The 60,948-nt window shown below is 35.1% G+C and overlaps 3 protein-coding genes across 3 annotated transcripts in view; all 3 read left to right on the top strand.

Moving 5' to 3' along the window:
* Window positions 1-2,853: 2,853 nt before the first annotated feature.
* On the top strand, window positions 2,854-20,596 carry LOC132548170 (von Willebrand factor D and EGF domain-containing protein-like). The gene is made up of 19 exons (XM_060211992.1): window positions 2,854-3,274; window positions 4,170-4,226; window positions 4,716-4,969; window positions 5,503-5,592; window positions 6,326-6,470; window positions 6,687-6,877; window positions 7,164-7,240; window positions 7,630-7,693; window positions 9,462-9,662; window positions 13,253-13,485; window positions 14,228-14,363; window positions 14,514-14,616; window positions 14,994-15,166; window positions 15,294-15,562; window positions 16,420-16,525; window positions 17,400-17,511; window positions 18,215-18,342; window positions 18,636-18,756; window positions 20,421-20,596. Exons 1-19 carry the CDS (start codon window positions 2,854-2,856, stop codon window positions 20,594-20,596), a joined length of 3,057 nt encoding a protein of 1,018 aa, XP_060067975.1.
* A 15,187-nt stretch (window positions 20,597-35,783) lies between these two features.
* On the top strand, window positions 35,784-42,084 carry LOC132548169 (uncharacterized). Its single transcript, XM_060211991.1, has 8 exons — window positions 35,784-35,813; window positions 36,333-36,537; window positions 37,267-37,562; window positions 37,700-37,840; window positions 38,776-38,985; window positions 39,556-39,689; window positions 40,076-40,217; window positions 41,287-42,084. Exons 1-8 carry the CDS (start codon window positions 35,784-35,786, stop codon window positions 42,082-42,084), a joined length of 1,956 nt encoding a protein of 651 aa, XP_060067974.1.
* Window positions 42,085-56,928: 14,844 nt separating this feature from the next.
* Window positions 56,929-60,948, top strand: part of LOC132548284 (dual specificity mitogen-activated protein kinase kinase 7-like) — a 15,686-nt gene continuing 11,666 nt past the window's right edge. The window contains exons 1-2 of the mRNA XM_060212144.1: window positions 56,929-57,085; window positions 60,636-60,858. Of these exons, the coding sequence (XP_060068127.1) occupies window positions 56,929-57,085; window positions 60,636-60,858 (380 nt within the window). The remainder of the gene's footprint in view (window positions 57,086-60,635; window positions 60,859-60,948) is intronic.

Here is a 60,948-nt window from a genome sequence, read left to right as displayed (position 1 = left end):
GATTGGTATGACACCTTGGTGTGAACGAGGTGTGATTGGTGTGAACGAGGTGTGATTGGCGTGACACCTTGATGTGAACTTGGTATAACTGGTGTGACACCATGGTGTGAATTTGGTTTGAACATGGTGTGACTGATGTGACCCCTTGGTGTGATTGGCGTGACACCTTGGTGTGAACTTGCTGTGAATGGCATGACACCTTGGTGTGAACGAGGTGTGATTGGCGTGACACTTCGGTGTGAGCTTGGTGTGAATGGCGTGACACCTTGGCGTGAACGAGGTGTGATTGGTATGATACCTTGGTGTGAACGAGGTGTGATTGGTGTGACACCTTGGCGTGAACGAGGTGTGATTGGTGTGAACGAGGTGTGATTGGCGTGACACTTCGGTGTGAGCTTGTTGTGATTGGCGTGACACCTTGGTGTGAACGAGGTGTAATTGGAGTGAATTTGGTGTGAACATGGTGTGACTGATGTGACCCCTTGGTGTGAACTTGGTGTGATTGGTGTGACACAATGTACAGGTATATCGGCTTGTGTATGAGTACTTTTATACCGCTATAAATGCGCGACGATTGCTTATATCACAAAACATACGAGATCTAAATTTGTAAATAGTAAATAAAAACATCAGCTTCACCATTTCCCATTGGAACTGTTATGTTATCACGGCGTCGTCAATGACACTTAAGAGGCGCCACCTATATCTTCCGGTAAAATATGGCCGTTCACTGACCTATCCGCAGTTTTAAATATGTGTATGAGGTATTTTGTAGTGTTTCATATTTCATTACTGTGTCCAATGTAAATATTACGATTTTCATTTTTTGTACCTGCATCGGAGTGTATTTACAGCGACCTAGTTACGTATTTCACTTGGTATGGGTTATGTAAAAGATGTAGTTTCCCTAATAACTTAGGTACATGAAAAAGGACGGTAATAAAACCCTTAAATAAAAGCAAATTGACATGTAAATTATTAACTAATGGTGAAATCGGTGGAGCAAATTGTAAAATGGTTAAAATACTGATTAAATTAGAATATCGTAGAATGGTTATTTTGATGGTTGATATAAATGGCCAATTTGATGTCTGAGCTGATAGATGAATCAGAAACCAGGTTAATGGTAAACTTGATGACTGAACTGATGGATGAATCAGAAACCAGGTTAATGGTAAACTTGATGTCTGAACTGATGGATGAATCAGAAACCAGGTTAATGGTAAACTTGATGTCTGAGCTAATGGGTAGATTATAAACCAGGTAAACTGACATGGTTAAAACCAGGTAAATGGTAAACTTGATGACTGACCTGATGGTTAAATTAGAAACCAGGTTAATGGTAAACTTGATGACTGAATGATGGATGAATCAGAAACCAGGTTAATGGTAAACTTGATGTCTGAGCTAATGGTTAGATTATAAACCAGGTTAATGGTAAACTTGATGACTGACCTGATGGATGAATCAGAAACCAGGTTAATGGTAAACTTGATGACTGAGCTGATGGTTAAATTAGAAACCAGGTTAATGGTAAACTTGATGACTGAGCTGATGGATGAATCAGAAACCAGGTAAATGGTAAACTTGATGACTGACCTGATGGTTAAATTAGAAACCAGGTTAATGGTAAACTTGATGACTGAACTGATGGATGAATCAGAAACCAGGTTAATGGTAAACTTGATGTCTGAGCTAATGGGTAGATTATAAACCAGGTTAATGGTAAACTTGATGACTGACCTGATGGATGAATCAGAAACCAGGTTAATGGTAAACTTGATGACTGAGCTGATGGTTAAATTAGAAACCAGGTTAATGGTAAACTTGATGACTGAGCTGATGGATGAATCAGAAACCAGGTTAATGGTAAACTTGATGTCTGAGCTAATGGGTAGATTATAAACCAGGTTAATGGTAAACTTGATGACTGAGCTGATGGATGAATCAGAAACCAGGTTAATGGTAAACTTGATGTCTGAGCTAATGGGTAGATTATAAACCAGGTTAATGGTAAACTTGATGTCTGAGCTGATGGTTGAATCAGAAACCAGGTTAATGGTAAACTTGATGACTGACCTGATGGATGAATCAGAAACCAGGTTAATGGTAAACTTGATGTCTGAACTGATGGATGAATCAGAAACCAGGTTAATGGTAAACTTGATGTCTGAGCTAATGGGTAGATTATAAACCAGGTTAATGGTAAACTTGATGACTGAGCTGATGGATGAATCAGAAACCAGGTTAATGGTAAACTTGATGACTGACCTGATGGATGAATCAGAAACCAGGTTAATGGTAAACTTGATGTCTGAACTGATGGATGAATCAGAAACCAGGTTAATGGTAAACTTGATGTCTGAACTGATGGATGAATCAGTAACCAGGTTAATGGTAAACTTGATGTCTGAACTGATGGATGAATCAGAAACCAGGTTAATGGTAAACTTGATGTCTGAGCTAATGGGTAGATTATAAACCAGGTTAATGACTTATTTGGTAGTTATGATTCGAAATTTTTTAAAAGATAAAGTCGTGAACAAGTTCTCAAATTAGTAAAGGTACATTTAGATAAACTTTATCGTCATTTGTTCTACGGAATAGTATAAAGATGATTTGTTGTTGTTGTATATAGTATAACATTCAAACGCTTAGCCGATATATCTAATGATACATCAATGCTTGCTTTTTAAATCATTATAAACTTCTACATATTTTCCTAACTTTTAGACAAATAAACACCTGAAATTAAAAAGAACTTTTGAAGTTAGCATAAAAGAATAAAACCACACAACTTTTGTACATTTTAGAATAATTCGGACAAAACGTATAAGTAAAATTTAAGTTACAATGCAATTTCACTCTATCCCAGCTACGGCCACACAGGACCCATGTACAACATACCGGGATATTTCTGAGCCTCATCGGAGTGTGGCGTTTATCCCGGAAGGAACGGATAGACTTATTTGTGACCGTGCTCTGATACCCGCCTGGTACAGGTTTAGCAATGGAGATATGCCAACATCATGTGTCCCGTCGTATCACTGCGGCACTAACGCTCCTATTTGGTACGACGGTAGCCTGCCCACTGCAGCCGACGGTATTGTTAATGGAAAAGCTTGTATCAATTTCGGACAGGCTACTAGCGCAGCTGCTTACGGCGGAACTTCGTGCTGTCATCACTCCCTCCCGATCCAGGTTAAGAACTGTGGCGGCTTCAACGTTTACCATCTTACCAGGACACCGGCCTGTTTTATGGCTTATTGTGCAGGTAAATATGATGACTGTTTTATTGTACAGGTACATAAACATAAAAAATATGGTTACTATCTCATTGTGTAGGTACCTAAATATTCGATACTAAACTTTTCCAAATTACAAGTCTCATTTTGCATGTACATAAACGTACAGTACTAATCTTTGCTAAGTTGAATTTCTCATTGTGAAGGTACCTAAACATTCACTAGTAAACTTTACTGAGTTAACTATCTCATTGTGTAGGTACCTAAACATTCACTAGTAAACTTTACTGAGTTAACTATCTCATTGTGCAGGTACCTAAACATTCACTAGTAAACTTTACTGAGTTAACTATCTCATTGTGCAGGTACCTAAACATTCACTAGTAAACTTTACTGAGTTAACTATCTCATTGTGCAGGTACCTAAACATTCACTAGTAAACTTTACTGAGTTAACTATCTCATTGTGTAGGTACCTAAACATTCACTAGTAAACTTTACTGAGTTAACTATCTCATTGTGCAGGTACCTAAACATTCAATAGTAAACTTTACTGAGCTAACTATCTCATTGTGCAGGTACCTAAACAGAAAATTATTTAATTTATATAGTTATATTGGGTTTATAGATGTTTAATGATTTTATCAAATCTTTTTTTGTTTTTTCTCTGAAGATGTATTGCGGAGAGTGGTATGTGTTTCGGATACCTAAATAGCGTCAATATAGGTCTCTGGTGTCGTTAAACACTTGTGATATACAATATAGTAGAAAGTAGATTTTTGTACTCAGTTAAATTAATTGGATGGATTATATTTTGCTAATTGATAAAATCTTTTCACCACCACAAGATCACTGATTGGATGTTATGACACTTGTGTAATGGTAAGTCAAAGAATGATTATTTAATGTCGGTGTTCTCTTACAGGAAACCAGCATGTGTGTCCAATTGGACAAACCAATATTGGTGCCAATAGATGCACGGGTATGTATAATTTTACATCATATTCCATTCAGTTTTGGAGGTTTAGTTCATTTTATTTTCCTTTACTGTGAACCTATCCAGCTCATTTGATTAGTTTGTGAATTTCAGATTACCCAATTGCAGGAATTATACAAAAATTTAATAAGTTTATAAAATGAATTTATTCTAGAATGTCTAGGAAGACAAAAGTTTCTTTCTTTAAGTATGTAAATCTTGTGTATAAATCTATTTCTGGACTTTAAGGAAGTCTGCGCTGAGTGACGGGAACGTATGTCTGTTTACTAAATGTAAAGCTATTACATTATTACATACAGAGGTCAATGGGTTGTGGATGGCCTCTAATATTCCCATCTATATGCATTTGACTTGTGGAACTGAATTTATCATGTATATACTCCTTTTATTATTTGTTTTATTTTACATTACACTGAACTGTTGATATTTTTTGTTGTTATTGTTTTCATCTTGTTTAACATTTTTCTTTGGAAGACCTCTATCCTAAGATGGTAAATTTCCCTACCTTGGGCCAACCATACATAGACCAGAATAACCATGTCCAGTTTCCATGCCACATTCTGTACCCGAAAGGTGAGCCTGATGTAGGATTTGATGTGACGTGGACGGCAGATGGACAAACTATCGTGGATCCGAACACGAACGCACCGGTGGTAACCAAACTGACCGGAGACAACAGGGACGCTTTACTGGATGGTATACATATGGAGGGCCACATGGGCAAAACAGTAGGATATTGAACTATTACCTTATAACCGATTCTTTTCGCGGGTTATTTGTTTTCGAGATATTCATCTAAAACGAGAGAATTAACATTAAACGTGTATCATTTTTTACACGGATTAAAATTTTCGTGAATACGTTAATGCCTGAACCAGAAAAATTCCTCCCAAACGTCCATACGTTTTAAACTGTGACCAAAAGGGAGATGATTTTTACCTTTTCTAACACTTTATTCATAACACCTTGTTGGTTGTTTGAATTGGAAAACACCAGCTGCATTGTTTGACGGTCCACAACGTCAATGCATGTGGTATATTTAAGGGTTTAACTAACAGTAATGTTTTTGTTCATTAACAATACTGACCCATCCCTTTACACTGATAACAATACATCAGAGTCCAACCTAACCATTCAACTTGACTGTCCTACTCTTGTGATGAGTATAACTACGTTTGACAAAGGTTGTATATCAATGAAATAGACTAGTCATGTTGATGAGCGATGCCAAGCTGAATTCCATTTTTTGTTTATGTTTTAGCTGAAGTGTAATGTGACGTCATACCATTTATCAACCCCTGGTATTAAAAGCGATTCCCTCAGCAGTAATGGATTTTGGGCTGGAATAAGGGTATATACCATTTATCTTCTTGTAATATCCTTACAGACCGAAACATGTTAATTTACTAAAGCATGTGAGAATGAATACAAAGATAATTTTGTAAAGCTAGTTAATCGTTAAATAATACTATTGATACCACGTGAACAAACATTGATCATACAGATTAGAGGTTATGAACTGATACCGTTTAACGTCATTGAAACAACTTAAGGAGACAGGACCCTACGTAATACACAAGTAATGTTTGCACACATGTTGATGTAACTTCATATTTGTGTTCCGGGCATAAAATCATTTAATAGTGAAAGGGTCGAACCTCCTTAATTTCGTAAACTTCAGGGGGAGTGATTTGAATGAAAGTTCTTAAGACAAAGAAGACACTTCCTCCAATAACATGTACAAAGGAAATATATAAGATATTCTATGTTACACTGAGTAAAGATGTGATAATATGATGTAGAAGTATAGATACCGGGTTCAAACGGAATCACTTATATAATTCTCAAAGATGATGTTCATATTTAAGCATTGAGTAATTTTCCTTTTCGACAGCAAAATTGAACCATTGAGAACTGATGTAGCATTAGATTTTATTTTAAATGGTGATGTTTATAAATGATAACTGATATCCAGAACAAAAGGAATATGGTAGACAATGAAGTTCGGACTCGTGTGATTAATTTCGACAGTGTATTAATTTTTATTCCACACACAAATATTTTCAGAATTTTTCGGTTTTTAGGCCTCCAGCAATGCTATTATCGCCGACGAGAAAGGAACCGAGCAGGAAGTTACCCTGGAGTCTACTGTACCCATCCCCTGTAATGATCCACATAAACAAGCATGTGACGTGCAAGTCGAGATGATGTCATCGAAAGACCCATTCGGTAATTAGGGGCGCCACTTTCTGGATAAGTTCGTTATTCTGGGTCTTTGTGATCAAAGTTTTCCTGAACGTTTAACATTCCGGATAATTGTTTTCTTTGGAATTTCTAATTATTTAGAATTTATGAATCAATATGATTATGGTATCAATGCCAAAACCTTGACAAAAATTAGAAAATATGCACCATTTGTAACTATCGTTTTAATATTCTGGCCAGACGTTTCCACTTCATCGTGTACATACCCCTTAAGATACGACAACGCAAGTCACACTTACAAAGCCACAATCAAGGTCACGGCCACTCGTGACTTCGTCAAGGACGGTGACCAGATTCACGAGCTCGCATTCCGTCCTCTTCTCACGTGGACGAATCCAATGTTCAATGGTTATAACATCAATCCTATACAGGTACATAGTAGTCGTGAAATCCATTTACCAGCATTCACTATTCTGTGTTTATCGGCGCAGCTGATGATCGAATGATATGACAGAGAACCGTGGTTAGGAAACTGAACCAAGGCCAAATCTATCGGTGCCTTTAATTTTCAATGAAATGTACTAGTGAACATGGACGTTTGCTATATAATTCACATTTCCCCATCATTGTCATTTAATTTTCTAACGAAAGGAAAAAAATCGAAAGTTGTCGAGAAAAATCTTGTTGAAAAACTATTTGAAAGCTGTATATTTTCAGGTTACATCAAAGGACAGACCACATGCCCTCTGCAGTGCTTCCGGTGATCCACATTTCAGACAGATAGACCGTAGAGGGTTGGTACCCCACCAAATGGCAAATGATACCCCATTAAATATGATAGATTTTGATAACCCATTAAATATAATTAATAATGATAACCAATTAAATGCAATGGGTAGACCTGGACCATTAGATGTAATGGATAGCACAACTCCATCAAATACAGTGGAACAACAGTGGATATAATGATGGGTTATACCAGTATCAGATTTGGTTCAGATGAAGTCTTATCTACACCAAGTTAAGTTTTGTATGGCATGTATGATCAGCACTTACTAAAACAACACAATTTCCTTAATAACTATTTGCGATTATTTCTGGCAAATAATTAGATGGAAATGAAAAATTAGGAAAAAGAAAGTAATAGATAAATAATTCAGCTAAATATAGACATATATTTCAGCCGAATGGATGTTTATGAAGTGGGAGATTTCGTCATGTACAAAAGTTCCACCAGACCATTTGAGGTACGTATATATTCATTGAACTGTGAACCCGTATTTTCCAAGGAAGGGTAAAAGAATGACCTTTTGATAAGCGAGGTTTTAGTTTGGTGTAAACCGAGGTAATGGAAAATGGACGTAGCTAGTAGATAGTAGGATGCACTGACATATCAATTAACAGACCATTAAATGAAAATTAAGGAATAAAAATAAGGAAATCGGGTGTATATATAGGAGTCCAAACAGCGGAGACGAACATGATCTGGATTTTCTTATTGATCTATGTATTATTGTACTTAAGATTTAAACCTATTCTATGTGGTTAGATATACATGTAGTTGGCACAGGTTTCTAATTTCTGATATATTTCAATTGATAATGTCCTATGAAAACCAATGGAATTCTGTCTTTTCAGTCGAATAAAAACTTCAAGTGGGGATCTTTAACGTATTCTGCGTCACACAGATGTAGTTATATATATTTATTGCCAGTTAACACAGGTTTCTCTTCTACAGCAAATACTTGTCTTAGGTTTTAGATTCCACAGCTTTTTCGTAAGTATCAGACAAGAAAAAGTAGCTGACAAGTCTCCCATGCTTAATGAACCATATATTGAAACTTCATAGTCGTTTAGAAACTTCGCAATGCCGTCTTTTTCAAACACTTCATACCCGATGCTGCCAGACACAAGAAGCAAACGCCTTGCATTGGGCATTGAATAAGCGTGTATTTTGGCGAGTCTTCCTCGTAAAATGTCCTTATATGGTGATATCGTCTAATTTATTAAAGATGTATTGAGATCATTTGCTGTATAGTCTCTAAAGTCATTAACATGAAAACTGGGATTATGATATAAATAGCTGTCTTATTACATGATAACCAGTAATAAGCATCTATACATTACGGTATTTTAAATGTCGCCGTTTCGTTCAACGCTGTTCATGAAAGACTTACGAAAAATTAGGGTGGTCGGTGGCGCAGCGGTAACCTTGACGTCATGAGTTTGATTTCCCGAGTGAACGTGAATAGGAAGTATAGGGCGACTCTGGTGTCCTCACTCATTAAGACCCCACCTAGGCTAACATGATTGATCAATTTAAGCTATTAGATTGTTTCCCAATTGTTATAAAATGCACAAAGTTCATATCTATTTTTAGAAGAAAGTCATACTTATTATCCGTTACCTGCGTTTAGCATATTAGCAAAATATCAATACATGTTGTAATTGATAGAATGGAGAAGTTTTCACAATTATCATGATATTTCTCCTATCACGCCGATTTCGAGACATGTGAATAACTCCAAAAGGCTTTTTCAGAGGTGGAGATACCAGTATATTTGCATACATACATTATTTATTTAAGCACCGAGAAACATCTTGCAACATACTTATATAAATAATGTCAATATCAATTTTAAGTTATTAACAATTCATTCTGGTGATATCGATTTTGATTGTACTCAACTCATTATAAAAAAATCGTGCTAATCAATATAAACGAAACGTTTACTTAACATTTGTTAAAGGGGCCTAACTCAAGAAGATTGAAATGGAATTGGAAGTAGCATATATCGCGGTAAAACAACCTTGTACAATGTCCTTGTGTGGTTGGATCATCTTATGAAGTCAATATATACACACATCAGTTATTTAGTCTCTACGGTCATTTATATACAAATTAGTGTTATCATGTAAATACTTATTCAATTGTTTTAAACTTGTTACGAGACTGAAAAAGATTTTTTGATATTGCACACGAAATTAATACATCAAGGATATTTTCTCTCGCAGATCCACATCAGAACTTGGTCTTGTGGCAAATTTCACCCTTGTATCTGCGCAATCACAGCAAGGGAGAACAATGATGTAGTTTCTATAGATATGTGTGAGAAACGAAAGAACCAAATCGCTGCCCCAGACGTGAAGGTCCTATCCAATGGACCACTACATAGTATGACTATCGACAGGGATAAATCAGGGAAAAACTTTTTCGTAAGTATCAAATAACCCGTTTGCCTTTGCATAGAATAGAGAGTGGCGAGGAAAAAGGTTGCGAGAGTTGTTTTGTTGTGCACTGGTTCTGGTCAGTAATAAACATGGTTATGATTCTAATTCACTGCGTTCAAACAAAAGCATTTATCATATAAACGCAACACTTATATAAGGGTGTGGCTTTCGACGGTCATCTATTTTTCTTCAGGCAATGTTACAACAAAATTTAATCATATTGAGTCATTCACGAAATCTTCCGATGTCATTTATTCCTCCAACTTACGGAATTAGCAAGTCACTTCCGGAGCTCCGTAATAGTCGTGAAGGTTTGGCTATCTACAGAAAATGAACCTCAAAGATCATTATAAAAATCAAGTTTATTCCTGCACAGGTTGACCGTCAAGAGTCGAATGACCATGCTACACTATAATCTTATTTATTACCCCGATTGACTCTCGTGTCGCACCTTTCTCACGTGCGATATCGTGCAATTCGCCACCGCGCACTTTTCTCAATACCAACACCTGTCCAAAGGACCACGTCTAAAAAGAGTGCGCATTACGTGATTTGTATTTACGTATTCCGGTATAGGCTGTAGTTACAGATAACACAGTTAACACGTGATTTGTATCTACGTACTCCCGTAAAGGCTGTAGTTACAGATAACACGTGATTTGTATCTACGTACTCCCGTATAGGCTGTAGTTACAGATAACACGTTAACACGTGATTTGTATCTACGTACTCCCGTATAGGCTGTAGTTACAGATAACACGTGATTTGTATCTACGTACTCCCGTATAGGCTGTAGTAACAGATAACACGTGATTTGTATCTACGTACTCCCGTATAGGCTGTAGTTACAGATAACACGTGATTTGTATTTACGTTTTCCCGTATAGACTGTAGTTACAGATAACACAGTTAACACGTGCTTTGTATTATACGTACTCCCGTATAGGCTGTAGTTACAGATAACACGTGATTTGTAGTTACAGATAACACGTGATTTGTATCTACGTACTCCCGTATAGGCTGTAGTTACAGATAACACGTGATTTGTATCTACGTACTCCCGTATAGGCTGTAGTTACAGATAACACGTGATTTGTATTTACGTATTCCCGTATAGACTGTAGTTACAGATAACACAGTTAACACGTGATTTGTATTATACGTACTCCCGTATAGGCTGTAGTTACAGATAACACGTGATTTGTATTTACGTATTACCGTAAAGGCTGTAATTACAGATAACACAGAGAACACGTGATTTGTATCTACGTACTCCCGTATAGGCTGTAGTTACAGATAACACAGTTAACACGTGATTTGTATCTATGTTCTCCCGTATAGGCTGTAGTTACAGATAACACGTGATTTGTATCTACGTACTCCCGTAAAGGCTGTAGTTACAGATAACACAGTTAACACGTGATTTGTATCTACGTACTCCCGTATAGGCTGTAGTTACAGATAACACAGTTAACACTTGATTTGTATCTATGTTCTCCCGTATAGGCTGTAGTTACAGATAACACGTGATTTGTATCTACGTACTCCCGTATAGGCTGTAGTTACAGATAACACAGTTAACACGTGATTTGTATCTACGTACTCCCGTAAAGGCTGTAGTTACAGATAACACGTGATTTGTATCTACGTACTCCCGTATAGGCTGTAGTTACAGATAACACGTGATTTGTATCTACGTACTCCCGTATAGGCTGTAGTTACAGATAACACGTGATTTGTATCTATGTTCTCCCGTATAGGCTGTAGTTACATATAACACATGATTTGTATTTACCGTATTCCCGTATAGGTTGTAGTTACAGATAACACGTGATTTGTAATTATGTTTCCCGTATAGGCTGGAGTTAGGGATAAGATGTGGTTGAGTCTAGTACATAAGAGGTGTACACTGTGGCATTATTTGTGAAACATTTTGTTCTGCATGTTAATTAAGGTAGTGATATATTTATCAAAATCTAAACAAAAAATCATCATTTTTTTGCGTATGAGTTGACCTAAATACACGTTTTATTTTAGTTAAACTTTTTTTTTGTAATTGTTTATTTTTCTGAATTTGATGCAAAATATAACACAAAGAAAAAGAAGAGACATTCACACACACACATCCTCCCTCACACACACATACACACCGTCACACCCAGACCTGCACAAACACACATACAAATTAATTACTATTTTTATTATCTTCAATTATCACCTACACTCCTCACTATAATCATTGCCATTATCTTGATTATGATATTGTCTATCACATACAACAGTCATCAGCTTCATGCACACATGTATAATGCCATTATCAGATCAACATCTTTCGTAACGACAGTCATCCAGAAGAAATTCTCATTTTACTTAATATTCACAAACAATTATAACATACACATTATTTATTCACATACATACATATATACATTGCTCTCATACCTACTGCTCATCACTAAAGGGAGGGGGAAAACAGATGGGCAGACCTGGAACAGACAGACAGCAACAAGAACAGACAAACAAACATACAGCAACAAGAACAGACAAACAAACAGACAGTTTACGCACAGACGCAGAGACAACAACAAAAAACAGACAAACAGACAGACACAACCATGGGATGTTGATTTAACTTGATTTAGGTAAATAAGAAAATATGATCAGTCAGCTCTGTCGAGAAGTATACTAATGAATAAGAAGATATAGCACAGATATTATATATCAAGTTTGGTAAAATTTTCCCATTTTTTCCATTCATTTGTGAATTTTAGCTTATATGTCTCATTTTTGTTGTTAGAAATGTATTTTTGTATAGAAAAGTGGTCCTGTATGATTTTAACAAGAGAACAGATGTTTAAAGAATTATGCAGACGTCTAGTTTTGTATATATAGTGTTTGATAATTAAAATTATTTCATTATCCACTCTAAAACTGGGACTATTGTTTATTATTCCAAACAAAAAAGACTGTTTGTTGATAGAAAAAGGTATAAATAATGCATCAGTAAGTGTCTCCAGAGCTTGTAAAAAATTTTGGACTTCTTGGCATTCCCAAAGAAGATGGGTTATTGATTCTCTTTCAGAATTGTACAGATTACACAAAGGACTGTCAACTAGTTTTGCTTTAAATAGCCAGGAATTTGTTGTTAGAATGTGATATGTTAACCTGTATTGAAACCAATGGAGTTTAGTGTTTTTCGTCACCAAAAAAGGTATTTTGTATATGGTTTCCCAGTCTCTATTAGTAAGTTCGAACTGTTCCCCCCACTTTTTTTTACCTGTTGGTTCCCTCAAGTTTTTGTTTAGAATATCATAGAAATCTTTTGTGCCTTTATTTTTATTCAAACAGAATTGTATATGCAACAGTATGATTGGTCGCATAACTGTAGTCTCTAAAGGAAAATGATTGAGTAAATATATTTTTACAGATGATATTAATCCTCGGTATTTGAGAAAATTAGTAGTTATATTGTACATATGTCTGAAATCTTCAAAACTGAGAAAGTTTCCATTATCATCTCCATTTAACACATCAGCTATTGTCCTTACTCCTTTTGTATACCATTCTTATTTTAGTTAAACTTTGCATCTGGCGCACGTCTGTCAGTTGGAGCGCATGTTGCTAAAGTTAACCATGGACGCGAGCTTGACGGTCACATGAGTGTGTCACTACAGGCTCCTACAGATGACATGGAGAAATCAGAAGGTCTTTGTGGAACATTTGATGGCGTGGATGCCAACGATCTTCAGGGAGGAGATAATCACGTTTACGACACCCACCATATCGGAGACTTTGCCCACTCATGGCTGTGAGATCATCATTTTCTTTTTAAACACATTTCTAAACTTCCATAGCCATCGTAATTCGACCGTCGTCGTGCGCCGTGCATAAACTTTCCATTCAAATAACCGAAAGGCCAAGGGTGTTGATATTTGGCCTGTAGCATGATGGGATGAAGAGCTACCAAGTTTGTTGCATTGAGTGACCTGACCCTCTTTAAAGGTCGCAAGGGTCCAATGTGTTGAAATTTTCAAACGACTTTTTCTCAATTGCCAATGGACCTAGTGGTCCGATACTGCATGCTGGGATAAAGGGCTACCAAGTTTGTTAAAACGAATAACCTTGATCCACATTCAAGGTCACAAGGGACAAAGGTGTTAAAATCTTAAACGACTTCTTCTCAATAACCAGTAGGTCCTGGGTGCTGATACATCTATTTGGTCTATATCATGCAGGGATAAAGGGCTGCAAACTTCTGCATCTGTATTATTACTGAGGCACCTTCTTTCTCTGTCCTTTCCTCCATCTTTTTTCTTTTCTGTAACCGCCTTTTTCTTTCTCGCTTTAGAAACAATACAAAGCGCTAAACCTTTTTTTAAATCCTTAAGTCACGAATCTGCCTTGCTTTAGCTACATGTATAAGGGTATAATTATATGCTAAGATATATGATTTCTCATGTATTTGACAACATAGAATATTAAAAATTCATTTTCTTTTGTACTGGAACGGGCCGAATTGCCGAATGACATCCAATCCCTTATTGTTCTAGTCTTAAGCCGGGTACAAGCATGTTCGATTCCTTGCCACTATTTAACGCACGTTATGAACGTCCCGAAGTCTTTTGTAAATGCGACCATTCACGAGCTGACTGTACAAAGGCCAAGGGCAACAACCCTAGTAAACAGGTAGGTTATAAAATTCGATCACAACACCTGGTTCTCGTGCGTATTGTACAGGTATGTATTAACCTTATTACAACACCTGGTTCTCGTGCATATTGTACAGGTATTTTTATGTGATCATTTTATCGATTAGAAGGCACTGTTCTTTTATAGAATTGCAATGGTAAATGTACCACGGTCAATGTTCAAGGCGGTACGCATCCTCGTGATCTCGACTACCCATTTGAGACTCCAGTTAAGCGAAATTTCAATTCAGGTAAGAAAATCTATATTATAAATAGATACATTTTTCAAAATAATGAATTCAAATAGTGAATCATTCATTGCAGCACAATGGTGTTTACACATGAAGCACTGATATCTTAATTGCTTTTTATAAATTCTAATTAATTGTTCGACTATGTGAGCTTTCACTTTAAAAGAAATGAGTTTAAAATCGCTTTGTAAGATCTTTTACCGTCTGTAATTATATCATGTTTAAGAGACAATTTATTCTTTTTGAGATGAGTTAAGATTACCTGATGTTGTAAATGGTTAGAAATCATAATATGTTTTCCAAATATATACTTTTTCTCTCAGTAAAACTTGACGTTATAATTGACGCTGTACTTGTTTATACCTTTCCTTATGTAGTTCACATTCCGAGGAGGAGATCATTCCCAACCCCTAGCGGAATCACACAGACAATGGCTACAACGGCCTGTACGAACGCAATCCACAGCGCTTCACTTTACACGCGGTGTCAGTCTGTCCTTCCGTCCGAAATTTCTCAGCATTATATTGACGCTTGTGTGGAAGATATGATGGTAATTTATTTTGATTACTTAAGCATTCACACTCATTTCAAAAGCGGTTCCTGACACCATAAACAAAATATTCAATACATATTGCACCTTAATTTGTAGAATTAAGTGTTATTCGTTAAAACTGCAGTTTGCAGATGGAGATGAATTCAACATTGCCCACATGACCTCTTTCGATGTCGAATGTCAAGACGCTGTCCTCCGAAATGTTTCGAATTATTCCGTCGGACCCAACCGTGAGAGAATCCCACCCACTGACGTCACTATTCACATGTGTCCAAACCAATGTAGCAGACGTGGAACCTGTCACGAGGGTCTATGTGCTTGTCAAGCCGGTTATACTGGCGTTGATTGTTCAGTCCCAGTAGGTGTCGCCCCGGTTGTCAGCCATTTTCGTGGGTAAATGGATATTTTTTTTATATGTCACTCCTGGATTCGCAATTGAAGGTCATTGCATATGAATATGTACATGTTGTTTATGTAGTGTTACAATGTGTTTGGCTTGTTATATAGGTAACTCCTGCCAGTTATGAAGTTAATTCGAGGCTAGAGATCAATATATTTTTATTTATAACACATCGACTAAACCAGGTAAACAAAGCCTATATGTAATATATCATATAGTTTCGTCATTGGTTTCGTCAAAGTGTTATGTGATTTTTGTGTCCTGCAATCGGTAAATAAAGAGAGAGTTCATCATTTAGTGGCTAGTCATGTGTTGACGTGTATTCAAAAAGGTCAATACTGTTATAATTAAACATGTCAAAATATAAATTGTTTTTGGAATCAAGCAATCTCTAACTTGTAGAGTGTAGTTTGACACTTAATTACGGAATTACAAATACAGTAAATGTATGTATATTGATTTCTTAATAAATTACACTTTTCATGTTTAATTTTGGACCACCATGGCAGAGACATATTTAATGATACGCTCCTTGATTCATTTTCAACTCAAATTAATATTGATTACATTATATTTCATTAAGTACGATTTTGTGTAAAGTTGTATTTGTGGTTTTTTTTTCAATGTAAAGAACACGAATGGTCAGCAAAGTATCTATTTTGAAAATCTACAATTCTTTTTACAAAATTTTTGTTCATTATTGGAATAAAGCATATAGACATTGATATTGTATCTCAATGTGAGTTCCGGCCCTGCTGAAATCGTAAACAAAACTTACTGATTATAGATTGATAATCTCATCAGACTTCTTTGAAGACATCTATCAAATGTACAATTTTTCTTACTGTAGAGACGGGGTATGTAGTATCAGAGACAGGGCCTGTAGGAAAGTTCAGGTGATAGCACAACATCTCATGGATGTTCCAGAACTGAAGTGCCGCTACCAAGCTGCGGAGGTAATACTACTCCCTGGAATCACATTATAAATTATATATCAGTGTGGGGGTTTTTCGTAGATAGAGAAAAACTTTATGAACCTTCTTCTCTAAAATACTTTTAGGCGGTGTAAACAGTGGGTATCAATTATCCAGGTTCGTTCGAGATGTAGTACGACATTTGATTTGTTAAAAAACACAAACATTAGCAGTATATTCTGGGCGACGATTTGGATATGTCGTTCGATAAGATGTAATATTGAGGGATTTGTACGTCATAAGTTTAATGTCAGTTTCCTTGATAAATTCTCTGAAACAGTTCACTGTAGCATTTGTATTGTGCGGCTTGGGTTTACGAAATGATATCGACTGCGTTGTCTTTTAACTTGAAACATTCATTTACTAATCTGCCATTACTTAAAGCAAATGGCAAAGCAACTACATCGGGATATAATGGAGTGTCACTATGGAGTCACGCGCTTCAGGTTAATACGATGTTTCCCTGTCACGTGATGCCATTTAACCAATCCATGAAACGGTTACAAACTGAAATATAATAATACGAAAGGAAATTATTTCTTTAATATTAGACTAGTTGGATTTGTTAATCAGATAGTCAAACAGATCACAAATCACACGGCCGACTCTGCATAGAAAATACCCATGGAAGGAAACATCGCATAACGATCTGTATCATTATATCATTACTGTATAATTGTATTATTTATCACTATATCATTACTGTATCATTATACTATTTATCACTATATCATTACTGTATCATTATATCATTTATCACAGTATCATTACTGTATAATATTATTTATCATTATATCATTATTGTATAATTGTATTATTTATCACTATATCATTACTGTATCATTTTATCGTTAAGGTTCACAATGGAGGTCTCCATCCATACGGATCTGTCATTGTGACACCGGCAAAGTTCATCAGTTTTCTTGAAGTCGAGTGTTCTCTGCCACAAAATGGTGTTTCCACCAAGGGTAGGTAGTGTAGTTTTAATTTCATTATATTATATTGTCATGAAATATCTGTTTAAAAATGCACCACATCAATATGGTATTGTGACTCATTTTGTAAAGTTATAGCTGTTTGGCCTTTTGCACAATGCCAAGGTATTGTAGGATTGTACCAACTCTGCTCTTCTTTAGACCCAGATGTTTGCTGTAACTCTGCCTGTCTCGTCCTATTATTATTAATGGTATCACGGTTAAGAATATGTACACGTGTACTTTACGTGCTTTTGAAATCCTGCTGTATCTAAACATAAAAGATATGTTGAATAACGGAGTAACTGTAACCCCACTTCTGTCTTAATATTTATTACTGCCAGTTGTGTCTCTTCTAAGTCACCGAATTGTACTCCTCTAGTATCACCGAAAACTCCTAAAAGGACGACACAGCTCTATGATACTGTTTTTGTATGTTCTATACAATTATAATTATCAATAATTATGTATAGAAGTGGTATTGACTCATGTGTCATTTGTACAGTAATGTTTGCATTTTACTTTAAGTTTTGGTGTAAGGGAGAGTAATCCACGCCGAAAACTAGTTGAGAAATGACAGTCACGCAATGACAAAAATGGTTATCAAATACTTAAATATTATTTCACTTACATTTTCTTTAAAAGCGTTTACACGTACTTATTAACTGTGAAGATGAATTGTGAATTTGTGATACAGATAGCATTGCAGATGCATTCATAGTGTCTGTGACAACTGACGGAAAAGCATATAGTGCTCCACAGCCCTTTGTAGTGTATGATGGCGCTTGTCAAGTCTGTGACGTCAATGGCAACTGTACAATGAAGGTAAATGCCAATAACAGCATCATCGTAAGACTCCAGTATTTCTTTGGTGACAATCAATCAACATTAATGTTAGGTTGAATAAGGAAGGAATGCTAGGGTATTATTAATTTCTGTTAATATTTGGTTTGTAAGTCGAGGATATTTAATTTTTAAGGACTTCTACTGTTTTATGGATATTCTCACTACATTTTTTTGACTTTTATGACACATGTTGCGAAATATCTTTTACTGAATATGTTAAAACGGAAACAATAAGTAAGAAAAAAATCAAACGTGCTTTTTATTTGTTTTAGGGCAACTCATGTCTGATAGAAAATGAATGCAAAGCCGCTGGCGAGCAAAATTCTGACCATACCGCCTACTGTTCCCCATCAACTGACCCCCACAGCTGGACATCGGACGCCACCTTGACAGGTATTCATAGTTATGTAATCGCAATTTTAGGAATAACGTAATATAGACTGAATCCTCAACTATAACTAAATATGATGTTATTCATTTGTTAATTAAGATTGTACAATTGCAAATATATTAGGCGGATAGATTGTGATATATGATATCATTATAGAGTCTACATGAAATGTACTGTCAAAAGAAAATATACTGCACAATATGTGACTATGATAAAAACACCAAAGGAATGATGTACGATCTGCATTGCTTCTGGTAGGATGTTTTAAGGACGTATACTATAAAGGTCTAGAAAAACTAGGCCCAGTGGAGGATTTCCTGGCATTACATGTTCCTTCTGTGTTTGTTCAGTGAGCCAGTTAGTCATCTGAGCCAATTCTCCATCACAGATGCCCAATGCTTTAGTTATTGTGAATTTTGCAAAAGCCCGGCTTGAAAGGAGCCATTTTGTCGGCCATTAAGAAGTTAATCTTATGTTCATAACAGAAATGATGTTAATCTATGTGACATGAAACAAAACCTAAATCAGTCAATAGGAAAATTAGTCAGCTCTTGAATGCCATTTAAAAATGATTTTCTTAATATAGGGTGGTATTTCAGCTGTAATTAACGTGAACATGTATCTTTGTTCTTCTGATTGTGTTATAAGAACTCCTGTTTTATAGGCATTTGGGGTTTTTAACTATCAAAAGTGAACACCGAAATTATTTGTCACAACAAATAGCACAGATATCTGAAAAAAGTCTTCTACTGTCTATTTTCAAGAGATTGGCGATTTATTTTTAAAGAAAAATGGTGTATGAACACAGAAAGGCTAGGCTTGTTAACACGAATTTCTTAGCTATGGCATTACAAGGAGTTTCTTACCTCTTAATATTTTTTCCTGGATGTGTAGATTCTCATACGACTTGATCTCTATTAAACCTATGAGGTTTTATAAAAGCTGTTAGCAGGATAAGTGGTTTGTAACAAGTTTACAATATAAACTATTCAAAAGTTTTTGCGATATACAACGATGTCGAACAACTAATGTATAAACTTACAACAGAGGGTTTCGAGAGCAGTAAGTTGATGAATATTATGGAGAAGGTTTAGGTTGTCATAATGATCTCATTAGGAAGTAATCTATTTCCTTGTGCAGTATGAAGTCATACGTTTTCGATGTTCGTGAGACATGACTTATTTTGGTTGACCAAGATTTACATGACAGGTATTGTCAATAAAGCATAAGACGCTTACCCTGCCAGAACACATAGACTTATTCTTCTTTGTCAGGGATCTTGTATTTATATTTACCATGGTTTCATCGAATTCTTCAAAAATGAAACTCATTGGTTCATTATCATGCGAGTATATGTTTAAAGATTAATATATATGGAAATATCTGTTCCTTAAATTATCAGCAGCACTAAAGGTTAAAACGGAAACTTTTGATACGATATAGTTGTCAAACGACTCGATACACTTTTTCCGTCGTCTTCATCGCGGTTTAGGCCACGTCATACGTTGGGCTATTTGAGAGCACAAGTTAAAACGTTTAGTGACGCTCAAGGGGTTGATTTCATCCTGTTTGGTTTTGTTGTAGGATTTGTACATCATATTAATTTTTCACGATAAAGAATTAATTAGAGAAATGTCTGTCAATTCTAAACAACATGCCTTTACAGAGATAAATCACTACACGGCGTCAAGATCTGGATGTCAGTGTGGATTTGATAAAACTCGATTTGATTGTGCCTGCTGCAGAAATGAAGGTTGTCAGTGTGGAGACGCACGACCAAACTTATGTACCAACTGTGAAAATATAGACTTCTGTGCAACCTATCCCGATATTATTGAATAAATAAAACGAACATTTCTTCGTAAGAAATAGGGTTGTTTAAATATTGTTTATCACGTTTAAAGACAATTTATTTAAAATCACCTCTCGGAAGCATGCTAAAGGTGATGAAGTAACACCAAGCTTTACTTTCTGTTCATCTATTTGAAACTATCTGAATTCTAGCATACAGTGGCACAGTATTTAATCACTGTAGGAACTAACGAAACCTTATTTATTCATAGTAGGAATAATGTAGCTTGCAAAAAACGAATCCGAATTAAAAAAAAATAAAAATGAAGTATGAACTTACATATTTGTCTGCTATTGGTCACCTCAAACGCTGATTTGGTTAAGCAACATGGAGCTCTGTAGGATGCTGTTGACAGTGTAGTCAGGTGGATCCCAACCACTATCTTCAATTTGGCTCATTTCGTCTGTACCATATACACCACTATGCCCTATCTGCCTTCTCAGCTTTCGCCTTACGCCTTGCTACTGTCAGTCTCACTTCCTGGTATCAACTTCAATAATGACTGCAGGGAACTCCTCTGGCACCGACCTATTCTGGGAACAGCCAGGTGCCCCATCCCTTTTGTCTGCAGTCTTCTGCTAATTCTTGGTATTTAGCAGTTTTCTGTTCATGAGCGTCATCGCACCCTTCCTCCCATGAAACCGCCAGCTCCACTAAGAGGATCTTCTGGCGTTGATGTGGTCTCAGTGAGGTATGCGTAACATTCGGAACCGATGATCTAGCATACTTCGAAACGGTATATAATCTCTGTAGAAACCAACAAGCTAGCATACTTCGAAACGGTATATTCTCTGCAGGAACCAACAATCTAGCATACTTCGAAACGGTATATAATCACTTTTGGAACCAACAGTTAAGCATACTTCGAAACAGTATCTAATCTCTTCAGGAACCGACGATCTAACATACTTCGAAACGGTATATAATCTCAGTTGGAACCAACAGTTATAAGCATACTTCGAAACAGTATCTAATCTCTTCAGGAACCGACGATCTAGCATACTTCGAAACGGTATGTAATCTCTATAGAAACTAACAATCTAGCACACAGTGACACAATACTTAATCGCTGTAAAAACCGACAATCAAGCACACAGTGACAGTATTTAATCTCTGTAAGAACCGACAATCTAGCACAGAATAACACAGCACTTAAACTCTGAAAGAACCGACAATCTGTAGGATTCCGTTTGCAATAACATATTATCTTACATACAGAGAAACATCTGATCATGACTGACATTGTGTGAGATAAATTTTAATTTCTGAAACATGAGAATGTTACTTTTGAAAGGAAACTGATATTAATGCATACACTAAATGTAAAACAATGATAATGCTAGTATCAAATAGCTTTTTAATAGGCAGATTGGATTGAAACTCAAGAACATGAGCAGTCTTTCAAAGCACATTGTCTTCTGTCAAATGCGAAAACATAGATACCGTCCTTTGCAGCAATGCAATGCTCCTATAAACAAAATTTTAACAACAGGAAATCCGTAGCTTCAGCCTCCGTCCTTGGATTTCCCTATGGAGAAGATAGCTGATGGATATTGAAGGGCTCGATGCTCGATAGGTACAATCTCGATATTACTCGGATGCAACACATATAGGGATCTGGAATATCAATGACGTTTTTGTAGAGAAAAGACATCAAAGTTTCCAAAAAGGTTATTTTTGCCAGTTAACAGTAAGATTATTTGGGACAGTGATCTATCGCATCCCGCTTGATATGTTTGTGTATAATATGATATAACATAGTATAGGTAACTCATTAGCTATGCTGAAAGCTGCATATTATGTTTCCGTCAGTCTGAGAGACTTGGTACAGTGCTTTAATCGATGACAGACTTGTCTTTTGTTATCGTATCCATATAATTTTACTTTTTTTTGGTCTGTTTTGTGAAGACTCCATGTTTAAGTCTTCAAGTAAGGTTTAGGTTCAAAGCTAAATGAGGTCATTGACAATATAGATACAAGTAATATTATGTGTAGTCCTTTCATATAAAGTGTTCTTATTCACGTAAATTTTCCAAGTTTTACAAAATTTTCAGATACAAGAATATATAATGATCACACCACCGCAACAGAAAACACAAAAATAGATATCAAAAAGGAAAGTAATAACATTTGTCACACGCTAAAGTTTGGTAACAAAACGCTAATGCCAAAATACGGTACATAGACAAGGACAATATCACCAGTAATTCTTCCATTCTAAAATATGTATTTTAGGGTAAGAAACTAGTTTATATGGCTGCAAAGTAAACGTAACGTTCGACACAGTGATGAGAAGCAGAAAGACAACAAAATATATTGTATCTAAATCGATAGCTACACATGTCCACGTGACACCTTCAAATCTACACTCTGTAAGTCTGGAGATGTTACCGCCCTCCACCATATTATCTTTCTCTAAGGGAAAGAGTTTGGTGTACTTTTCATTCCATAAATTAGTTCCAGTGTTTTATTCTTTTGTCGTTTTATTTCCTGATGCACAAGTGCAAATTTGCAAATCCAAGTAGGAACTGGCTCATGCTCGTCCTCTTTGTTATACATCCTTATTTGAAAGATGTTCGCAGTGACGATGAGTGTGCTGATGGCGAAGAGAGCCAGGAAGTAGTAGGAGAGGTAAGATATAGGATACGATGATCCAGGCATCTTGTCACTCACAAACGTCATGTACATGGTGAAGCCAATGATATAGTGATGCTGTAGGAGGAACGCTTACCCTAAGTGACCGGAAGAATGAACACCAACAGGTTGACGATTGCCAGCATCATAATCGGAAGAATAAGGCTTACCAGAGAATGTAAAGCCCTTCTTTGAATAGTCAAATAGAACTCCGCTACCGTGGTGGATAAGTGTTGTACCTCGGATTGTGTTTCTAAGATGAAGTATTCGGGGTTCGGACGAAAGATGGAAAGCTGAATTGTCGGTGATAACATAAAATAGTTATCTGGCTAGTGGAATATCCAATAGGAAACATCGTCAAATTGCACATTTGCAGATCTGTTTGACAATGTCCTCTCAACATTCCCCCGGGCTGCCAGACAACATGGCCTGTTGAAATTACTGTAACCCTGAAGTAGTCGGGTCGGTAGAAAACAGTCAAGGATTTCATATCTTGCTCAGAAAGATTGTCAAATGAGGGAAATTGGCATAACTCTGTGGGTTCCAATACATATTCTCATCGTTCAGGTCACCGAAAGCCTACGTTGCGGTTATTATACCAGCTATTTCATCAAGGTCATTGATTTTGACAAGAGACAGTCATGGAAAGCTATCTCTTTGCTGTAATGACGACAGATCACAACATACCCCTCGATCAGGCATCATTGTTTGTTACATACTACAACCGGGTCATGAGTTTCTAGTTTATTTACCTGCACGCTTGATTACATAATTCTGATTTGCATCTAAAACACAAAACTGCTCGGAAGACTGAGGTGAGTTACGATTACAATCATATTGAGCTGCCTGCCTTGTTTTTTCTACTCTCTGTTTGACTTCAATCCGAAAATAAAATCCAAACAGAATGTGCTTGTTTTCAGCAAACGTTATATTTGTCCATTATTTTTAACATCAAATCGGCGGTTTACGGAAACGGTACTTTCAAGGAAGTGGCTGTAGGATTTGAAGCGAACTGTTTTCAAATGAAATTCAACACATTTATAATAGCGAATACCTTCTAAGTATTGCTAACAGTTTGCCATTGTTAACAACAGTAAATTCCGAGAGTTCAACATAACCAATCATTGACTGAATTGACCAATTAGGGTCGATATTGTCCGCATGCTTACTCTGGTGGCAACGATTGCAGTCTATCAGATAAAAGTTGTACCAAAGCATGTAATCCAGTCTGCGATTGGCTGTGTATAATAGGCAGTTTGACCAGATTCACTGGTATTGACGCTTTGTATCAAGATGGCAATATTGTATCAAAGATAACAACGGAGAAGTACAGCTGAAAGGTAGATGTAGAGAGATAGATGTGAGAAAGAGCTTTTCCTTGATTCATTAACAACACAACATGAGAATGTTTGCAGGAGGCTGACAGCGGCCACAAGGTAATTCACAGACAGGTAACTAGCTCTAGAGTTATTGATTATTGCTCTTAGTTGTCTGTGTCCTAAAACATGACGACCGACAAAAAAGCCAGCTGTCATACACAGAACAGCGTCCAGTGTTAGGTCAGTGGCTAGAGTCGATCACTAACACCTTGACTGGCGACGAATATAGTCTGTAGCCCGGCAACGGAATCAGCAGCCACACAGACATAGTAACAGTGCATAAAAAGTTAGTTTCCAATTATAGAGTACATAAATGTGATAATAAGCAAATAAGAACTTAAGTGTTCCTTTGTATTCTTTTACCATTTATTATCATTTACAATAGTTATCATTCAAAAGTAAGAAGAAAATACCGACATGTCAACATAATCATAATCCTAACTCAAAATCAAGTTTAAACAAAAGAAAGATTTACACGGAGACATCTGAAAACGTACAAAGATAATAAGACCAGGTGTTCCAGAATATCAATAAACTTTTTTTCACTGATCTGAAAGTTAAACAGTTACCCATATCTAATTGGCTTTTAGATATGACGCGAGAATTAGAAATATAAATGCATCTGAAAACAGTTTCATAAAACATAAAAAATGTAAATATATAGTAAAGTTATAATATTAAACTGATGTTTTCCAACATGACAAGGCAAATCATTTAAAGATTTGATGAATGGCATGTCCCCGTATACGTTATTGACAACTCCAACACACTTTTTTTTTCAAATGGATGAATTTAAGTCACTTTTTACTTTAAGACACAAAGACAATGTATTAACATATTCAAACCTGTCAATTAACAACAAGCACAGCATGCTGATACTGCTCTTGAAGCATGTATTGAAGGGCTACCAAGATGGTTCAAATCAATCACTTTAACTTCAAATAAATTCAAACTTGATCCACTTTCATGGTCACAGGGTCAAATGTATTTAAATGTTCAAACCAATATTTCTTCTCAATGCGAAAACGCTCAGGGGTAATGCTATCGGGTATACAACGTACTGGGATGAATGGCTACCAAGTTTGTTCCAGTTAAATTATACAAACAGGAAACAACAATGAGAGACGTCCTCAGTAATAGAAGAAATGCCTGCCTGTGACGATTGCAGTATTGTGTTACAGAATATGCATGATTTACAGATATACGTGAAATAATGGTGACCAGAAAAGGACTATCGTAAGAAAGACTAGAAATTCGATAGCGAAGATGAGCCTATGACTTAGAAGTGGGTCTTTTTTTTTTTTTTTTTTTTAAAGATTTGGAATCTGGTGACAAATCGGGAGGAAATGAAGAGCATAAATCGTGGCAGAATGTAATCGTTAAATTAAAATTTAAAAATCATTAAAAAATACGTAAATGTAGGAAAGTCAGAAGAAGAAGCTCGATAGAAGACGGACGATAAAAGGAGTATTACAGACATGTAACCCTTCCATACAAACTACAAGTCCATTATCCGGTACATTGTATACTCTTCAGTTACAAAACGGATCGATTCACGAGAAGGTCATTGAGGATTGTCAATGATGATTACTAGAATCATAAAACGATTAAGATTGGTCTCAGAAAGAACCTTGCATGTGAGAGGTATTAAGTGAAACTTTATGATACAATGATGGTAGCTTCTCCGGACCTAATAAACTGTATTGATACGGCAAGAAGCCGCAAAATTTATCATCAGCTATACGAGATACGAAACTGGCCAAAGCGACAAGTGCCATTCTGCCTTCAGAGATTTCTACGACAGCTGCCGAAACGAAACAGTATTCTCGTGTTCGGTTTGCTGATTTTATAGACATGGTCAAATTAAAAAGTGAAAAAGATGGTTATTCCTATGCATTCGTTGTCTGTAGATGAGACCTTTAAAATAAGAAAAAATTATCTCAAAGGTTTTCACATTTTTGCCAAGCGGAGACAACCCAGTCTGAACTGCATCGAAAAAGGCAAGAAGTTCAATCATAAATGTCAGTGCAGTCCTGGATTAATACGGAATGAAAAGGAACGTAAGCTTCTGTGACCGAGCCTGTCGCCAAAATAATCTAGCCTAGACTACATAGATATTTTACATACAGAAGAAACTATAAATACGCCACCGATCTCCAAACCTTTGCGGTCAATTATAACAATACATATCGCAAGACTAAAAGGAATGCTCTAATCGCCAATAATACGAACAACGAGGAAGACTTCAAGGTCAGAGGTAAAGACCAAATACGACAACAATAGCGGGGGAAATATTTATCATTGCTCAGAGAATATTACGGACTAAAAAACAGATGTAAGGGACGACATGTGGTAACAAAAAAAAAACAAAAACAAAAAAAAAACAAAATAAAAAAACAAAAAAAAAGTAACAAAAAACAAAAAACAAAAACAAAAAAAAGTAACAAAAAACAAAAAAAACAAAAAAAAAACCAAAAAAGTAACAAAAAAAGAGAAAAAAACCCAAAAAACTAAACTAAAAACAAAAATAGAAAAAAAGTCAAATGGCTACATTAGCCAATGAAAATCAATTCCTGGCTGCGCGCATGGGATGCAACAGATATCTGTGGGAGTGAATTACACTAGAAAAGTCTAGGTCGTACATATACACAGATCGCTCTAGTACTGTAGTCTGTAGATTATCGTTATAGATGTGAATATTGAATATACGTATTGTTAATGATAAAGTTTCTCATATTTTTAAGGATTAATATTGGATGGCTTTTTGACCATATTCATTCCATTGCGACGTGGCAAACGAAATGTTATGTATATGTTTGTTTTCATTTTTCCATACCTATCAAAGATGTTGTTGATATCTGATGTAACAAGGGTGTACATGATATACACCGGCAGTGTTTGATTTATTTATCTATTTAAGTCTCCATTACCTACGTCAGGGTCCTGTACACACAATACCTGTGCAGTCAACGTTCTGTACTCGATATTGATTACGGAAACCCCGTAACGTGATCAATTGCTGGAACCGCCCCAACACGAAGGTATCTTTCCTAATCACCATGGAGAAATTGTTTTGGACTGTGCCAGAACCCATTGCATAAGTTGAGGTTTAATTGTTGAGATTGGCCGACTGTCATGATGTATTAGTGATAAATAAAACGAGAAGATGAAGGCATCCATGCATAACTAGATGGTACGTTGTACCCGGCCGGCGATAGAACATGTATTGATGCATGTAACATTTCGTCAGTTCGTAAGTCTTGTGTCGGAAGCCAATCTGCGATATTAATAAGAAAAGAATACATTGTTTTATTACAACTATAAATAATGTGCAAATCTCCATTGGGATTCTTACCCTACATGTTAACTTAATTTTTTCGTTAAATCTTATATTCTCGACTTCACGACTATTTAGATTTTCTGAAAATGTATAAACATGTTTTAATGAACGTACTATCTAGTGAGTGTCACCAACATACACTATTTTTAGAAATTGTTTTCTTTAATGGGAAATATATACGTAACGTTTCATTTACTTCATCGACGATACAACAATGGGAAATGTAAACATTGCACTTTTATCCTACCAAAATAGAAGATATCTTTCAAATCAATACTATAACAACAACAACAACATTAAAAATGAAAACTTTTCACAGATATGAAGGCCTTTTAATTTTGTAAAGGAAATATACCAAAGATATTAGGTGCATTTCAGGCATTTGTTTGATTAGGGTTGTAAACATATTTTGTCGGCTCTACTTTTGTTTTAAATTTTTCTATGCTGTCTAGGGTCTGAATTTGTCAGGCTGATTGTTGTGACATGTAATTTTATATAAAAAAAAACGAGCACAGAAAGGCATGAACATCACACCCAGCCGACGATGGAACATGAGGCTGGTTTACGTCATCATATATATATCCACACATAATATTACACTTCTACAATAAGTTAGTTGCAAATCTAAAATGTGCTTTATGTTACATGTATGACAAAACATGTCCTATTAAAATTGCAGTTTGATAAGCTTGCATGTATATCATCGATTTAATACCGAGAATAACATTTGCAGTTTTGTCCTGTTTAAGTTGAAAAAAAACTAGCTCGTACGGATCATTGACAAATGCATCTCTGATGGAATTCTAAGAATAACATTAGCATATCAATACACCGACTGGCTTGTTGGTGTAACTTATAAGCCGCTTAGTTGTTAAGATTGGCCAACTGCCATCATGTAAGACTGAAAAATAAAACGGGATATGAAGGCATTCATGCATATCTAACTAGATGGTACGTTGCACCCGGCCGACGATAGAACATGTACCTGAAACATGCGACATTATACTTACGAGTCGTCAGTACGTAAGCCTTGTGCCTGGATCTTATCTGTGAAATGAATCAGAAAGGAACACCTTATTTTAATACTGCAATAGATAATTTGTAAAGCTCCTGTGGAATTTCTACCCTGCATGTAAACATGATTTGTTTGTTAAACCGACCATCCAATTTGATCCCATTTAAGTTAAAAATGCAACACCGATGTAATTCTGAGAATAACATTATCATATCAATACACCGACTAGCTGGTGGTGTAACATACAGGCCGCCGCCTGCTGTGCAGTCAGTGCGTCAGGATATCGACTATGAAGCCGGGGATGAAAGCACTTAGCAGGTATGATTTGACTTATTTCTGAAATTTCAGTAAACTATTGACTTTTTTCTGGAACATTGAAATGCGTTCTTGCTATTATATCATTTATGTCTGAAGATAAACTTATTCTAGATGTCTATTAAGTCATTTTCTGCTCACCTCAGACTGTTCAATACACATTTTACGTAATAGTAATATATATGATTAATAAAAACTTATCACAGATTTTTCTCGGATAATATACATTTTGACAATATTATACAATGTACATGGGCATGTCGGTCATATACTGATGTTGACGTTATCGTCCCTGATGGCATGACGATAATAAATAAAGTAGATGAGGGATAACGAATTAATGGCATCTGGAAAGCTCTGTTGTTGTTGTCAACAACGTTTCCAAATTTGTTGCATTTTTCTACAAAACTATTGCATGCTTCATAGAATTGCTTCATTTACATCGCCATGAACGCGAATTATATCGATTCGAATTGACTGAATTCGTGTTTCCTATTAAAAGGTCACAATAACGACATTAAATAACCGATTTAGTGACATCACTTTATTTCATAAGGGACATTTACTAAACTTAATTATCAGAATACATAAACCTCAAATGATGGGCCTTTTACAGTAACACTGAAATTTAGTAAGATTCTCAAAATAATAATTTTGAAATACCTGTATAAGTATCTATCTAATCATCACACATTAAAAAGCCAATCTGACTTTATCCCTGACTGGTCCACAAGTAATCAGCTCATCAAGCCTTACAACGATTAATCAACTAAGCAAGGGTCAAGACACCAGGAAGTGATTTGCGATATAAACAAAGCATTTGATAGGGTTTGGCATTCTGGACTTGTGATCTTATTAAGGAAATATTGTATCAATGGCAATGTCTTAAAACTGTTTGAGAGTTATATTAGCTAAAGGAAACAGCGGGAAATAACAGATGGCTATCACTCTTCCTTAAAAAAACCCTCAAGCCGGTTTTCCAAAGGATCTGTTCTTGGTCCATATTCATTCTTGATCTATGTTCAAGTTCAATCCAAAATATAACCTTGGACACATCATTGTTCGCTTATTAAAAATAATTCTATTCAAGTATTTGATAGTTTAATAAGAATCTTGATAAAATCTCTGAATGGGCTGATAAATAGGGCATAAAATATATTCCTGAAAATCTGTGTCTGTAATAGTCAATAAAAAACATCTAAAATCTAACTGTTATAAAAACCGTAAAACAAAATAAACGCCAGGGTATTATATTTAACAAGTTAAGAACTACAGATGATGATAACATACAACTAAGAAATTTTAATGAACCTAGAACTAGAAGGCATATATATATTATTTTTAGTTTTACCAGACATGATAAACCATTTTGTGTCACTGTATCGGCGGTATCCCTGAACAGCCTAAAAACAAGTTGAAATCTACCGATGAAGTCTTATCCTCACCAGCATCCAAATATGAAAAAAACAAGGAGGAAATAGAACAAAATCATTGTGATATGTCAATTATGAAATACATTCTGTCATCTAAATGAATATCTTAAAATGCTCATCTTAGAAAAATCCACCTGCCCCTTAGGCTATACTAGGATAAGCTTAATTAGTTTCTATACTGCCCAGTGTGTACTTAATTGATTGTACTAATTGATAATCTGACTATCATGGACCCCCTCCTGTTAAATAATGTACATTTTCTATCACATGGAAGTTCCAACAAAAATTAATAGATTGATACTGTAACGTAGGACGAGCGGCGAGAAGCTATCAGGAAAATGAAACACAATACCGTTATAAAGATTAACAATTTATTTACAACATGAACGTAAGCAAAGCACACTCACACATTCCCTCAGATTCACACAAAAGATTACAGTTCAGTGTTACACAAAGTCTCTGTTGATCACCCCCAACGGTTCTTCACACTTGGAATGAAAAGTTCAAGAAAACCCCCAAATACTGGATTCAATGGAGACAGAGGATTCCTATCCAGACAACTGACGAACTACTACCGCAGTAGTACTCTGGCGCTGTGCCGCGTGCCACACGAAATCTCAAGCAGAGTAGAGCTCACATTTATAGATGCCATATCTGTACCGCTATGCTCCTCGGAACGTGTACCCCAATGCCAAACCTGTAGTTCCCGTGATTGGCTGACCTTACTGTCTGCTAAGGCCCTGGTGCCGACTCTCACTGATAAAACCGTCGTGGCCTTGATGAGGTAGCTGGTGTCGTTATGACCGGTGGGAAAAGATTAAAAGAATAGTAACGAAGATTGACTCGCATACAACACTTGCACATTATTATGACACAATCAACTACTATTATCAATGAAATTATCCCCAGAAATACTCATAAATTACACAGTACATGATACATTTCGAAGAGTTATAAAGGTAATAACATAATGAACGACTAATGCGGGCTCAGAATAACATAACGACCATCTAGCAAACAATGTATGAGACATTATACGGCAACTCACGGCTTCCATACTTTTTCAAACACGCATACGTTCTCACCTGAGTATTCTATACGCTTATAAAATACATATAACTTATAATAACTGGAAGAAGTTATAGAAACAGCTACAATAATAACATTTCTAGCAAATACTAAGATACAATCTAAGAAAGGACACCCTAGTGTAGCCTTATACATAAAAACAACAATGCTACGCATGACTGAGCCGCACAAACAACGAGTGTTTATCAAAGATATTTATTAAGAAAAAGTCTAAGAAAGCAATAATGCGAAGAAAGAGATATTAAGATAGACTTACCACAGTCTGCAATCTGTGCCTGTATATTCTCCCTGTAGTGGTTACATCGGGTAAATAACCCGTAAACAACCGCCTGCGGAATTCACGCGACCTCCATGAACTCCCACTCACCTGGTCACACGCACAAGTACGGTCGCTCGACAGGGATAACGAAAATACCGAACGTAGACAACAACATATACATACATACGACGTGACATATACACAAAGTTTAAATTTGGCCATAAAGTTCATATGAATTACTTATCGCTTTTAATTTCACATGTTTTGTAGAGTTATCGTATGCTGGTTTTTTTTAAATTTGCAATATATCTCAAAAATCACTGCAATTTACGTTTACTCCATTGATCGATATTCGCTTTTTATATGTAGCCATATCTATATCAATTTCATGCAGGAATCATGTTGAGACGATAAACAATTGCCATGCATTCATACTTGATTGTTTCTTAAGTTATAATTTAACTGTGAGTTTCGCTGGTATGTATCAGGCTGTGGATGCCATTGGTTATGTATCTGGATGTAAGCTTCACTGGTTGTGTAATTTTCATGTACCTCGCTGGGCTGGTCTGGTGTTACCACACTGTGTGTTGACAGTATTTTGTGAAAGTGAAGTTATTTTTATGTATCTCGCAAGACTAGTTTGGTGTTACTACATTGTGTTGCTAACACAATTCGCTGAAGCGAGGTATTGTATTAACATTACCCTTATGTATTGTGGCCTTATCAAGCTCTAGTGAATACCTTTTTTTTTTAGATATATCTTTATCATCACTTTCTTTGCTATGTAAACTTATGTGGTCGCGTGTATCTCACATTTTGTATTTTTGTATGAAATGACAGTTACATTATGTTGGATTTGAGTGTGTGTACCTCAGCTTTTCTTTACCAATGTATGGCATGACACATTTGTGTCTCACAATGTATGAATTTTCACATTTCAGAATAAGTGATAATCTATGTACCGATCACGCTTTGGCGATAGTTTTAGACAGGTAAATTCTTCCACTCCCATCGTTAATTTCGGTATACCTCACTTTGCTTCCTCCTGTACTCGTATCAAAATGTACCTCGGTTTGTTACATAAACCGGTTGTGGTGCGTGTGTGTGTTCGTGTTTGTGTGCTTTTCCCCATAAAGCGTAGGCATGCTCAATTTTGCTATAGCGAGCATTATATCTACACTTCTGTATATGGATTCATGAACTAGATATAACAAACTCATTTAGTGCTGCATACTGCATACTGAGAAATCATCTCTTTGACTTTGACTTGCATTCGGTTATTTTTTGCTGATTTCCTTTTTCCAAACTTTGTAATAACATGGTCTGATGTGGTTCCCCTTTTAACACAGTTAATTCGTTTTGACACTCCAATAGTTGTGCTCCTGTTAGGTCTTGCCATATTGTAACAATGTAAGACTACATATTTCTGAACACTTATGTAATAGATTTTGATTCTGTATGACTGTATTGTCACTTGGATGCTGAATTTGAGTTTTGTTTTAATTCAAATGTTAATCAGTTGGTATACAGTAGTGCAGTTTATTACTTTTCATAATTAAGATAACAGGAATCCACTGTGTTTTTTTCGTTTATATGCTGTTTTACTTAGAATAAACCAGGTTTGTAGAGAACATAGCTGCTTTGTATTATACATCAGTACTTGAACTTCAGAACTAATTAATCAAACACCAATATAACCATAAATTAAGTATAACACTGTTACAAAAACAGAATTTTGAAAACGTAAAACCTCATATATATATTCACAAATATATCCATTAGTGATTTCAGCTTTACCATATTGTCCTTATGTCATATTATCTACCTTACACATTTTGATTTTGAATGCAAAACCATCAATATATATAGGTCATTTACATTACAAATATCTTAAATGCCTTGTCATTTTTTTTTATTTTACAAAACTTTTACATATATACTGAATCCCATAAAAAGGCAAATTCATTTTCACGTTAAAAGTTTAGTTGTTACCTTTTGTATACTACTGTTAATATCAATAATATTAAGTTGTGAGTGCAAATGGTGAAATGGCGTGCTTTTTGTTTACTCCCGACACTGTTCACACCGACACATGCCCAATGCGTAAAATAGTGAATTATGCACGTGCAATCACGGGTGTTGCCAATACAAGTGAGTTTTTACCGAGACTTGTCCATTATAAAGTGGTCGTTCCCAAAAACATTCATGAAGGTAGCGCGGAAATGCTCATGAAACACAATTGCAGAGGGGAATGGCTCTTGGGATTTTGCAGGTGGGTACCCCTGCCACTATGGTAGTCAGGCGCTTAGAATGTCATGTTAGCACTATCATAAGGCTTGCTGGACGCTTCCAAGGTACGGGTTCTATCTCTGATTGTCCCCGTACGGGGAGACGAAGGGTGACAACTCAGGCCCAAGATCGCTACATCCGGGTAACTCGACGTCGTAAACGGACCCAGCCTGCAACCAGTACAGCAGCTGCCATTAGAGTTAGAATACGCCCAGTGTCCGCCGAGACCTTCCGGCGTCGCCCACGTGAAGGTGGCATTGACTGCCGACGTCCTTCCATAGGGCCTGTTCTCAAACAGCGCCATCGACAGCAACGTCTTCCATGGACAAGGCATCAAAACGATGGCGTCTTGTTGACTGGTGACGAGTTCCCTTCTCAGACTTGATTCCATCTTTCCCATGTTGATGGCAGCATTCGTGTGTGGCGTCGCCGCTGATTGTTGTGTCCTGCAGACTAACAGATGGGGTGGTGGCAGCTTGATGGTATGGGGAACCTTCAGTTACCACCATTTACATCTTCTGTCAACGTGAAACATGAGCGGTGTGAAGGGGTGACGTTCTCAGGCTCAGTATATATATACACTTAACACCATTGAACACGTAACCTTTAATTAAAAAATAGAAAACGCTTGCCTTTTTAACATATATATTTCTAAATAATGCATTAGGAATATGATTTCTAATTATTTAATTTAAAATGTGATGTTTGCAAATGAGTGATGCATGCAAGCCCGCCTACGAGAGGACAACTTATTGAGTAGGGGCTAGACCTAGGGCTCTTCAACCCTGGGAGAAAAAAATGTACATGATCATTTACATTTATAAATATCAACATGTCCATATAATCACTGAATAATTACAATTTTGCTGATTTACCTTAAAAAATAGTTTGGGAAATACCCTTGTCGGGGACTTAAGTGTGTAGATTGTTGGTCGTTTGTACACTGTTTGTGTCTACTCCAGCGTATCACTATTAACTATAACGATATACGACTACTCTTTTCAATTTCATTAGAATCCGGAAACATCATATTTTGATGACTGAACATTCAAGAATTATATCATGATCTATTTCCATTTCTACTCAGTGTGTATATAACGGAACCTTGGTATCTGATGAAAACATACACAACGTCACCCTATAACTGGAAAACAAGCACAGCTCAAAAATACGTATATGCTGAAAATAGGTCAATATTTTGTTTTCATTCGCTGACTTTTAAAGAAACTAAGTTGCATAGTATATTTCAGATTTTAAGAATCGTTTTGTCCTGATGCCATACAATGGTTTAGTATCATTTTATTATAAATGGGAGGTTGTCTTGTTCAGGATCATCTAAAAGTTTACTTATCCTGGTTTCTATACTACCATATTCATTATTGACTCGTATATTTTTGCAGTTGTGGATATTTTAAACCCTGACCATGGCCCAGGTAGTCATAACAAAAACTCAGGTGAGTATGCTGTTTTAAAATGTCAGTTATTTCTTCTAGTTCCCTTATTGTATTTTTCATTTGAGCATTGATAACCCAAAGAACAAGAGCATGAATGAATGGTAAGACGACAGAAAGATCATACTGCTCTGAGGCTAGATTCAAACTTTGGAAAAGATAACATACACATGTCATTATTCTGCACTTACTTTGATTTGTTACTTATATGGATTGTGTAGAAATCATCAGGTGATTCCAACACTAAAATATATATTAACGGTTTTGTCGGTAAAAGATGGAATTATTTGAGAAATCCTTTGTAATATTCCCCTACAAATAATTTTATGATTCTTATATCACTGAAAGCACATAAAGTTTTTAACTTAAATAAAATTGGCAAGAAAGTCTACTTAAGTTCTTAAAATATGGTATTTTTCAGTCATAAGTGGAGTGTAACACACTGTATCCAAACAAGCCATTTTGATGATGGTCTTCATCATAAAAAATAATACAGTATGCTACTTTTGTTGTTTGTTCCAGTTTCAATCAACCTTAACACAACTACTGGAGAAAGATGATAAAGATTGCAAACTGCTTGTTGATGTTTATAACGAGGTCCGAACATGTGCAGAAGATAGTTTATTAGTAAGAGAAAACATCCTCAAGTTTGATTCAAAGTTCTTTGAGAGTGTAAAACAAGGTCTTGTCGATCTGAAAAAGACCGATCGCCCAATTCTCGTAATTGGTAAGTGTTATTTACTCACCTGGCCCGAGCAAACGTTGAGCTTATATGATGGTGTGGCATCCTTTGTCCATCCGTTTTTTGTCTTCTAAAATCGTTACTCGTCATGTACTTCCGAGCAAAATGATCATTGGGGAAAGAGAGTAAATTTAGTATTAATAGTGGGACTGACCCATGGGGCCCGAAAAGACGGGGCTCAAAAGGAGAAATGAAGTAAAATCTTTAAAATATGTCTACTTCTGTAAAAATGATTGAATATTGTTAAACTTTGGTTTGAAACATCCCTGGGTAAAAAATACAAAGTTCAGTATAAACTGCTGCTAAAGAGGACTCATTTTTTGTTTAGGTGGTGGGTCTGAATAAAGAAATAAAACCACTTTTTTCAGTGTTTCTGTTCGTGTGGTGGCTGTTTCATCTTTATTTGACTCTGCTTCTATATTGTCAGTAATATTCCTGTAGCTTTGTACAGATATGTCCTAATATTTTCATATTGTCGTCTTCTTTCCTGATGATCATATAACAATCATAAGTGAAAAATTTGATAAATCAGGTAATTACAATCCTCATTGATAACATAAGTAAAAAACGTTATTTCTTTTGTGACGAAAAATGTTTAAAATTTCGGCTATGAACTTATATCATCATCATCATCATCATCATCATCATCATCATCATCATCATCATCATCATCATCATTATCATCATCATCATCACAAATATCTGATTTTCAAGGAGAAACCAGCGCTGGAAAGAGCAGCTTCTTGAACTTACTGATTGGAAGAAAGATCCTTCCGGAACTAGCGGCTCCATGTACCCACTGCGTATGTTCCATTAAGAAAGGAGAAAAACTTGAAGCCCGTGTCAGCTCCTTTGATGATTCTACACCAAACAATGTCCAGGTCATCAGCGGTGATGGCATCACAGATGAGAAATTTCAGCAGACATTAGAAAATTTGGTGAATCAAGAAAATTGTGAGGAGTCCCTCGACAGATGTATCGATATCTTTGTGCCTAGTACTATATTAGAGGTATTATTTTAAATAGTTTGATATAGGTTAATAATCATAAAATGTTATTTCGAAATCAGTACTGATTATAACATAATACATTCTAACCGATACTACTTATGTATGGAATACTACTTAGATATGGAAAATCATTACAGGGAAATGTACATTTAGTGGATACACCAGGATTTGGTGAAAGTGAGAAAGTTACAAAATCACTGCTGAAGTACCTACCAAATGCTCTAGGGATCATCTTCATTCTCAACTCGACAGTTTCCCTCGGGATTGCCGACGACAGGGTCAGTATGCTAATCCTCATGGCCGTACGTCAGGAGGATGTCATATCTTGTTCTGCTTTTGTCGGTGTAATCGTGGACTTTTTTCCGTCAGAAAAAACACTAATTTTACATTTGCTGTCTTCTGCTAAGGTCGTGTAGAAAAACAGTGATTTGATTAACATATTAGACTTGTCGTATTAGTTTACTAATTATTAGATAATAACGGTGAATTGAACTGTAAAATGACCTGGTGCTTTATCATTTTGACGATTACATTCAATGTAAGCGAAGACAGGACTGCATTTAAAGTGATTGGTCTGCCTATGACCCGTGTTGATTATAAACTGACATGTAACCATGAAATTTTATAACACAAATTAAAAATTGTTTGAAAGTTACACAAGTAAACAACTTGAATATTAGAAATTTAGAAATAGACAGAGTATAGCCAAATTATTATTTTAAAATTACCAGTAAATAAATAATCGCTTGGACCTGATGCATTGCTACGATCTGTCGATTGTTTTCCATAAATGGTAAAATAATTTATAGTTTTAGATGGGTTGTTGAAATATTGTGACAAACGTTTTTGTTATATAATTCAAAGATGTCTGATTATTATTTTTAGGTATTGTAGAATGTTCTTAGAATCTTTTAAGTTTGATAAAATGATAGAATATAGATTGTTAATGTTCTGATTTGGTCGTGTTTAGATGAATGTATGATATAAAACTGTGATTCATTCGATACATCGTTATAAATTGTTGTTTTCTTTGTTCTTTAGTGTCTGGAAAATATTATGTAGGTTGATTTCTATATTTATGTATAATGTTGTATAGATTTTGTCAGCATTTGACAAATTACGTTATTTGCCATAACACTGAAATGACATAGACAAGAATATAACGTAAACCCTAGCAACGATACACCTATATATGTCTCCGACCTATTCACAGGGTGCATTGATACTGGATGAAATCAAACAACTGGTTAACGATCGTAAACTTCCAGCGTTTGACCCCAGCAGAGTCGTTTTCATCGCCAACAAATGGGATCAGATTTCAGTAAAAGAAAGAAATAATCATCGGATGAAGATCATACAAAGACTTGAGACATTTTGGCCAGAGTTCCGAGAAGATCAGCTGCAACAGCTTAGCGTTTCCTGTGTAGGTGAAATAATAATTTATATGTATGTCCATTTTATCTATCAGACGATTTGCAAGAGTCTTTTTATCTTATCAACATTTTGGTTGAATGTTACTTTGAAAAGATATGTTGTCGTACATGTCCAAATCTCGAAGACAAATCCAAAATATCTTACATATGACGAAATCCTGATTTATCAGACACTTACAGTCAACTACATTTAGAAGTTATAAAAATCCTTCATTAAGTGATAGACGCAGAATATGATTTCAAAAGATGCTGGTCGATAAAATTTATAGGAAGCTTTACGGTCGTCATAGTGATCTCCTTTAAATTTATTTCATTTCTTTGTGTGATATGAAGCTTGAATTTTTAGATTATGATTGTGATGAAATGTTAAAATTTTCTTGTTTGGTTGGTCATGATTTATGACCATCAGTCACAAATATTTATACACCAAGAAATCATAAACGTTAGAAACGTGATGTTGTATGATATAATTATTTAGAAACACATTGGAGTTACATTTCCACACAACCAAATTCCATTACATAGACCTTAAAATTAATCAAACAAAGAAACATTTTCAGGTTCTAGATGCACAAGACAACAAAAGTTATCAGGATTCTTACAAATCTGTCATAACAGATTACAAAGCTGTTCTTGACAAAATTCGTGATACAGTCGAAAGCTGTGCAAATGCAAGGTCGATAGTACATAGAAGGTATTTATTCCATGTGGCTACGTGTGTGACAAAAATTACTGTGGTTCAGAATCTGAATATAAAGAATGACAGTGTTTATACTAACACTTATTTGGCAGCTTATTTCTTTTATGTATTGTAGATGTTATAAAGTCATTGTAGGTGAAATGCCAAAATCAATCAGTTTGTGCGCTCTACAGCACATGGTGGAAACTAATTCATGACTGATCGTTTTTGATATTTTATCATAAAATAAGGTATTGCTATTGATATATTTATTATTCAGTTCTAAAATTTAAAAGGCATGTGAAAATGACTATCCATATACAATTATTTCTTGTGTTCTTGGCTACATATTGACAAACTGATAAAACAAATACGTACTACTCATACTCTTTCTTTCGAAGGTACTTAGAGAAAGTTTTAGAACATATGAAAACCTTCACGGATGCTTCGATAAACTTTTTTGCCTTATCCGTGGAAGATAAACATAAGAAAATGGAGAGCCTGAAGACTTTGGTCTGTGAACTGGAATCTACATACAAGAAGGTATTTATGAAGGCATACAAACACCTTTGTTTTCGGTCCTTCTCCTGTAGATAGATATATAGTTTTAGTTCACTAACTCTGCAAACAAAAAGTGCACAAAGCATGTTCTTTTCAGCCTATTATTTTGTAAGACTAATATCTTAGTTGTAAAAGTTGAATAATTCACAAACTGAATGATGTCTTTTTCACATCTTCTGTCTATTTATAAACTTATATTAATTTAAAATTTATAAACTAAATTTATAAACCTGTATTTATAACTGAAACCATTTCAAATGTCTGTTGCATGTCGTGTGTAAATGTAATTGATAGTAATTACATGATTACATAACCAATGTTTCTCATATAAATGATAATTTCCACCCTCGTTATACACCTAACTTAGAAAAAACAATTGTCAAGAAATCTCGATAAATGCTATAACATTTTGACAAAGACGCACACTAAAGCCTTTATTTGACTTTTACCTAGTTCCGTGTTTACTTAATTTGTTCATCATATTGTGTTTTTGGGAGAGCTTTGTAATCCTTGTTCAAGCACATTTAATTAAAGGTGACCATTTCACAGCACAAAATATAACTTTCCAATGAAAAGAAGCTTGAGATTCCTCCATTATGAACATATCGGAAGATTCTGCGCAATTTTAAAAAATGTATCCTTTTTACAACAAACATTACATTAAAGACTTGCATAAATGTTATAGACTATGTTCAGATAAATTAATGAAAAAGTCAAATGTGTCAATAGCTTTGCAGTTCATATAAAAATCCATTTAACACAAATGAAAAAATGCAACAATGTACATCAACTTCAATGGTGAGCAACACTCCTCAATTTCAATTACGATATCATTGAAATGAAATTGAATTTGTGATAATAATGTTTTGACAAAATGAATGACCATGTGGCTGAGATTTCCTCATATTAACAAAAGCACTGTGATACTAATGCGAAACCTGGGCAGCAGTTAATTCAACAATTAATTTTCAATCTCAGTAACAAAAATCTAAATTCAACTTACAAATATCTTTAAAAATTTTTTTTTACAATTTTATGTATTCAATCTTAGGGTAAACAAAGAGTTAAAGACCTTGCTGGTGATATCCAAACAGGCATAGTACAGGATGTCTATGGGTATCTCAACGATGTTGAAAACAGAAAAGCGATTTTTCAGTGGAAAAGCAATGGCATGCCTAATGGAAACGACTATTCTAAAGTTAAAGCGGAGGCTCGCGTTGTCATTCGAAAATTTATATCAGAAGCTATTTTTTCACGCACTGCAATGTCTCAGTCAGCAATTGAAAGTCTAGAAAGCAAGTTGGCAGAATTCATGATTGAGATCAAGGACAATCAAGAAAAAATAGAACGCCTTCTGAAAAGTACTGACGATCGAGTGAAGATCCAAGGATTAGACAGGGAAACTCGGCAAACGCCTGATGTACAGGACGAAGGATTGAATAAAGCGGCCATCGCTACGATAGCACTCACATCGCCTCTTTGGATTCCATTGGGACTCGCAGGGCTAGTCACGGTTCTTCCTGTTGCGGCAGCAGTTGATTTTGCAAGAGGAAAAATGAAGATTCTACGTTACAGGAATAATAGAAAGGAACATTTAGAAAAGTGGACCGGAAAAGTTCTCCGAGAGGAGTATAGTGAATTTAGGCTTAAGTATATCATATTTGAAAGCTTTAACGACAAGATGAATGAAGATATGGACACAGTTGGAACGTTAATCGAAGAACACAAAAATATTCTACTGCACCTTGACGAAAACATGCAAACTGAGGTAGTACCTCATGGCTACACCGAGATGAGAAACATGTGCTTTCGGATGAATGAAATATTTTCAAAAATTCAGCAACTTTGAATCATAAATGCCCTTATAGGTGTCATCCAAGACAAAACATAGTGGACTCTAAAGTACATTCTAATTTGTATGGCATTTGTAAATAAGCGATTTACCAGTAATGTGTAAAGCAACTTTATAATGAATGCAATCTTTGGGTATCTCACTGGTGAATTTTTTGAAGTCGTAATTCAATAGCAATATCTTGTCTTATTTACATCACAGCAATTAATGTTCGAACTCGCGATGGACAAATTCTAAATCCTCCAATTTAATTCTTTGATGCGTTTTAATTATTAAGCCAGACTATACCTTAACAAGAGCGATAAGTCTCACTAAGATATTCTGCACTTTAATATCAAATTATTCAATTAAGAACATCTTTTATATTTCATTGTATAACTGTTTTCTGTTGCAATGTGTTTCATTTTCTAATTTCTATATATTTTTCTCAAGAAAACAATTATTTCATAATTTCTGAAGCAATATGGTGTTGATATTTCTAAGGGTTTGTTTTTACTTTTCCAATTTTAATATTGATTTTGAAATTTCATTTACAATAATAGATTATTATCTATGTTTTATCATTGCGATAACTTTCCTAATATCATCGAAGAATCGTTCAGTGCTTTATATTTGAAGATGATGTTCTCAGTTTATTTGCGAATATGCATGTTTTTAAAAAAAGACAAATACATAATTAGATATGAAATGAAACTCTTATTCTAAACATATTTGTATCTTTTCTCTTTTCTTCCTTTTCCGACTCCCTGTTTAGTAAGACATATGGCTAAAATGTCTTCTTATACATGAATTATTATATAAAGATATGATATTATATATATATAAATATTTACACATGTATGTAATTTGACACCAAATTGAAATACGTTTCAGGTACAGACATTCAATTGTTGGATACGTGACACATACTATAATCATGTACATATATATGTATCCATTATTTAGTATTACTTAAGTGAATATAATCTATAAATTTATTAGGCGATCAATCGCCTCTTGTTTCTTTCAAATTATTTTGTATGACAAAGCTCGTAACTTGATATATACAAAATATGTATACTGTATAAGGTAGCAGCACAACTTGAGCATTTACTGCATTTTCACCTGTGTTATTTTACCTGAATAGGTTGTACATTCTTCTTTCTTGAAAGATATTTTCAAAGACGATTTTCGCGATATGGGTTCCATTTATAACTTTCAAATGATAAATGTTTAATGTCAATTTTCATTTCACGTTCTGTAAATAAAAACTCATAAATGTCTTAAGAAGGTTCTTCATGATATTATAGATAATTTACATGCATTCTTTATGTATAGCCCGGGATTCTTGGGTATAAAAAGATGCAGAGGTTCCGCTGACTACCCTGTCTTTTCTTTGAAACACACTTGTTTTCCTTGCATAATATTTGGCCATCACACATTATCATAGATAAAATACATAGAGAATATCTTTTGGCTTTCCGTGAATAGCATCAAATAGCTCGAGTGACAGTTCACTGCCGTACGAATTGAATACGTTTCAATATTTACATGGATCTTGATTAAACATCTGATTATTATATTTCCATGTTTTACGATATCGTCGTGAAAACACATCCATGACACGTTTAACATAATTAAATTAAAGAAACTACAAGGGAGACAACCACTGAACCTTCACATTTATCTGAACCAACGTATTGTGAAAATAAGTTTCAAAGATAAAACATTAAGTTGTTTAAAAGGTGACATGGTTGTAATCCGAGGAATGGATTTTATCAATATTGTCACAAGCGCGTTTTTTTTTAAATAATTATCTACAGTAAAAGCACAAAAACAAAAACAAAAATAAAAAACAAAAACAAAAAAATGCGTCAAAACGGTATAATGAAACTTTTAATATCGGGAACTAGCGATATATAAGAGAATTCCACGGTAATTCATTCCGTTTGATTAAAGGAATAATGATATTTAGAGAAAAAAAAAATAAAATCAGCGAAGGAGTGATCCAAGCATGATATGGTGTTTATTTAAAAGTCGTACCTATTATAAAACATGTTTTGTTGTTGTACAATTTATATCTTTCCTCCTTGAAACCATAGCCACACTTTTCCCCTCTCTGTCCCAACGAATGTATTTCAACATAGGATTTTAAACAATGCATTTTGATGAAATTATGGTTAACTTTTAGGGTCTTCATCTAGATGTCACAGAAACTTGTTGCGGCCGAGAAAAGACGCCGAAGTGTTATTATTGCTTTAAACACTTCCTGCCAATCCATTAATCATTTCGATTGACATTCCCTTGTTCTTTTTTGTATAATCTTAGGCGTAATATAACCACGTACAAAGCAGATTTTGAAACATATGTTAGACTATTCTAAATATAAAAGAAGATACTTATCATCAATTTAAGCCTACACTAGAATACTCGGTATATACTTACGTCTGTTGATCAGCTTTTACTCTTGTAATACTATAGAGATATTATGTTGTCTATATTCGCTAGAACAATAATTCTCAAAAGGCCCATGGAGACAGCAAGAAAGCGAGGGTATCAAATTTAGAAACGGATTTTCAAATGAAATTCTAATTCGTTAAAATCAGTGAAAATTAGTCAATGATGGCTACGATCGAGGTAAGGAGTTGCATGACAGTCTGCTCTCTCTTTATTTCTGGATTTGGAAAGACCATCTGATGGATATGCAATAAAATTGCTTGATACTAGAGGACAAGGCACCAATGTCTTATATGACAGCCGAGAAAGTGACACACTCGGTTCAGTTCCCTTGGTGTATGCCCATAGTCTGTTGGAATCAACCCCAACCCCCACCTCCAACCCCTTAAATGAAATATCAAAAGGTCTATATAATAATAATCCAAACTTGGATTCAATAACACTATGACAAATATGAGCGAAAGAAAGAATTACACGGAAGAGACACCAGAAAAGTACAAGGAGAATAAAACCAGGTGTTAGCGTCTTCTGCTTCACCGACGACATCCGCCAGGTACAATAATGTAAAAACCTTGATCATCCGAGTAAGTAGTGTCATATTTTCGAATGAGAACAAATTATGCAACAATAGAACCAACAGGCAAACTACCGAGCATCAAACACGTCCAGCTTTATATCGCACTAAGAAATATATTTTAATGACGATCGTAAGACTTCTATATAATCTGTAACTTTTGAAACCATGTGCTTCGAAATTGTCCGTCAATTTAATTGTGATAATGGGAACTGGTCCTTGATTATCGAATTCACTGTGACATGTAAACACCATAGGTTAAGAATGCAGGAATGTTGCTATCCAGAAATGTTTAATCCACAATAAGGAAAATGAAATCATCACAGTTACCATTTAGTTTGGTGGAAAGCTGACCATGTTGGTTTTGTTGTAGGAAAAGATCGAGATAAGGAGCTGATGTAAAAGAGTCTATCGTATCCTTGATTTCCAATTCTAGTGGGTAAATACAACGGACGTTGCCTATATAATTATTGTCATTTAAAGACAAGACGTAATCAACATATCTGAAAGTGAAATTAAACGACTTTGCAAGGTCTTTGTGACCAGATTTGATAAGTTCTTCGATAAAGTCAACATTTTTTGAAAACAAAAAACAAGTCAGCCAACAGAGGGGCGGAGGTGTGCCAAAAGTCTGTCGGAAGATCTTACCGCCAAACTCATCGATAATGATTGCAACCAGAAACTTGCTCATTTTTATGATTTCGTCTTCTGTATCTTCCCACTAACTCAACGAAGAAAACGTAAAAAAAAAGAAAGAAAAAATTGATGAAACTATTTATTCTTTTAAAATTCTTTTACAAAGACGGACCGAAGGAAAACGAAGCACGTTCGTGTTTAATCCACGGTGTACTATTGTCTACCGATATTATGAACCTCACATGCAAACTGTTTTTGCATGACGTTTTTAATGATTCGTTGATAAACTTTTTCGAGAGCGGCTATCATTAAGTAGATAGGTAACATTTTCGTTTATAACAAACTCATTGTTCATTATTTTGGGGCAATGGCTTATCTGATAAAGATTTCATGAACAACAACAGATTGACAATTATGACGTAAATTTACCTGAAACAATTATCATCTGTTTTAATTCTTTCGGGGATCTATTAAACAAGTAATTTATCTAAATCTTTGAATATCAATAGCGATAAGGAAAGTGGATATTTCATCCAACAACAACAATATGTCTTCGCTGCTATGAATAATTAGTTTAATACCATAGACAGACCTAGATATAAGTCAGTTTGAAAAAAGTTATCTATGTTATATGATGTACTAAAATCCGAGCTAAGTCAACGTAGAAAAATTCTATACATACACAAAGGCAATTAATACTGAAGAAGATCCTTATGAAATAATATAAAACAATTTTAACATGAGTGATGTCAAGCACAAATGCATCTAAAATTCCGGCTTTGCGAACATGACTTTAATTTGCTTCAAGAACGCTGAAACAATCCCGAACACAAACGACAGCGAAATACGAAGAATCTTTATATTGAACATATAACACACAATAAAGAAATAATCACTTTTTTGCACATCCTGTCTATAGTAAGCGATTTATTATCCATAGATAATACGCAGGTTATATTTGGCTCTTGTTTGTTTTATCATACTATAAATTAACTTTTAGCTATCAACTTTTTATTAGAACTGAGAAGAGTTGGTCTAGACTCGATTTGAGTTGTACATCAAGGAAGGATTTATTTTGGTATACAACGTTTGTATAATGGCCATGGAATGGAATTCACCAGACACAACAAGCTAAGGTAGATAACACTATAACATCAAACCCAAGAAAGCATGACTTTTTATTTGATAGACGCATTTTCTTGATGTATACTGCAACATCTGAAAAACAAGCATATCAAGTTACTGTGAAAAAAATCGTTATGCATTACTTAATATATATAAACTTACTGTTCATATCCATTGCATAATCAGTCATGTACAGTATATATAATATACTCTGGTATCCATAGCGCCAAACTCGACATTTACACTCCTAAATGTTTCTTTTCCTATTATCTATCATTGGGGTGTGTACAATGATGCCGGAATGAGTGTGGATTCCGTACCTATGGACGTTTTGAAAAATATTTAGTATGTGGTACAATATAGTCTTCGAAGTATATGGATATTTGAAGTACAGCCATAATTTAAGTGCATTTCAATAGGTTTCTTTGGTCCGTGATATTTTCTAAAATCTTATAATGCAATTTAGATTATTTGGAAAATAAACACATGGTGGCCAAGATGATGGCGAAGTTATTAACGCTATAATCTTTCCATAGAACATACGAATTGTATCACTAACGCATCAGCTTCGTTTTTTCCACGACAAGGCAAATTGTATTCAAAATACAATTTGATAGTTGATATTTTATATATATATATGATAACTTGATATTTTTGATAAAACAGCAGCACAAATTTCACAGTATTTCATATCGCATCAAACCACCTCTTGTGGTTGTTTAAATGTGTCCACCAAGTATCATTATCCTAGTTTAAATGATAGCAAAGCTATGATGTGGACACTCTCTGAATCACATATCACCGTCATCGTTAGAGCTTGTACAGTTCGCTGTGCGTGGTTATCGTAGAAAGCGTGTCATCTTTGGCATTCTTACTGTCACATATTTGTTTGACATTGCGTATCGATTCTACATTAACATGATAATAAACTTTATTTATTTTACAACAATTGCAAAGTTTTTTCCAACTTATATTAATCACTCTTGTTGGCTTGGGTGGAAGCGCACGAGGGGTCTTAGTGTGGGAGTAAACCGGAGTAACCGGGATAAAAACTTTGTTGTCGGGCAGGTGACCCCATACTTTTCACATCCATTCCGGGAATCGAACCCCGGACGGCTAGGTGAAAGGTTACCACAGCGCCACCAGACAACCCATAAACATCGTATCAATTTCATTTTGGCACCTCCTATAGGACAAAAGTGATATCATAAGCCATCGTTACGGGTAGGGAAAATTCGAAACATTTGGACTGGACCTAACATGGCCTGTGGGGTGAAACACGGGCAATAATGACATATCCTGTGGTCGCTTTTGTTTTGGTTATAACCTGGTTTGCCATTTTGAATGTATCCCAAATTGCCAAGAGGTGAGAGTTCAACGCCTATCTTTATTTCATTATATATAACATATTGGTAAATAATACGGGAAGGAAAAAAACAACAACAAAATAAATTGGGTAAGGTTAAACCTCCCCTGTTATACTATACTATCCAAACAGCCCATCTTCAATAATTTGTGATCGTTTGTATGTGGTCAAGTTTGGATTCTTACTGTCGATCTTCAATAATTTGTGATCGTTTGTATGTGGTCAAGTTTGGATTCTTACTGTACGATTTACATGCATTTCAGAAGCACATATATACTTTATGTTAGAACAACTAACTATTATTATTAGAACAACCGTAGTTTTATACACTGACCTGAAAGCAGCATATTTGAAAAAGTCGAAGCCACTACAATTATCCATAGATAAATTCTCGTGTGGGAACCATTATTACGATATTGTATCCGTTTGTCTTTCATTATGTTCCTTTAACAATATCTCTCTTAAAGTGAATAGAACTTCTTACCTGTTTAATTAATGTCCAAACGTGATCCAGTGTAATCCAACTGTAGAAGGCTTAGTTACTGAAGTGGGTGTAGTGGTTCCGGCAGTTGTGAGAGTAGCGCCAGCGGTACTTTGGTATCTCGTAAGATCTGAAATAGATATATGGTGTTAATACTTTTATGTGCTTACATCAAATCAAATTGTTCAGTTCCAAACTTCTTTTTCATTTATAACATTCTTAAGAAAGGTTTTTTTTTTTTTTTTTTGAAATACTACAAGTATTCAAAATGTACAAAAAGGGGTAGGGGTATGGTGTGTGTATGGTGGAAAAGGATAGGGTGGGTGTGAAAACTGAGTTTGGCACGAAAAAAACCTGAAAACCACCGCATCCAAAACATATCTTTGGATAAAATAACAGTAATGCAGATAAAGAAAATGATTTTTATGACTATTTCTGATGAAAAGAACGTATCTAAATCAAATCACGTGGTGTATCGTAGCTATTTGAAAGTTATCTTCATGTTTCCCACTAATGTGAACGGATTGGGCTTGAAGTGCTTAATAGAAGTGCATAATTAATGCATTGTACGATTGAATTCTTTCATAATATTTTCTCGTTTTGGCAAGTCGGTAACGAAAAATCATAAATATTCTCATTATATTCTTTTGTTTTCTGAAATTTCCTTGTGTTTAACTAACTGACTTACCAGAGCAATATGCTAATGGACACCCAGGAGTTGGGTTGAGGTAATATATGAAAAATGTGCTACAGTTCTTGACTCCGATGTCTAATACAGACGAGCAACAAGATGCAGGAGATCCTGAATTTACACATCCTTGCCTGGTCACAGCACCATCTTCTACACTGGGATTGGTTCCGTTTATCCACACGGGAAGAAGGGTACCGCAGCTAAATGGCTGAGGGCAAGACGTTGGGATAGACGCCGCATATTCGAAGGCATACCAGCCCTGAATTAGTTTGTCGTCACATATCAGGTTTGCTGGTGTTTTGATAGCTGTGTTATATATACTCCTACTCTGAGCGTGGGGCAGTACGGTATATGTTTTACACGGGTCCGACTTACATTCTGTATAAAGATAGAAATAGCTTTGAAAAGGTAGTACGTTCGAAAACACAAGGTATGCCGTACCTCAACCTTGTTTACATACGTTAGTGACCATACACGATATCCAAAACAAAACCCTGAATTATGAAGCAGTTCGCATGTACCCTTAAAGTGACTGTCACGTGAGACTGAATAAACACTTTGTTATTAAATCTTGCCAGATCATCCCATTATCAATATCTAATAAAACACAGATTAGGCGCTCCTCAAAATAAATGAAACGTGCTGTGCTTTCTTCTGATTTTTTATGTCTATCTTTCAGTGTTAAAGTAATTTCAACTACGGCGCTATTACGACAAAACATTTCCATTTGAAGAACAACTTGACCATTTTTGAAAGATCGTACAGCACTTTTTATTGTTTCAAATCTGATACGATTCCGATAACATCGTTTTTCATATATATAATAAAAGATAATAAGGTGATCTAGGGTCGATTTTTAGAGCGGGCGTCAACGCTCATCTGTCAATATTGTTTATCCTACTCCTCGCTAGACTTCGCTTCGAAAATACGCGATGAAAAACACTAATTGTAGCCAAAACGTCCGCCGGAGCAGATATTCTTAGAATGCTGTAAGCATTGTGAAGTCATCGGAATATATGAATGTCAGCAACGTATTTTCATGTGAATAAACTTAAACTTTATGAGCAACAAAATGAAATGCAACATTAAACCAAATGCGCATGTCTAAAAAGACAAATACACTGATAAGATCAACTAAACACCAAGCTCTAATCCTGTAAAATGCAAACGAGAGCAAAACATGGACAAAAAATGAAACACATGAATAAGACCAGTTGTTCCGGAATGGTAAGCGTTTTCTGCGTCAGTGTCAATCTTGGATAATCAAGTTAGTAATGTAATGATCTCAAATTAAACATCCAAGCATACTAACAGGGATAGAAAACTTCTAGCTGAATGTCGCACGTGAAAATGCAATATTTCCATATGAAATCATGGTGACGTTCATAAAACATCTAGAATCATTATTTTATAGTATCAGCTGTCAAAAAACCGTGATATTCGGAACAAGCAAGAGCTCAAATATTCCTGTCAACCGCTTAACACTATTAGGAGGAAAGCATGGATGTGAATGACTTTAGAAAGGGAAAATTTACAATAGGGAAATCATCTCGTTAATGATACTGGTTGGGGAAAGCAGTCCTTATTGGTATCGCCGTTACAAGTTATCGAGGAACAGTGTGGGTCAACACTAAGTGAAATTCTAACTATATGGTAAACAAATATTAAAAACACGTCTCTTGTTTATCTATATCTCAAACATATTACAACTGTGCATTATGAATTTCAAGATAGGAAATATGGGGAAATGGGATTTGGAGCAGGATTATCCCGATCTCTTCAATGTCCTCTTGGTAGAAGACACGGAGAAATACCTGTGATTGATTCTTTACGGGGCCCATATTTAATCGCTGCTTATGATCATGCAGTGGAATGCAGCATTCCATATACGTGAGCTCTCCGATGACCCAAAAATGACTACAAAAAATATGTACGAAACTTTAATCTGAATACATCTGAAAAAAAAAAGACAATCAATGCATATGTTTAAGAGCGGAATTCTTTTCAATTAGGCGTAACAAGTAGAACTTGCTGATTAACTACATTCAGACGTGTTTTATGTCTGGGTCCAAATCATGTCCTTGGTCAGAGGTATTTTGCAGTGATAGTTCCTTAATCAGCTTGATAGTCGAACGTGATCATTATTGTAAACATGAGCCTGGCCAGTTTTAACAACCCAAGTCTTCTAAAAGAGGAAAAGTGAGCACTATTCAGCGTATTAAACAAGGACTCCACACGGACAAGTACACAAATATCATATTGATACGTACCTTTAATTGTCGTCCAGAAAACTGCAAGATAAAGAAGTCGTATCATAATCGTGCTGTTTGTGATTTCGTTTTGTCTAATATAATCTAAAATTTAGGTTACAATTGATAAGGCATGTCGGTATCCTCACCGACAAGATACCACTATACACACTGGCAATTTACCATTATACACACCGACAAGATATCACTATACATACCGACATGATACCACTATACACACCGACAAGATACCACCATAAACACTGACAAGATATCACCTTACACATGACAAGATATCACTATACACACCGACAAGATATCACTATGTACACTGACAAGATATCACTATACACACCGACAAGGTATCACTATACACCGACATAATACCACCATTCACACCGACAAAATACCAACATAAACACTGACAAGATACCACTATACAAATGACAAGATATCATTATACACACCGACAAGATATCACTATACACACCGACAAGATATCACTATATACACTGACAAGATATCACTGTACACACCGACAAAATGCCACTTTACACACCGACATGATATCACTATACACACCGACAAGATATCACTATACACACCGACAAGATATCACTATATACACTGACAAGATATCACTGTACACACAAACAATATGCCACTTTACACACCGACATGATATCACTATACACACCGACATGATATCACTGTACACACCGACAAGATATCACTATACACACCGACATGATACCACTATACACACCGACATGATACCACTATACACACCGACAAGATATCACTATACACACCTATAAGATATCACTATACACACCGACAAGATATCACTATACACACCGACAAGATATCACTATACACACCGACAAGATATCACTATACACACCGACATGATACCACTATACACACCGACAAAATACCAACATAAACACTGACAAGATACCACTATACACACAAACAATATGCCACTTTACACACCGACATGATACCATTATACACACCGACAAAATACCAACATAAACACTGACAAGATATCACTATTCACATGACAAGATACCACTATACACACTGACATGATACCACTATACACACCGACATGATACCACTATACACACCGCCAAAATACCAACATAAACACTGACAAGATATCACTATTCGGATTGACAAGATACCACTATACACACCGACATAATACCACTATACACACCGACATGATACCACTATACACACCGCCAAAATACCAACATAAACACTGACAAGATACCACTATACACACAAACAATATGCCACTTTACACACCGACATGATACCATTATACACACCGACAAAATACCAACATAAACACTGACAAGATATCACTATACACATGACAAGATACCACTATACACACTGACATGATACCACTATAGACACTGACAGGATACCACTATATACATGACAACATATCACCATAAACACTGACAAGATACCATTATAGACACTGACAAGATACCACTATACACATGACAAGACACCGCTATACACAATGACAATATGCCACTATACACATGACAAGATATCAATATACACACCGACATGATACCACTATACACACCGACAAGATACCACCATAAACACTGACAAGATATCACTATATACATGACAAGATACCACCATAAACACTGACAAGATACCACTATAGACACTGACAGGATACCACTATACACAGGACAAGACACCGCTATACACAAAGATAATTTACACCTAGATATTATCAGCAATTCAAGTTTGTAGATCCTCATAACCTGAAACATTATCATTGTCAACTCGAGCTCGAACTTACGGGACACGGGTTATCAATATTAATTTAAGGCCGAGCGAAAAGGGTATAGTTTACGTAACCCGTTTTCTTTATGTGATATTTGCATGACAATGCCACAATACAAATTAACCAGAGAGAAATGTAAATTAGGAACGACGAATGACATCCAGCGCGGGATAATTATTGGCGACATAGAAACGGTCATGAGTACGTTGCTCAACATCAAGATGGCTGTTCCGTTCAATTAATAGTACTGGAATTTCAAGATAAGCATTGATCTGTCCGGAGGTCAATCCTAGTTGTTGTAAGGACAGTGTTAAACATAGTAGAACAAGACCCTCGCCTGCAAATCTCTTATCTATACTGACCATAAATATTCTGCCAGGACAGGGACTAACTGGAGACGTGACATACATCAACTAGTATTCTCCAGAAACACTATATGAAATATCTTGTATACCGTATTCTATGTCTTACTATAGGAACTAATATTTTTCGGCCCCTCATTTAACAATGTTTGATTTCCTGTTTGTATCGGGGGCCTAAAGATTTATCTACTGTTAAGAGTCATGGGTACTGTCAATGTTGAACGTGTTTTGAGTTTGGATGATTTCTGTCAACACAACGGTATTTTCGAAGACTTTCTTAACTCGTTGTTTACTGAGTATACGACTCTTTAAACTTTGCAACTTCAAACTTTCTGCATGCTTTCGCGACTGACAAACATCCCCTTGTAATCATCGAGAACGCTTCCTGATCAATGCATAATGTTTCACAGTGGCGTTTTCATCTGCCGGTACATATGTTATTAATAAACTACATTGGCAAATATATTTGAATATTAGTAAGTTTTTGTTGTTCCCTGTTCATGCAGCCGTGACAAAGAAATTGTACACAAATGATAAGGTCGAGTTCTATTTTAAAGTACATTCGCATTACAATGTCGTGTCTTGAACACGACAAGAGTTGATTATGCATACGAGCTGATGCTGAAATTATCAGTCCTTATAACGAAAATAACAACTTCTTGTCAGAACACAGGAGAACCCATTGACCTTGACTGAACAATAAGTATCAAAAGCGAGTTAATGTTATAGAATGCATTTTGGAAATAGGAAGGTAAGAGTAGAGTACATAAAATAGAGGTTGTAAATATGACTACTGATTCCAGACAACCTAAGTCGTATACCGACACACATCAAGGGTCATGTATTCAAATACATGTAATTAACTATTTATGAAAAGATAAAAGAGGATATCTCAAATTACAACATTGTTCTAGAAAATTGTATCTCACCTGATCTCCAACCACTTCGACACTGTATGGCATGTAAAGTTTCCATATGTGTACACTCACATCTCCCCGTTAAACGACCCTTCCTCTCACGAAAAAAAAGTTCCATAGGGAGATAATATTGTTTTAGTAATCATTGTTCACTAACGTTGTTTGTATTATAAGATGATTGGGCCATTCTCTGCTTTTCGCTGTTGTGTCTGATGCTGAAAAGATCCAAAACGGTAAGGAGAGCAATTATCCCGTTTTGTACATAATATGTTAGATTATTTAATATCACACTTGTAATATGTAAATATTGGAAACAAAACATTGTTTAGACAAACTAAGGGTAAGGGGCGTGGGCACATAAACTTTATTGTTACAATGTATATGCCATATGGCAACCATTATGATGTGAAAAAAGTTATAAATTTGCAATTAATTTGAGCTGAACCATGTAAAACTGACTGGACTAAAACCAGAGGTCCTGGGTTTGACCGCTAAAGCGGAAGCATTGAAGGAAATAAGACCACTATTTAATCGAGATGAAGTTACCGAAACATGTTTTTAAACATTCACTTCAATCTCGATATAACCTTTACATGTTATATATCTTTTTGTCCATGATTATAACGATGTCCCAGAATGGTACACAGGTATTAATAATGCATGGCGGTATGGGCACCAACGGTCTTACAGGCATACCAGCCATATTATTAAAAACTGGGGCAGCCATTTTGAAAGTTCCAATAACATTTTTCTCTGATATTAGACGAAATGAAGCTAAGAAAAGTAAAGCTGTCTTTGATAAAGTCGAACTAAAGTTGAAAACTACAGACAATCAAGTATTTGCACAATATCAATAACACAGGTTTTCAGTATTGAACTACTTGAGCTACAATTTGGTTCAAAAGTTCATTTGTTTAACAACCTTTTATTTGATCAAATTAAGAAACCGATGGCTATATATAGAATATTTTGATGGCGTAAATTCTTTGTGACAATTTGAAAATACTTGTGTTACATCCATCAATGGTATTCAGTTTTGATTTTGAGACCAAAAATATTACTTCGTGTAAAAAAGAAGCAGTTGCATTGAATGGAGTTCCTTGAGTCAAATATTTTCTCTATCCTTGTCTATATGTGTTGAGATATTTACATGCTGCATGAAGACGGTAAAATTCTCTAAAATAAAAAAAAACTGGTTTAAAATCTAGAACGGTGTTATAATTAGGTAGCGGACAACAGAAGTTTTTCCCATTGGAGAAAAGTCAGGAAATCATTTTTGGAAAAAAAATCAAGAAAATACCAACATGGCAGTATAATCATAATTCAAACGCAAATCCTATAAAACTAGGGCAAAATATGAACAAAAGAAAGATTTACACGGAAACTCCTGATAAAGTACAAGGAGAATAAGACCAGGAATTCCGGAAGAGTAAGCGCCTCCTGCTTCATCGATGACACCCGCCATGTAAACCTTTGTCAATCCAAGTAAGTAATGTCACGTTCTCAAATGAGAACAATGTATGCAACAACAGAACCAACAGGCAAACCGACGAACATCAAATACGTCCAGCTTCATGTTGCACAAAGAAATAGAATATTTCTCAATGAGATCACTATGGCGATTATAAAAGAAAGATCAGATGAGAAGCGTAGGAAAAACGGTAACATATCTGGCCCGGTAATCTCGATGTTATTGAAGGGCAGAATATTGTTATTAAAAGGTTCCTCTCTTTTTACAGCCATACTTATTCCATTTTTGGAAAAACAAACTAAACAGGAATTAGATATCTATTACGTTTTGTATCCTCTGTCACTCAAATGCGATGCTCATTTATATTTTTTGAATTCTTGGCAATATTAAAAAAAATTACAGTTTTTTTTAAAGAAATATTTATGTGTATATAGATGAACCAACGTATACTATTTGACATTTTAAGTTTTATTATTTTGTTCTCCTATCACTAGATAAGAATACATTCATTAATAAGTCGGATATTTATTTCGGAACCGATATCCGGCATCTGTTTTATTTCACAGGCGTTATCATTTTATTATTCAAAAAATCGTAATAATCGATGCGTCGGTAACTCTTTACGTTATGCAGGAAAATCCGTAAACCGTACTGAAACCTTATTTTAGAATCACCCTGAAAAGAGATTTATTTATCATGTGATCCAAGATGTCGTCTACATATTCCTTTCAACAGCGAATGGACGATTTAGAGAAAAGACTTAAATCAGAAAATGACAAAGCTCGAAGAATAGTTGGAACCAGTGAATTAATCTATCCAGGAGGCGGAGAGTCGGCTAATTCCAGTCCCCGGAGACTTAGACAGAGTACGTGTGTAGTTGTGAGATCAAAACAAAGCTGTCTTGTCGAAATTGACGTTTCTTTACTGTTTCCCTTGGATGGCCACTTATTCTGAAAGAATGTAATGTGTGTCCCGCAGAATGCTTGTTCTGTTGGAATTTAGAAATGATTCCATGGCCCTGAAATATGTTTCTGGCGTAGGCCTTTCTTTTTCTTTGTTGTCGTGGGCCAGAATCTCATGTGTCGTAGGCCAATTATAATTTGTTTACCTGTTTATCGTCGAAGATGTTGTTAACTTTGTTGATATATTCAGTACAGTACACAACAAATATTTCATCTTTTTGAAATTCATCAAGATGGTTGCACATATCAAGTAAAGTAACATACATTTAGATCTGGTTTTAATTTATTAACAGTCTTCGGTCCATTTACTGTTAATGGATCAGGCATACAAAGTTAAAATTATTGCGGAATCATGTACATTTGCTTTTCCTGTAAGCAAGATGTATTTAGAAATGAAACGGTCTATTTAGTTGACGTGTCCATTTTGAAATATGCCTGTAGATCTTTAGAAAATTTACAATCATACAGATTTGTAAACTAATAACTACAAATTGCAGCTATTTAATTGTAACTATTGAACTGTGTTCTTTCAGGAGTAAGTTCTTCATTTCATGCATTGCTTACATTTTTACTGGCCAAAGAAATTGAACCTGTGGTAGTTAATGATATAATGTAGAAAGTACTACCAGTGTATCTATGTTATAGTAATATGTTTATGTTAGTTGTGTGCAGTGTCACATAGCTGTATTTTAGAGAGGATGAAGAAAGACAAAAGTGGACTATCAAATCTCCAATAGTTTGTTCTTACATTGTTCATCTGATGTTGAGGTATCCATATCTTTTAAACATAATACATCATATTTAAGTTTAAATAAGAAAGTAATTCTGGTTAATTTTGTTGTTGTTGTCAAATACAATCCTGCAATGGAAATGCCACTTGCATGATAAAAGGATAAGTATGCACGTTTGCATTTGATAATGGGAATTTCATGATGATCTTCATTATTTCTAAACCTTATTTGCCTGATTTGATATTATAGATGTGCACATTTTATACTTTTATATCATCTATATATATCCATTCTTTTATCTATATATATGTTATGAATTGTTGATGTCAGTGTTTTTCATAGAAATGGAAGTTTAAGTTCCGTTGAATTCAGATAATTGAGGTGTCAACTTTGTGGAGCCTGATTCACTGGTTATGAAGTTTCTCTTAAAATAATCATGATATTAAGTTATATAATTGTAAATTGTAGTTTCGAAGGGGTTTTCCCATAGTTTCATGTTTTGGGAAAATATTGTGTTCTATATATAATTGTACGGTCTTTCCAGTTTAAAATGTCTGCTTTCTGTTTGTGTGTATTTGTGCAATAATGAAATATTATGTCATACAAAAAGGCATCTAATATTAGGAACATTTGTAAAACATACCATTCCAAGAAAAGGAATGGTGTATTTGGCTTATTCTTGGAAGTGAGGATTTTTTAATGCTATTATATCTCTAGTGATTGATGGCTATGTTCAGTATTTTATTTTAATTCTATGAATAGTATATGGTACTTTGAGGTAAGGTCACTTTTGATTTACAGTATTGTATATTATTTATTGATCAAAATTCAAATAACACATTCAAGTCAGGTGTATTTTTGGGTTATGATTAATTATACATTAGCTGTGGGTATATTACTATGTACATTATATATATGTACATATATTTAAATTCAACATTCCTTGCTGACATTAAAGTAATATGTATAGTGACTGTTGTGATAGACTATAACACCTTTATAATGTGCAATAACATTATTTAATGATTAACTTTCTATTTTATTTAGGTTAGTGAGGAATATTTTCAATTGAACTCTAGTAAATTGAATAATTTGCAAAGTCAGTTATGAAATATTTACCATGTTCAATAGCCAGTTATTCAATTAGACCAATTTTAGTTATACCCGATAACTTAAACGAAATAGAAAATTAACAGTTTACAGTTTTTTTCTATTTAAACACAATTTTGATTTTTATCCATTCCAAAGATTGCAGATACAAAAATAATTCAAACTTTCCGTCCACCAACCTGAAAACTATCATCATGAAATGGCCTATTGCTTAAGTCTTTGTCATGCCACAGCAACAAAACCAACAACACTGCTTTTAAATAGTTCACAGATATTCATATTTCATTTACTAACAACAAAATTCCAACATTTATTCTGTTGATATTATGTCAAAGAAACCCTGTAAAGTTTGAAAAGATTGGCATAAGAACCAAATTTCTTACAGAATATTTTGTTGAGGCATTTTAAAACATGCAAAATTCTAGTCCAGTCCTTCCTTCAATGCATCATATCAATACGCATGTGAGAGAGACTATCATTATTGATGCACATTGTGCATAGTAATATGATGTTATGAGTGAAGAACTCCCATGTAGTGTCATTGTATCACATGCTAGACTTGAACTTCACATGATTTGGAATGCCTCTGCGAAATGAAGTCTGATAGAAATATGGTCTTCATGCCAACCGTTTCAAACTTTTGAGGTTTTCTTTGATGGATTCTCAATATACTAATCAATGGAATTTTGTATTCAGCAAATGAGTTATGAATAAATGTGCAGTTATTTTTGGGACTAAACTATTTGTGACCTTGACTCCTGCTTTTCCTGTGAGGCTGATTCAGATATTGAGAACCAACTCTATCTAATTGTAACAAGACTTAGCAAAAAGTTTGGAAATGGTACTCAACAGAAAAAATTCTACTAAAGTTACTGATGTAAAATATGAAAAAAAATATTGTTGGTTTTTGTATCAGCAAGAATAAAACAATAGACTGTTTAATGAAAGTGGTAGTTTATGAACCGACAAACTGAATCGTTTTGTATTTATGTCAGTAAACTTTGAATTGAATGAAAAGAAAACTGTATTTTAAGGAGATACATGGTAACTACAGTTAAACTCAGTTAATTCTACATAACCGGCTTCTCCCAGTAATCTGACAAACTATACAAAACCCATAGATAAATACACCCTGTAAAGTGAAAACAATGTAAATATACAATTAATGTGAAATGAATTACTCATTATACTGACAGTACAATGATTACCAAATATACATGTATAAAGTAGATGTAAATTAAAATCTTTACATATATAACTTGTAATTTTCTTCTGATGAACAAATAGGCAAATACTCATATCTAGTTTATAGCTTATAGCTACTAGCTAGGCAAAGAGTTTTAGACCATACTCAAATAAATGTTCCTTGAATTTCATGTAAAAGTAATTTTATAACAAGCATAATCATGTATACACCACTGTTATGAACTCTCACACTTGTTCGGAATCGTAAGAAGTGCCGCTTGACACATGATTGAAACTGAGATTTGAGAATTTTTTGATTGTGTGATAAGAAAACACTGAAAATGATATTTAACCAGGTATTTAGATTAAGAAACCATTATTTTTTGTTTCCACCACTTTTGTTAATCTTGAACTTTTTGTTTAATAGTTCAAGAATTAGGTGCCTCCTCACGTTCCAGTTCAGCCCCTTCTCCTGATCGAGAAAATCTGCGGATTCTTCCTAACATGGCATCTCACCGTCAAAAGCCCCCAAGACAGCCAGACAGACTCAGTTTGACTGGGGCAATGGCCAGTAAACCAGACAGACTGACTCTGGCAATGCCTGGACAGGACAGACATGCTTTCCCAGCACCTCCCAAACAACCTAATAGGTAAGTTTATACAATAGATACTCAGTGTATGTAACAAGATACAAGGTAATGACTAACACTAGGGTATCTTGATGTACTGATTTAAAACTT

Source organism: Ylistrum balloti, unplaced genomic scaffold (assembly GCF_031769215.1).
Source record: "Ylistrum balloti isolate Yb309-2 unplaced genomic scaffold, AGI_CSIRO_Ybal_v1 Utg370006, whole genome shotgun sequence".
Taxonomy (NCBI): Eukaryota; Metazoa; Mollusca; class Bivalvia; order Pectinida; family Pectinidae; genus Ylistrum; species Ylistrum balloti.
The sequence above is the reverse complement of the archived record's forward strand: the minus strand, read 5'-3'. Positions and strand labels throughout refer to the sequence as shown.

Coding starts and splice junctions, on each gene's coding strand:
- LOC132548170 (XM_060211992.1), top strand. CDS start 2,854: ATGCAATTTCACTCTATCCCAGCTACGGCCACACAGGACCCATGTACA. Junction 13,486..14,227: donor GACTTTGCCCACTCATGGCT/GTGAGATCATCA, acceptor TTATTGTTCTAG/TCTTAAGCCGGGTACAAGCA. Junction 15,167..15,293: donor CTTGTGTGGAAGATATGATG/GTAATTTATTTT, acceptor TTAAAACTGCAG/TTTGCAGATGGAGATGAATT.
- LOC132548169 (XM_060211991.1), top strand. CDS start 35,784: ATGGCCCAGGTAGTCATAACAAAAACTCAG. Junction 36,538..37,266: donor TCGCCCAATTCTCGTAATTG/GTAAGTGTTATT, acceptor CTGATTTTCAAG/GAGAAACCAGCGCTGGAAAG. Junction 39,690..40,075: donor AGGTCGATAGTACATAGAAG/GTATTTATTCCA, acceptor TTTCTTTCGAAG/GTACTTAGAGAAAGTTTTAG.